The sequence below is a fragment of the Myotis daubentonii genome, chromosome X, assembly GCF_963259705.1.
Source record: "Myotis daubentonii chromosome X, mMyoDau2.1, whole genome shotgun sequence".
NCBI lineage: Eukaryota > Metazoa > Chordata > Mammalia > Chiroptera > Vespertilionidae > Myotis > Myotis daubentonii.
This window is the reverse complement of record NC_081861.1, coordinates 68,766,006-68,838,094: the sequence shown is the minus strand read 5'-3', so window position 1 is coordinate 68,838,094 and position 72,089 is coordinate 68,766,006.

The window sequence follows — 72,089 nt, the reverse complement described above, 5'->3', positions numbered from 1 at the left end:
ACTCCCTTGCTTTGCATCACTTTGCAAATTTCCTTCCATTCTTTTCTGGCCTGATGTGTTTCTGTCGAGAAATCATTTGCTAATCTAATGGGAGATCCCTTGTATGTAACTTTCTGTCTCTCTCTTGCAGCCTTTTAGATTCTCTCTTTCTCCTGAACATTTGCCATCATAATTATAATATGTCTTCGTGTGGATCTTTATGGGTTCACCTTGTTTGGGACTCTCTGTGCTTGTGTGACTTTTTTCTTCCCCACATCAGGGAAGTTTTCTGACATTATTTCTTCAAATAGGTTTTCTAACCCTTGTTCCTCTTCCTGTTGTTCTGGCACCCCTATTATTGGTATGTTGCTTTGTTTTACATTGTCCCATAGCTCCCTTAGGCTCTCCTCCTGTCTTTTCATTGTTTTCTCCAATTGCAGTTCAGTTTGAGTGTGTTTTGTCCCCTGTCTTCTAATTCGCTATTTCGTTCCTCCACTCCTCCTAGTCTACTATTGGAACTTTCCAAGGTGTTTTTTATTGCATCTACATCACTCTTCATTTTTTCTTGAGTATTACATAAGTTGTTGATTTTTTTCATCCATCTGATTTATGAACTGTATGGCCCTTATTCTAAATTATTTTTTTTTGACATATTGCATGCCTCTGTTCCACTCAGAAGCATTTCTGGTGGTCCTCCTTTTCTTTCCTTTGGATGTTTCTTTGTCTGCCAATTTTTTATCTGAGGGGTCTAGATGTTGAATTGTGCAGTGGCTTCTCCTTGGGTGGCAGTGGCTCCATGGGCTGTTGTTGCTCCTCAGGCAGTAGCAGCAGCAACTGCTTCTCAGTTGGCAGCTGCTCCTCTGATGGGTGCTGTTCGCAGCAGTGGTGGCTCCTCTGGCTAGTGGGGGGAGGCTGCTCACACAGCTGCTTCTCATCAGAGAGGGGTGGGCTGATCATGAGGCTGCTGCTCCTCAGATGGGGATGGGCTGAGTGTGGCTGCTACTCTTTGGATGGTGGCAGGCTGCTTGTGTGGCTGATGGTCCTCAGATGGGGTGGGCTGCTCATGCAGCTGCTGCTCCTTGCACAGGGCCGGGCTGCTCATGCAGCTGCTTCTCCTCGGAAGGGAGACAGGCTGCTTGCATGGCTACTGCTCCTTGACAGGAGTGAGCTGCACATGCTGCTGCTGCTCCTCAGTTGGGGCAGGTTGCTTACCCAGCTGCTGCTTGTCGGATGGGTGCAGGCTGCATGTGGCTGCTGCTCCTTGGACTGGGGTGGGCTACTCAAGTGGCTGCTGCTTCTTGAATGGGGGCGGGCTGCTCACTCAGCTGCTGCTCCTCGGATGGGGGCAGGGTGCAGGCTGCGCACAGCTGCTGCTCATCAGATAGGGTGGGCTGTGTGGGGCTGCCACTCCTCAGTCATGGGAGGGCTGCTCATGCAACTGCTGCTCCTCGGACAGGGGAGCGTGTCACTCACACAGCTGCTGCTCCTTGGACAAGGGCAGGCCATGTGGGTCGGTGCCGTGAGGTTTCCCTCTGACCCTCTGGGCTCAGAGGTCTGGCAGACTCTCCTGACCACATCCTTGATTTTACCTTTCTCCAGGGGTCTTCTGCCCTTCTTGACTGCAAATTGTCTCACCAGCTGTGTTCCTACACCAATTTGGGGTGGATGTTATTCATTTCAGCTACTCATTCCATCTGCCCTGGGACAAGGCTTGGGACACATCCGTCTATTCCACCACCATTTTGTCCTCCTTGGGACTCTAACATACATTTTTTTTACTGGACACAATTCCATAAAATATCTTGCATTCTCTCATACTCAACTAATTGAATACAGATGTCAGCCTTTCCCCCCAATCCAGCTCTCTATCCCTGAGTTTTCCATTTCTGTTAATGGCATCATCATTAACTAGATATCTGAATTAAAAGTCTCAGTAAACTTCTACACTTTATGCCCTCCCTGACCCAAGTCCTATCAATTCTTCCTAATTGTCTCTATCATTAGTTACCTCTTTTTAATGCACATTGTTACTATGCTAACTCTTTTCTTTTCACTAGTGCATTACAATACAATACCCCTCTAACATGTTTTTTTTTCCCTGTACTGTCTCCCACCCTACTCCTAGTTCATTATAGTAATCATTATTAAAGTAATATTCAGAATAGTAGTTTCATAAAAATCATTTTTATACTCAGCATTTTTCAATAAATCTGCCATGTCATCTGGTTCCAAAATCTGTCTTCTGCCCTTAAAATCTTAACTTCTCTGAATTTATAACTTATACTGCTATTAATGTTATAATTAATCAATTGTTTTAGTTTGTGAATCTCATATTAGTATCTAAAATGTATGGAATCATATTTTAATTGTCCCTATAAATTTGTAAGATTTTTGTGGACAATTAAAAATATTATAATTTTTTCTCCTATAGTAACTCACCTTACATTATGCACCCTATACATTAGCTTAATTTATTTTATATCATCACTTGTGTGTTTACAGACTAAAGTTGATTTACCATCCCAAATAATAAAATTTTGTAAATGTACCCCTACACTTTATATTGTAAATAATAATATCTTACATAATAAATAATGTGATGTGGTAAGACATAACTAATCATTGTGGTCACTAACATCTGTGTGAATATTCATTCAAGAGCAAATACTAGTTCATTTTAAAGTCCATTTTCAGTCCACTCTCTTTTATTGGTGGTCAGAAACTGCCCCTTGCTCCCCACTCTAAACTCTTCAATAATATAATTAGGCTTGTCTCACAGCCGACTGAGCCCTTTCTATATTCTAAACAATTGATTCTCAACTGGGGCAATTTTGTCCCTCTGAAGACATTTTGAAATATCTAGAGATATTTTTGGTTGTCACAACTAGGAAGGAAGGGAGTGCTAGACTATCAAGTGGAGTACAGTTCAGGGATACTGTTATATATTCTACTCTGCCTAGGATATCACCGAAAACAAAGAATTAACCAGTCAATAGTCAATAGTGCCAAGATTGAGAAACCCTTGTCTAGACCCATTGACCCTCAGACTTAACCCTCCCTATTCCTAAGCCTTTATCAGTCCTTTTCCCTCCTCAGATTCAGCTATTTTGCTATTCTGCTGATTAAGTTGTGTCCTAGTTATTAAATCAATCTCATCTTTAGCTAGGAAGGATACATTGATAAGTGAGTTTTTGTTTCATTTTTAAAATCAAGGCTCTTCTAACATCATTTTGATAAATTTCTATATTTTGTCCTGTATTCTTGAATGCTCTAGTAACCAAAGGGCTAGAACACATGTTACTCCTGCTAGTTGTCTTCATAAGAAAGTCTTGCCCCCTAATATCCTATGAGTGTTTTTGTATTAGCCATCAAGACTTCCCTTACCTTTGCCTGCTTTAGATTTTTCAATTTTATTTTCCCCTTGCTTACAAGGTTGCCTTCCTATCTCTTGGATTGATACTGTCATTACACTGAAAAACCCTTTCACAGTAAGCATTCATCATAAAAATCCTTTTAGCTGTACTCTTGAGAATAATTATCTGATACATTTGTAACATAAAATGTTACAAATTTTCTTCAGCCCAAATTTCATGGCAAATTTGACAAGAATAATTATAGCGTCTTTATTAATATCTTAGCTTCTTTTTTTTAAATCCTCACCTGAGGATATGTTTATTGATGAGAGAGAGAGAGAGAGAGAGAGAGAGAGAGAGAGAGAGAGAGAGAGAGAAAGATGAGAGAGAAACATAGATCGGTTGTCTCGTGAATGAACCTACAAACCTAGGTGTGTGCTCTAACCGGGAATTAAACCCACAAACTTTTGGTGTATAGGATAACACTCCAACTAACTGAGCCACACAGGTCAGGGATCCAGGGATTAGCTTCCATCTTAAAGGATGCCAAAGAAAGTAAATGCAGCACTTAGAAAATGTAGATTGGTTTCCATTCACTATCTGTCATTTTCTGCATTTCTGTTTTAAAAACTAATCCTATATAATAAAGATGTAATATGCAAATGTAATGAACGACCATGTAACGACTGGATCACGGATTAGCAGGAGGGTGGGACAGCGAGCTACAAACAGGCAGAGGAGAGCTACAGGAGGGGGCAAGGCAGCAAGCCAATGGGGAGGGGTGGGGGTGGGGTAAGGGGCGGAGCGTTACAGGAAGGTGGCAGCGAGCTACTGACACATGGATTCATGCACAGGGATACTAGTAACAAATAATTGCTTTGGTATTTCAACTCAGTTGTAACTAATGGGTATTTTTAGAATGAAGAAATGAGAAGCATAAACAAAAAAAACCCCAAAGGGTTTAGCAAAAAAAGCTAAAATTTTTTCGATATCTCAGAAAAAAGTGATTATATGTAGATTTTCTTTGAATGGAAGCACATACAGTTTTGTTTGAAAGTCACGAATAACTTGTTTAAAGCAGTTTACTATTTCAGCTGTTGTCACTGCCCCGCAGTGGTATAGGTAAACATCCTACATAATAAAAACCTAATATGCTAAGTGTCTGACCTTTCGTTTGACCTTTCAACCAGTCACAATGATCCACACTGACCACCAGGGGGCAAACAAGCCAACTGGTAGGTTAGCTTGCTGCTGGGGTCTGGCCAATCGGGAAGGGGAGAGACAGGCCAGACACATCCTGGAGCCAAACTGCCTTGGTCCTTCCCTGGCCTCAAAAATATTTCTTCTAATTAATTTCCTTTCAATGTGCACAAATCCATGCACTGGGCCTCTAGTAAAAGAATAGTACTTCAGAATTTTTCATTTTCTGTTCATAGGACTCTAGGGATTATTATCATTTTCTTCACTATGCCATATTAATAATCAATATTTACAGCTCAAAGCAAACATACTATAAAATCACATTTCTTTAGAGAGCTCTTATTAAAGAGATAAAGCATCTTCCCTTAAATGTTGTTACATTTTCCATTTCTAAACAGTAATTTAGATGACATGAAACAGAGACACGTGAAATAGATAAATGAGACTGATTCAAAGAACAAGCCAGGTATTGAAAATCAAGAATAAGAAATGATTATTTAATTTAAATTCTTTATTGTTTAAAATATTACATGAATCTCCTTTTTCCCCCACTGACCTCTCCCCAGCTGCTCCTACCCACCAGAACATCCCCTCACCCCCCTACTGTCTGTGTCCATTGGTTATGCTCATATGCATGCATGCAACTCCTTTGGTTGATCTCTTACCCCCTTACCCCTCACCTTCCTTCATGGATTGTACAATCTGATCGATGCTTCTATGTCTCTGGTTCTATTTTTGTTCATCAGTTTATGTTGTTCATTACGTTCCATAAATGAGTGAGATCATGTGATATTTATCTTTCTCTGACTGGCTTATTTTGTTTAGCATAATGCTCTCCAGTTCCATCCATGCTGTTGTAAATGGTAAGAATGCTTTCCTTTTTTTTTTTCCAGCAGCATAGAATTCCATTGTGTAGATGTACCATAGTTTTCTAATCCACTCGTCTGTTGATGGACACTTAGGCTGTTTCCAAATCTTAGCTATTGTAAATTGTGCTGCTATGAACATAAGGGTGCATATATCCTTTCTGATTGGTGTTTCTGTTTTCTTTAGATACGTTCCTAGAAGTGGGATTACTGGGTCACATGGAAGTTCCATTTTTAATTATTTGAGGAAATACCATACTGTTTTCCACAGTGGCTGAACCAGTCTGCATTCCCACCTGCAGTGCATGAGGGTTCCTTTTTCTCCACATCCTCACCAGCACTTCTCATTTGTTGATTTGTTGATGATAGCCATTCTGACAGGTGTGAGATGATACCTCATTGTCACTTTGATTTGCATCTCTCAGATGATTAGTGACTTTTAGCATGTTTTCATATGTCTCTTGGCCTTCTGTATGTCCTCTTTTTCTGAAAGTGTCTATTTAGGTCCTTTGCCCATTTCTTGATTGGGTTGTTTATCTTCCTTTTGTTAAGTTGTATGAGTTCCCTGTAAATTTTGGAGATTAAACCTTTATGGTAGATAACATTGGCAAATATGTTCTCCCATGCAGTGGGCTTTCTTGTTGTTTTGTTGATGGTTTCTTTTGTTGTGCAGAAGCTTTTATTTTGATGTAGTCCCATTTGTTTATTTTCTCCTTAGTTTCCATTGCCCTAGGAGCTGTATTGGTAAAGATATTGGAAGAGCAATGTCTGATATTTTGCTGCCTATGGATTCTTCTAAAATTTTTATGGTTTCCAATCTTATGTTTAAGTCCTTTATCCATTTGAAGTTTATGTTTGTGTATTAAGAAATGATTTTGAAACAGGAATTCATGAATGGAAAAAGTTTTAGGGTAAGCACGTTGTACACCAAAGTGAATGAATATGTTATTTTTTAAAAAATATTTTTTTATTGATGTCAGAGAAGAAAGGAGAGGTAGAGATAGAATCATCAGTAATGAGAGAAAATCATTGATCAGCTGCTTCCTGCACGCCCCGCACTAGGGATTGAGCCTGCAACTTGGTCATGTCCCCTGACCGGGAATTGAACCATGACCTCCTAGTTCATAGGTCAATGCTCAACTACTGAGCTCTGCTGGCCAGAATGAATCTATTATTTTAAACCCTGCCTTATTCCATCCAGATTAAGTGCAATATTTTATGTTTTGTCACTCCTATTTTAGGGTGTATTATAATTTATATATAATGACTAATGATCACAAGATAACAGGACTACTATTGCCTTTGCCATAGTAACACTTTATTTTAAAAAATATTGTCTAGTAATAGCATATATGAACCTTTCATTTGCATCCATTTATTTAAAGAATATAGACTTATGTGAAAATTATTTTTAACTTACTTTAAGGTATAAAACTCAGTAGACTCCTGCTAGACATGTATTCTAATTTACTCTAAAACAATGAACAAATAAACTGTTCATAAGTTTTTAGTCACAGGAGTTCATATTTCAAGAGTTTATATAGTAATGGCATTTTCTCAGGAAATTTAAAATATCTAAACTTGACAAAATAAAATACAATAAAGGCACTAAAAATCAAACACATTCTGCTTATAAGATTTCATTTTAATGCAATTTTTTATTTGGTTTTGTATGATTTATGTTTTTGCATTTTAAATGATGGAAAGAGTTAACTAGAATTTTTAGTTATCATTCCAATTAACACAATTAGCTGGAACTCTTCTTACAAGTTAAAATACTGTGTCACTTGGTAAAACTGGAAAACCTGGCTTATGAACTTACAAAAAGAGAGTAAAATACATACAAAGTACAAGTTACTTTATTGATTTTTAAGTCCATACTAAAGTGACAAAATTGTATTTCATTATAATTGAAAACATTTCAACAATGTCTTCTCAGCTATATTTCTGTTTTATTTTTCTTTCTTTTATTGTTTAGAAACATCTATGTGATAAGTCACAAGAGTCTTTCCTTTCCTTATTTTGGAGGGGTTATTTAGTTTGCAAGGTTAAATATCAAATCTTACTCCCTTTGGTCACTCACTGCCCAACCAAAACCCTAACAAATAACTGCCTCTTTCCAATAAACAGGATGCTAGTTCTAAGAAGCATTTAATGACATTCACAATTAAAAGTCTCACCTAAAAATCTGTTTAAGAAAGAATTAGCTTCATTTATGGGTTTGCCACAAAGTCACTCTTAATGATGTTCTCTGGAAGAGATTAGAGGTGAAAAAGGAAGTGAATTTAAAAAGGAAAACAAGCATGAGAACAAACAACCCTCTACCTTTGATTCAGTTTTTCAGATCAGTAGTTGCCCTGACAATTGTCATGACTACCTCTAAAAGCAAAGGTACTTGGAGAATAAAAAAGAAAAGTATAAGATTGTTCACTTCTCAGACTTTCCTCTGCTTTTAAGAAGAACTAGGCATAAAGCTATAGAGGGAATTGCCACTAAGTCACAGTGGATCTTCATATATTTTTAAAAACAACTGTATTAGTTTTCTATTGCTATTATATCAAATTGTCACAATTTTAGAGGCTTAAAAAATCAACTTTTTATATTCTTATTTATTTCAGAGAGGAAGGGAGAGGGAGAGAGAGAGAGAAACATCAATGATGAGAGAGAATCATTGATCAGCTGCCTCCTGAACGCCCTCTACTGGGGATTAAGTCCTCAACCTGGGCATCTGCCCTTGACCGGAATGGAACCTGGGACCCTTCAGTCTGCAAGTTGACTCTCTATCAACTGAGCCAAACCATCTAGGGCAAAAAACATCATTTTTTTTATTTTTATTTTTATTGATTTCAGAGAGGAAGGGAGAGGGAGAGAGAGAGATAGAAACATCAATAATTGACCGGCTGTATCCTGCATGACCCTACTGGGGATCAAGCACACAACCCAGGCATGTGCCCTTGATTTGAATCGAACTCGGGACCTTTCAGTCTGCAGGCCGACATTCTATCCACTGAGCCAAACCAGCTAGGGCAAAATATCAATTTTTATCTCATAGTTCTATAGGTAAGAAGTCCAAATGGACATGACTGGATTTTCTACTCAGTTTGTCACAGAGCTGAAGTCAAAGTGTAGGCAGATCTGTGCTCCTTTAGTGTACATTTTGGGAAAGAATCTACTTCTAAGGTCATTCAGTTTGTGGGCCCAGAATCCAATTCCCTGTGGTTGTAAGCCTGAGGTTTCTGGCTGTTGGCTGGGGATTATCTGCATTCTTTCTCACATGATCTCCTCCATATTCAAAGTTGGCAAAGGGACATTGAATCCCAGGTGTACTTGGGATCACTCTCTTTCTCTCTTCTGTGACCAGCTGTAGAAAAGTTCCTACTTTTAAAGAGGTCACATGATTAAGTTAGGCCTACCTAGATAATATCTGTATTTTATGGTCAACCCACCTGGGACATTAATTACATCTGCCAAATCCCTTCATGATAATACCTAGATAAATGTTTGATTGAAAAACTGGGGCATGAAAATCAGGCAGGTTCAGAAGTGGAGGAATCTTTAAAATTCTGTCTGCCACAGGATGCCAGAGTCCATTCATTGTCTTCACTAGCTGAGTTTAGACAGAGACTCCCAAAAGCTAGTAACCTTTGAAGTCCTAGCAAAGGTCAGGACTGCTCACCACCCAGTTAATCTAGGAACCACCCAGTTAATTTAGGTAATAATAGTTGAAGCATCATCCCCACCTTAGTTCACGTAATTCCTTAGATACTTATGTAGATCCTTGTTGATTATTGTTGATCAGATACTCTGCCTATTCCTGGAAATCATCTATTGATGAGCTAATCAGATACTTTGTCTATTCCTGGAAATTGTCTGCTGATCTGTGTGTCATTGAAACCTCCTTACCCTAAAGGCTACTCCAGATCAATAAAAGATTGGAGCAGCCTGAGCATGGGTGGAAGTCCTTCGGGACTTGCCCGCCTGGTCCCCCAATATTGCAAAATTATCTCGTGTCATTTCTCTCTCATTTGTTGTGCGACTCCTCTTTCAGATACCTAACCCTACTCCATGCAGAACGTGGAGGGAGTGTTACTCGACAACAGGATACCTTCTTCTTAGAGGCAAAACTTTCAATATGCATAGGTTCAATTTAAGCCCCCAATTGTAAATTCTTTATGCTGTGAACAACTGCACAATCATACATAGCACTCTTGAGCTATATCTTCTAGGGGTCAAGAGTCCTTGCACTAATCTTCTGGCTTTTTTCTCTCCTTAAAACCTTTCCTGTCTCACCCCAAATTATTTCTTAAAAAGATCATTTCTCTACAACATATTTCCTTCTCACCTTCTCCTACTAGTAAACTCTAATTAATGTTATCCTCTGTTTGAAATTTTTAATGTGAATTTAATAATAATTTGTGCATAATTGTTGATCTGGAATACATCTCTAAGCCTAATTTATTTCTACTTTAGGAGGAATATTTTTCTCCAAAGGACTGTGTCATTAAAGTGGTCTTCAATAATTTCTTATTTTAATTTCAACTAAATGAAAAGACATAAGCTTGTGAGAGTAGCTTATATGTTTCTTCATTTTTTACTGGCAAAAAAATGTAGCTCTTCAATTCCAGTATAGACAATGGTCAATTGAGGAATGTATACTAGTAATTGTGCTGCTAACGTTATTACCTGAGCTCTATGAAATCACTTTTTGTGTTAATCTTCACCTGAGGATGTTTTTTCCACTGGTTTTTAGAGAGAGTAGAAGGGAGGGGGAGAGACAGAGAGAGAGAAACATCAACGTGAGAGACACACATCAATATGTTGCCTCCAGGGAGCAACTGAGGTACATGCCTTTGACTGGAATTGAACCTGCTGAAATCAAACCTTCAGTCCATAACCCTATACTCTATCCAAATAAGCCAAATCAGCTAGGGCACTAAATCACATTTATTTTGCAAGTGTAAGCTCTACCATTAAGAAGGCATCTGAGGTGACAAAATAATAAAAAATAGAGTTAATGCAGAAAAGTAACTATGACAAAATACTTTGAATAGATCTGGTATATATTTTAAAAAATTGTTTAATCACAACTCTTGAGTCTAAATTGTCTTGGAACTAAAAAGAACTTTACTTACTTTTTGAGGGTGTTAAATTTCTAGTGGATTGAAATATCATTCAGAAAACTTGAAGACTGAAAAAACCTGAAATACCAAGCAAAATAAAAACAGACTCATAGAGAGCAGGCAGACAGCTGTGTGTGTGTGCGGGGGTGTTGTTGAGGGGGTGGAAGTATTGAGTAAAAATGAAAAGAGAGAGAGAGAACTCATAGACATGGACAACTGTGTGGTGATTGTGTGGTGGAGGGTGGAGGGTGGAGGTGGAAGAGAACATAGAGAGGATAAGTGGTGATGCAAAAAAACAAAATGAGAAAAAGAGATTGAACCTCTCTACTGGATAGAAAAGTGGATATGAACTTATTCACCTGCAAACTGTCACAGTAATAGACCAAGAACACTACTATTTCCACACAAATATTAAATAACTATAATCCTTCCTCAACATGAACATCCCACTATTCTTTAGGGTCACTGCAAATCATAAAAGGGTTTATCACAACCATCTTAGAAGGTTTGTAAGTCTACCATAGCACAATCTTTGTCATTCTAAGACAGAGGAGCTAGATGTTTAAAAACAAGGCTGCTGGAGGATATAAAATTACCACACAGAAATCTATGGCATTCTTATACACCAATAATGAACTTTCAGGAAGAGAAACTAAAACAGCAATCCCATTTACCATTGCAACAACAAAAAAAATTAAGATACTTAAGAATAAACTTAACCAATGAGGTAAAAGACCTGTACTATAGGATTTTGAAAAAAAGAGATAGAGGAAGATATACACAAGTGGAAGAATGTACCATGTTCATGGATTGGTAGAATCAATATAATTAAAATAGCCATACTACCCAAAGCAATCTATAGATTCAATGCAATCCCTATTAAAATACCAATGGCATATTTCACAGACCTATAACAAGCTGTCCAAAATTTAATATGGAATAAAAGACCCCCAAAAGTTGCAGTAAACTTGAGAAAGAACGAAGTTGGAGGGATCACAATACCAGATTTCAAGTTATACTATAAAGCCACTGTATTCAAAACAGCCTTTTACTAGTACAAGAACAAGCATTTAGACCAGTGAAACAGAACAGAGAATCCAGAAATTGACCCAAGCCATTATGCTCAATTAATATTTGACAAAGAAGGCAAGAACATAGAATGGAGTGAAGACAGTCTCTTAAATAAATGGTGTTGGGAAAATTGGACAGATACATGCAAAAGAATGAAACTAGACCACCAACTTAAACCATACACAAACATAAACTCAAAATGGATAAAAGACTTAAATGTATGACGTGAAACCATAAAAATCTTAGAAGAAAACAGGCAGCAAAATCTCAGACATCTCTCGTAGCAATATGTTTGCTGATACATTTCCTAGGATAATGGAAACTAAGGAGAAAATAAACAAATGAGACTATATCAAAATAAAAGGCTTCTGCACAGCAAACAAACAAACAAACAAACCACCAACAAAATAACAAGAGAGCCCACTGCATGGGAGAACATATTTGCCAATGATACATCAGGTAAGGGTTTAATCTCCAAAATTTATAGGGAACTCATAAAACATAACAAAAGGAAGATAATCTAATAAAAAGTGGGAAAAGGATCTAAATAGACACTTCTCTAAAGTGGACATATAGAAGGCCAAAAGGCATATGAAAAAATGCCCAATGTCACTAATCATCCAAGAAATGCAAATCAAAATGACTATGAGGTACCACCTCACATCTGTCAGAATGGCTATAATCAACGTCTACAAATGACAAGTGTTGGCAAGGATGTGGAGAAAAGGGAACCCTAATACACTGCTGGTGGGAACCCAGACTGGTTCAACCTCTGTGACAAACAGTGTGGAGTTTCCTCAAAAAATTTAAAATGGAACTCTCACTTGACCCAGTGATCCCACTTCTGGGAATACTAGTATATCCTACGAAATCAGAAACATGAATCAGAAAGAATATATGCATCCCTATGTTCATAGCAGTACAAGTTATAATAGCTAAGATTTTGAAACAGCCTAAGTCCACTCAGCAGATGAGTGGATTAAAAACTTTGGTACATATATACCATAGAATACTATGCTTCTGTAAAAAAGAAAGAATTCTAACCATTTGCAACAGCATGGATGGACCTAGAGAGCATTATGCTAAGGGAAATAAGCCAGTCAGAGAAAGATAAATATCACATGATCTCATTCATATGTGGAATCTAATGAACAACATAAACTGATGAACAAAAATAGATACAGAGACATAGAAGCATCAAACAGACTATCAAACCTTAGAGGGAAGGCAGGGGAGAGTGGGCAGGTAAGAAGAGACCAACCGATAAACGTGTATGCATATATGCACTACCCACGGACATAGGCAATAGGGTGGTGAAGGCCTGGCGTGGGGGGGCAGGCCTGGGCTGGGAGAAGTCAATGGAGGAAGAAGGGGACATATGTAGTACATTCAACAATAAAGATTTTTTTAAAAAATTAAAAAAAATAAATATACCATATTATTTTTATAAGTGAATTAAAAATAAAAACAAAGCTGCTGAAACTTTGACAAGAATACGTATTTTCACTATTTACCATATGTTTAAAAACTAAGATACAATGCAGCTTGTTAGGGAACACATAGACTTGAATTTAGGGTATTTGAATTGTAAATCTAGCTCTGCCTCTAACTATAAGTGCTTTTTTAAAAATTAAATCTAGCCAAAACCGGTTTGGCTCGGTGGCTAGAGCGTTGGCCTGCGGACTGAAAGGTCCCAGGTTCGATTCTGGTCAAGGGCATATACCTCGGTTGCGGGCACATCCCCAGTAGGAGGTGTGCAGGAGGCAGCTGGTCGATGTTTCTCTTTCATTGATGTTTCTAACTCTCTATTCCTCTCCCTTCCTCTCTGTAAAAAATCAATAAAAATATTAAAAAAATATTAAATCTATGTTTCAGTTTTCTAGTCAGTAAAATGGGAATGCAGGCCTACATATATTTTTCAGATATCAGTGAGTTCTGAGAATCTATAATGATAGCATAATGGACTTCAGGTAAGTATTTCACAAGCGCATATGCCACATCTGTGTAAACTGCCACTTTATAGACAAGCAATTATTAGAAGAAACTATGATGCAAGTCAAGCCCCTGAGGGTCAAGAGAACTTCGTTTTTATCCTGATTCTACCAATATGTGGTGTAACACTGGTTGCTTTATCTCTTTCAACCTCATCCTCTCATCTCTAAAATTGAGCTAAGAATTTCTATAACCACTTAAATGTGCTATTTCCTGAGGATCAATCAAATAACACACATGAAGTGTTTGAAAATAACAAAATCATATAGAAATATAAGAGATAATAAATATATCCTGGAAATTTACTGTGATGAACAATTTATTCTGCTAATCAATAAATGGGTATGCTTTGAATAAGTTATTGAAATCCACTGGGCCTCAGTTTTCTCAAAGGTAAAATGTGGATGATTGTCTAGATCAGTGATTTTTATAAAGGTAGTTTTCATTTTTTCATCAGCAGAATTGACTATATAGAAATTATAAAGTGGAACCCCACATATATATCAGGAGAAAAACAGAGCAGTTCTACCTGAGGATGACCCAGGGGCTTGTCCACCCAGCCTCCTTTTCATTGCACCACCATACCATAGCTTATAAGGCACCTCTATGAAATCTTAGGACTCTGAGGAATACAGTTTGAAAATGTCTGGAGTAGATGATTTGTAATATGTTCTCTAGTTTCAAATATATGTTTAAAATGATGACAACTGAAAAGATCTATTCACTTGTTTTTTAATTGAGTTTTTATTATCTAAGCAATAGGAAGTGAATGCAACACTTTTATAGCAACTCTGTTTTCATTTCTGTTGTTTGTACTTTGATTTTCATATTTTAAAAAACCACAATGTCTTCCCAATTATGAAACAAAGTTTGTTGCTATAAATGTGTTTACTATTTCTACTTCATTGGTTAGAGATTAAAGCAGATTAATCTTCCATTTAAAACATCATTAGAAAACAATAACTTCTAGTGTTCTCATCACACAATGTAGTTATTACCAGCTCCAAAAATGACTATGAAATTTATATAGCAGCATAGATTAATTCCATAGTAAACACTCACAAAGAAAAACAGAAGCCTACTGATGTTATAAGACCCATAGGAAGACCCAGATCCCATTAGATTGACACATTTCAGAACACAATATTTTACTTCTTTTCAATTAATAAAAACTAAGTTTGTGACCATGGAGCTATATGGCATTATGGTGCTCTTCTAAAAAAAGGTATCAAAGGCAAAAAAGATGATGGCGAGCGGGATGGAGGTGAGGGAGAGGATGTGTGTGAGTAAGGGCATGAAAGGAGAGTGTGTGGATGTGTGTGGTATGTGTGTGTGTGTGTGTGTGAGGGAGGGACTGTTAAATCTAGCAGGAGCACCAGGGGATGGCAGACCAGGCTCTCTTGGACAGGGAGAGACTACCACCGCTGTGGGCACTCCCCAGACCGCAGGACTCGGGCACAGAGTCCACACTATCTTGAAGGAGAGAGTGGCCTCTTCTAGGAACTCATCAGCCCCACCACCCAGACAGGCCTTGGACACTGCCCATGACACTGCAGCCACTCCAGCCAAAATCCTGCTGCCCCAGCTGCAGACCCACAGAACCTGGGATCTCCACCTCCAAAGGTGCACCGCTCCCACAGCAGTAAGTACAACTTCCCCCTCCCCAGCAGCAGACCTCTAGACACCACATTCCCACACTTCCAACATTTGCACTTTTCCAGCACGCAGACTTTCAGGGTACACAGACACAGGTGCACTGCCCCACAGTAGAAATTCTGAATTCCTTCTGCCTGAATAACTGCCCACAGACAACCCAGCTGCTCAACTTCAGTGCTAGGGCCCCTCAGAGTGCATCTGAGCTCTGTGCAAGCAAAGGCACTGCCACACTTATGCATTTCCAAGGAGCAGGCACCCTGAGCCCATCAATCCACAAGGCACTCTGGGGAGCTGCTGTAAGCCCCAGTAGGGTGTGATCTTGGACAAACAGGGATGCACACACCCCCGGCAGTAAAAATTCTGAATTCATTCATCCTGGACACCTGCCCACAGACGCCTTGATTATGTAGCTTCAGAGCCAGAGCCCTTCAGAGTGCTTCAGTGCACCACCACACTGGCAAAGGCACTGCAGGTGTCACTGTGAGCCACCACAGGGAGTGCACACCTGTCCACCACAGGTGCAGCAGCAAAAACTGAGTCTTCCCACCCCACAGCTGCAGAACTCTGGACACTACAGTCAAATGCTTTTCCAGCACGCAAGCCTCCCAAGCCCACTGTCCACAGGAAGCCCTTGGGCGCCTTGTTAGCCCCTGCTGGGCACACACTTATACAAACAGGGAACACTGTTGGGCTGTAGAAACGCTGAATTCCCTCTTCTGGGACACCTGCCCACAGACACAGCAATCCCGTGACTTCAGCGACACGGACCTTCAGAGGGTGCCAATACACACTGCTGGTAAATGCATCATGGCTGCCCCAGTGAGTCGCCACTAGGGGCATGTGTATCCAACCACTGAAGCAGCAGCAGCAAAAGCTGAGTCTGCCCACACCAAAACTACAGAACTCTGGAAACTACAGTCATGCCTTTCCAGAGCACAGGCCTCCTGAGCCCCACCACGCCAACAGACGGTTCCTGCATGCCACTGTGAATCCCCGCTGGGCACACATGATTTCAACCAAGGGCTCAAGAAACAAAAATTGGGACATACCCCTCCATGGCTGCTGACTTCTAGACACCACAGTTGTGCCTTTCCAGCTCGCAAGCCTACATCAAGAGAACCCAAATAGCTCAAGTAGGGAGCTATGCTAGATTACCAAGCCCAGGAGACTTGAGAGATTATACCAGTACCACCATCCCCAAAATAACCTGGGTAGCAAAGCAATCAGATCTACAATCAAAATGTTACAGCAAAACATGGGAAGACAAAAATGCAATACCCAAAGGAAAGAAAAAGAAAAATCACCAGAAAGGGAGTTAAATGGAATTGAGGCTACTAACTTATCAGAGAAAGAATTCAGAGTAATGGTTATAAAGATGCTCAAATGGCTGAATGACAAATACACACAACTCAATGAGAATTATAAGGAGCTGAATGAGAATGTCACCAACATGAAAAGGAACCAAGAGGAAATGAAGATTGATATAGCTGCAATAAAGAACACAAAGGAAGGCTTAAATAGTAGACTAGAAGAGGCTGAGGACCGCATCAGCGAATTAGAAGACAAGGTAGGAAAAAACACAGAAAACACAGCATCAAATGGAAGGAAAATTTAAAATGCAAGAGGAGAGCCTAAGGGAGCTTTGAGACAACACAAAATGAAAAAACATTCGCATAATAGGGATGCCAGAAGGAGAGGAAGGAAAGCAAGGAATAGAAAACCTGTTTGAAGAAATAAGGACAGAAAACGTCCCAGGTATTGGAAAGAAAGAAAAAAAAAAAAAAACTATGCAAGTCCAAAAAGCACATAGAGTCCCAAAAAAGATGAACCTCCAAAGACCGACACCAAGACACATCATAATTAAATTGGCAAACGACAAAGTAAGAATCTTAAAGGCTGCCAGAGAGAGACAAAAAGTTACCTACAAGGGATCGCCTATTAGAATATCAACTGATTTCTCAATGGAAACACACCAGGCCAGAAGGGAATGGAATGAAAATACAAAGTGATGCAAAGCAAGGAACTGAACCCAAGAATACTATACCCAGCAAATCTATCATTCAAAACTGAAGGTGGAATCAGGAGATTCACAGACAAAAAGGGGCTAAGGGAGTTTATTGCCACCAAGCCAGCAATGCTAGAAGTGCAAAAGAGACTGCTATAAAAAGAAGAAACAGAAAGGCAAGAAGAAACACAAACAATAAGAATAAAAATGATGACAAACAAGTACTTATCAATAATAACATTAAACGTAGATGGATCAAATGCTCCAATCAAAAGACATAGGTTAGCTGAATGGATAAGAAAACAGGAACCGTATATTTGCTGTCTGCAAGAATCCCACCTAAGAACAACAGATTCACACAGACTGAGAGTGAAGGGATAGAAAAAAAATTCAGGCAATTGGAAATGAGAAAAAGGCTTGGGTTGTGATACTTATATCTGACAAAATAGACCTCAAAGTAAAGGCTGAAACAAGAGATAAGGAAGGCCACTACACAATACTAGAGGGAGCAATTCAATAAGAAGATATAACTTCAGTAAATATATGTGCACCCAATACAGGAGCACCCAAATACATAAAACAACTTCTGGAAGATATCAAGGGAGAGATAAATAGCAATACAGTCATAGTAGCAGACGTTAATACTCCACTGACACCACTGGATAATCATCTAAACAAAAAACCAGCAAAGAAACAGCAATCCTAAAAGACTCATTAAATCAGATGGACTTAATTGACATCTTCAGAGCATTTCACCAAAAGCCACAGAATATACATTCTTCTCAAGTTCACATGGGACATTTTCAAAAATAGACCACATATTAGGACACAGGCAAAGTCTCTTCAAATTCAAGAGGATAGAAATCATAACAAGCATCTCCTCAGATCACAATGGCATAAAACTAGAAATCAACTACAATGAAAAAAAAAATCAAACACATGAAGGCTGAATAGCATACTATTAAACAACTAGAGGCCCGATGCACAAAAATTTGTGCACTCGGGGGGGGGGGGGGAGGGAGTACTAGCCATTGCAATCAGACAAGAAGAAGAAATAAAAGACATCCAAATTGGAGAAAGAGTATAACTGTCCTTATTCGCACATAACATGATACTGTACATAGAAAACCCTAAAGACTCCATCAAAAATTATTACACTTAGTAAATGAATTCAGCAATGTAGCAGGATACAAACTTAACACCAAGAAATCTATGGCATTTCTACATACCAATAGTGAACTTACAGAAAAAGAGGGTAAAAAAGCAATCCCATTTACCATGGCACCAAAAAAATTTAAGATACCTATGAATAAACTTAACTAAGTAGGTAAAAAACCTGTACCCAGAATACTACAGGACATTGGAATACGACATAGAGGAAAACATGAACAAGTGGAAGAATATACCGTGTTCATGGATAGGTAGAATCAACATCATTGAAAGGTACATACCACCCAAAGCAATCTATAGATTCAATGCACTCCCCATTAAAATTCCAACAGCATATTAAACAGATCTAGAAAGAACTCTCCAAAAATTCATCTGGAATAAAAAAAGAAAAAAAAGAAAAAAAAAACAACAATTAGCTGCAGCAATCCTGAGAAAGAAGAACAAAGTATGAGGGATCTCAATACCAGATATCAAGATGTATTACAAAGCCACTGTTCTCAAAACTTCCTGGTAATGGCACAAGAACAGACATATAGATCAATGGAATAGAATAGAGAACCCAGAAATCGACCCAAACCACTATGTTCAATTAATATTAGAAAAAGGAGGCAAGAACATACAATGGAGTCAGGACAGTCTCTTCAATAAATGGTGCTGGGAAATTTGGTCAGACACATGCAAAAAAATGAAACTAGACACCAACTTACACCATACACAAAAATAAACTCAAAATGGATAAAGGACTTAAACGTAAGAAGGGAAACCATAAAAATACTAGAGGAATCCAAAGGCAGCAAAATCTCAGACATATGCTGAAGCAATTTCTTCACTGATACCACTCCTAGAGCAATGGAAATTAAAGGGAAAATGAACAAATGGGACTACATCAAAATAAAAAGCTTCTGCACAGCAAAAGAAACCATCGACAAAATAACAAGAAAACCCACTGCATGGGTGAACATGTTTGTCAACGATCTCTCCCATAAGGGTTTAATCTCCAAAAGTTAGAGGGAACTCATACAACTGAACAAAAGGAAGACAAATATCCCAAGTAAAAAATGGGCAGAGGACCTCAATAGATACTTTTCAAAAGAAGACATAAGTAAGGCCAAGAGACATATGAAAACATGCTCAAAGTCACTAGTCATCTGAGAGATGCAAATCAAAATGACAATGAGGTACCATCTCACTCCTGTCAGAATGACTATCATCAACAAATCAACAAATGACAAATGCTGGAGAGGATGAGGAGGAAAAGGAACCCTCGTGCACTTCTGGTGGGAATGCAGACTGGTGCAGCCACTGTGGAGAACAGTATGGAGCTTCCTCAAAAAACTAAAAATGGAACTCCCATTTGACCCAGTGATCCCACTACTAGGAATATATCCCAATAAACTAGAAACACCAGTCAGAAACAATATATACACCCCTATGTTCATAGCAGCACAATTTACCATAGCTAAGATTTGGAATCAGCTTAAGTGCCCATCAGCAGATGAACGGATTAAAAAACTTTGGCACATCTACACAATGAAATACTATGCTGCTGTACAAAGGAAGGAACTCCTATCATTTGCTACAGCATGGATGGAGCTGGAGAGCATTTTGCTAAGTGAAACAAGTCAGTCAGAGAAAGATAAATATCACATGATCTCATTCATTTGTGGATTATAATGAACAACATAAATAGATGAACAAAAATAGATCTAATGACAGAGAAGCACCAATCAGATGCTCAAACCTCAGAGGGAAAGCAGGGAAGGGTGGGGCTAAGGGGTGAGATCAACCAAAGGACTTGTATGCATGCATATAAGCATAACCAATGGATACAGACACCGGGGGTGAGGATATGAGGGGGGGTTTATGGGGGGATAAGGGCACATTTGTAATTCCTTAATCAATAAAGGAAAAAAATAAAAAAAATAAAAATAAATAAAAACATTAAAAAGGTATCAAAAATAGATGGTTTTAAGTGAGCTAAAAATAGGTAGTGCCACTATTCTAACAAGGTATGTAATTAATGAATAAGCCCTTAGTGTAGACCCAGTACATATACCTAATGAATTCAGAATTCAACTTAACAATGACCTGCATTTGTCTTAAACTTATTATAAAGTTTACCATAGTAGCATCCATTTATAGCTGAGGGATATATTCTGCTATACAATTATAAACATAATTTTAAAACTAATGGAAAGCCTAATATATATCTGAACAAGATTAATTTTAGAAAATCATATGTCTGATGGTTTAAACAAGAAGACAAATAGAAATTACGAAGTTAGTACTATAAATTCCTATTATTTTTCAAAAACAAATTTGCTAAACAGAATGAAATTACAAATGTAATTGATTTAAAAGTTGTATTATTTCCTGTGGAGAGTTTAATAAAAATACTAAAAATAGCCCTAGCCAGTTTGACTCAGTGGATAGAGAGTCGGCCTGCGAATGAAAGGTCCCAGGTTCGATTCCGGTCAAGGGCACATGCCCGGGTTGTGGGCTCAATCCACAGTGAGGTACTTGCAGGAAGCAGCTGATCCATGACTCTCTCTCAGCATGGATGTTTCTAGCTCTCTCTCCCTCTTCCTTCCTCTCTGAAATCAATAAAAATATATTTTAAAAAATACTAAAAATAAGTGTTTTACTTTTAATATCTCCTATGTTGAACACTTATATAAACATCAATGATACAAGAGAATCATTGGTTGGCTGCCTCCTACATGCCCTACACTGGTGATTGAGCCCAGAACCCGGGCGTGTGCCCTGACCAGGAATAGAACAGTGACCTCATGGTTTATAGGTTGACGCTCAACCACTGAGCTGCACCGACTGGGCTTGAACACTATTTTTAACCTTAACCAAAGAAACTGATTTTCATATGTGGTTTTAGTGTCTATGGCTGACTATGCAGAGCCAAAACTGATGCCATACCATAATCGTCAAACATATCAATAATGTATAAAGTGAAATTAGTCTGTGAGAAATCATTGAGTTGATCTGCTGAATTACATACATTGGAATATTTCCAATTTCTCTTTCATGAAAAAAAAGTTAACCTCTTAATGAAATAAAGACAAAGTTAAATTAACAAATAAACTATTATCACATCAAATGAGTCAGTTATATTGTAACTATCATTGGAATTCACTTTTCAAAGTAACATATCAGGCATCTCAGGGGTGGTACTTAGCAGCTAACATAGCACAACATAACAGATTTTTGTGGCAGGAAGTAAGAGAAAACTACATGCAATAGATGCTATGAGAGAGTTTTTAATTGGCAGAATGTAATTTAGCAGAAACTATTCTTTGACCAAGAACCTGATATTGTTCTAAGGCAGTGGTTCTCAACCTTCCTAATGCCGTGACCCTTTAATACAGTTCCTCATGTTGTGGTGACCCCCAATTTCATTGTTACAAATTGAACATAATGAAAGCATAGTGATTAATGACAAAACAATATGTAATTATATATGTGTTTTCCGATGGTCTTAGGCGACACCTGTGAAAGGGTTGTTCGACCCCCAAGGGGGTCGTGACCCACAGGTTGAGAACCGTTGTTCTAAGGAATGTTTAATATATAGTAAAGACAGTCTAATCCAAAAGACCTAGAATTTAAAGAACTGCTACTTAAAATTTATTAATTTGATTTTCATAATTTAAATATTCTATTGTATAATTTTATAATGAAAATATAAAAATGTAAAATTTAAAGTCATAAGTAATTCTAAATTCATTGAGCCTCATTTTCTCTATTGTGATATTTCTTCAATATCCAAGTAACTTTATCTCTTTTTTCATATGCTTTATCAGTAGAAATATAAGTATATTCTAAGTCACTGTTTCTCAAAATTTGTTCAACAGAACAATAATAGATGTCATTGATAAAAAGAAAAAAAAAATAAAGACTCCATAAGCAATAAATTTGGGAAATTCTGGGCTAGAAAGTGTTAAACATATTTCCTTTTCAAAATTGTATTTATTGATTTTTAGAAAGAGAGAAAAACATCCATTTGTTATTCCACTGATTTATGCATTCATTGGTTGATTCTTGTATGTGCCCTGACTGGAGATCAAACCCACAACCTTGATGTATCTAGATGGCTCTCTAATCAACTGAACTACCTGGCCAGGTCTTTGAACCTATTTCTTCGCTACAATATATATAGTAGAGTTTTTAAAGTTAATATTAATTTCAAACCCAATGTACATGCTTTGGAAAACATCAAGCTAAGTATCACTTAGCTCAGTGGTTCTCAACCTTCTGACCCTTTAAATACAGTTCCTCATGTTGTGAACCAACCACAAAATTATTTTCATTACTACTTCATAACTGTAATGTTGCTACTGTTATGAATCATAATGTAAATATCTGATATGCAGGATGGTCTTAGGCGACCCCTGTGAAAGGGTCGTTCAACCGCCAAAGGGGTCACAACCCACAGGTTGAGGACCGCTGACTTAGCTAAATACTAATAAGTATTTGCCAAAGGTTATATCATTGCCCGAATGGAATCTTTAGGTAGATTAATAAGCAAACTGATGTATCTGTTGCAGTCCTCTTCACTGGGCATTAGTATCATCAAAATGATCAGTGAACCAAATTAATTGCTCAATTTCAAATTTGTGATTCCCCCAATACTAGATTTAGTGGTACATGGCCTCTGATTCAACACCAAATGGTTCAGAATAGAAAATGGAGATTTCTTAGGTATCCATTTTTGTGTAACCATGAATGCATAATATATTAGCAATAGAGATAATTTATGAACTCTGAATTCTTTATTTTTTTAATTCCACCTATCATCTTTTATATTTTTTAGTATTATCAACACATGACCAGTAAGATTACTGAGAGCTAATATATGGCATTCTGTGCTTATGTGAGCAAATACCAGAAAGAAAAGAGCAAAAAACAATTCTTTCTCCCTAGTGTCATTGTGATTTCAGAAAGTGTTAACACATTTTTGGCATCCTTGCTTAATAGCCTGCATCCGTTTTAACAAGCCAAGTTAAAGAAGAACCTTATTCTTTCAAACTTAGGATTTGTCATTATTTTGAAATTCATTAGTTTGATTAGTACAGAATTGAGCTAATGAGTTCAAGGTCATAGAATTGAGTCACATATAGGCCAGTTAACTTTGCACAGAAAAAAAATATTTTGTTTCCACCCACACTAGGCCCTTTATCATTAACTAACTCTCTAACAAATGCCTATTTTTATCATACAGCAAACCTCGCAACTGCTGTACATTTTTTTTAAAGAGCAGGCAGGATCATATGCATGTGTGGGCAGAAAGCTTGTTCATCATTAACTAATAGAGCTTCAGCCATACCTCTAAACACACATTTATTTAAAGGAACTTTCATAAGGGAGAAAATTCAAAATTCATTCACATGTTAAATAATAATTCTCCAACAAAATTGAAACAGATTCCTAGATACAAAGAACCGACTGGTGATAGCCAGAGGGTCAGGAGGTTGGAGTACTGGGTAAAAAGTTGAATGGATTAAGAAGTACAAATTGGTTACTTACACAATAGTCACTGGATGTAGAGCACAGCATAGGGAATATAGTCAATAGTATTGCAATAACTATGTAGGGAGATAGGTGGGTACTGGAAATAATGGGGGGGGGCACTTTGTTAGTTATATAAATGTTTAACCACTCTGCTGTACACTTAAAACTAATAAAAAATTGAATGTAAGCTATAATTGAAAAATAAATAAATAAATGACTGTTCCATTTTAACTAATAAATTTGAGGTTGCTCTTTCTCTTTTACAAGTATCAGTGTTTTGTTTAATTGTAAAATACCATGTGCACTATTACAACAAGTAAAAACTAATTAAGAGACTCGTGGGCTATTATTATTTGCTAAAATCTAATTAGTCTTTATTTTTATAAAAGAATCCCATTCACTTCAATTTAGTCTGTCAATTATGACTCCATTTTTTCTTCTGACTGCACAGAATTTCAATTGGATTAGATACAATCATTACATTGCTTTATATCCTCTGCCACTGAAAAATAACAAAAATGACAACTGGTCTGAAAAAAAGTTTTAAAGTTTTGCTAATGCTCCTTTTGTGTGAAATATAATATACTTAGCAGTTCAAAGTGGACAAAATCTAATCTGAGAGGACTGTCATCATAGGACTTGAAAGAAAAATTGATTTGATAGTTTTCTATTTTATGTTCAATACAAAATTCCATTTCATTTGGTTTGTCAGGAATTTCATATATCCTTTAAACATGGCAGATTATTATCTGAGAAGAAAAATGTCTTCTGATCAAAAGTCCAAAACTTAAACAAATTCTATAATTTCTAAGATGACAAGGGCCACTCCTAGTTTACAGAGTTCCATGTTATATATAGTTCATGCCTTTTCTCCTTTAATTAAATAAACAAAATCTCTTCCACAAAGATGAAGGTTATGATTTTATTTTCCTGTTTTGTGCTGATCTCGTTAAGAATTGTATTCCAGAAGTCAAACAAATTGAAAATTTTTCATAATTAAAAATTAAGTCATTTTGTAGGCCTAAATTAACCCACGCAGTAAAGACCCAAGCTTATAAGTTAAATTTTATTTTTTTTAAATATATTTATTTTTTTTTCTGGGATAATAAAAAGAGGGACTTTTTACATGGACAAATAGGGGGTGAATTGTGGTTTTTGTGTAGTCTACAGTTTATATACTGGAGCTCTCTTTAACAAAAGGATACAAAATTACTCATATGAAATTTGGTTTGAACAAACTATTAACTTATAGAAAACAATCACAACAAATAACATTTTAAGCTGATGTCACAAAATTAAAGAGAATGGCATATGTGTATTAATAAACTGGTTGACATATCTCCGTAATACTTTTTCAACATTTTTGGCAGCATATCATTTGACTGTCTCTTCATATGACAATTATTTTCTAATATCAGGCCTCAGAGAGACCTATGCAAGTGAGAAGTGAGGGGCCTTAAGCAAAAACTTCATTAGCTTCTGTTTATATCAATCATTTGATCATTATGTGGTTGTTCAAATGATATAAAGTAGTGACAACCTGCTATTTCAACATATATATACTAGAGGCCCGGTGCACAAAAATTTGTGCACTGGCGGGGGGTGGGGGGTCCCTCAGCGCAGCTTGCCCCCTATCACATACTGGGAGCCCTAGGGGATGTCCTACTACCTGCTCCCTGCTCCCCTTGGGGAGTGGGCCTAAGCCACAGTCTGGCCTCCCTTTGTGGGAGTCAACCGGGCTGATCAGGGGAAGGCCGCAGCCCCATCACCGCACTGTTGCAGCCACTGCCAGTCATGGCAGCCACCAAGATGTTTTCATCAACACGGACTCCAGTCCCTTTACCATGAAAAAATCCATCCTTCCATCCTTCCATCTTCCTTCCTTCCTTCCTTCCTTCCTTCCTTCCTTCCTTCCTTCCTTCCTTCCTTCCTTCTTCCTTCCTTCTCCTCACCTGAGGATATGTTTCCATTGATTTTTAGAGAATGTGGGGAAAGGGAAAGACAGAGAGAAACATCAAAGTGAGAGGAACACTTTGATTGGTTGCCTCCTGCATGAGCCCTGACCTGGGCCCGGGCCAGGGAGGAACCTGCAACCTAGGTGCATGCCCTTGGTCAGAATTGAACCCAGAATCTGTGTTGGGCAGGCCGAGGTATTACCCACTGAGCCAAACCAGCTAGGGCAGGATATGACATTTCTTAGCCCTCCAGCAGCAGACCTTCCTTTTTTCCTCCAGGAGTGTAGTAAAAAAACCCTAGATCACCTATTTAGACTCTCATTACCCAAGTTACTAAGAATATTACCAGTGACACACAGGGAGCTTAGCCAATCAGCAGTCAGAAAAGGTGTTTCCTCTGTAGTTCACACCAATTGCCAGTATGGCCCCTGCCGGGCCTAAAGCCTCTGGCAAGTCATTAGCTCTGGGCCGGGGCACCCCCAGCTCCCCACAGCCGCTGCCACCGCCATCAAGGATCGCTGGCTGGCTCCTCCCCGGCCCAAGCCTAAAGCCTCTAGTTGAGGTGTTAAGCCTGGGCCTGGGTCGGCCCCCCCCCGCCCCCCCCAGCTCCCTGCCGCTGATCGCTGGCTGGCTCCACCCCGACCCCGGCCTAAAGCCTCAGGCCGAGGCTTTAGACCTGGACCGGGGCACCCCCAGCTCCCCGCCACCCATCACTGACTGGCTCCGCCCCGGTTCCCTGCCAAAGCAGCCATGAGGATCGCTTGCTGGCTCCGTCCGGGTCCAAGCCTAAAGCCTCTGGCTGAGGTGTTAGGCCTGGGCCGGGGGCCCTCCCCCCATGCTCCCCACCTTTGCTGCCATCAACGATCTGGCTGGCTCCTCCCCGGCCCAAGCCTAAAGCCTCTGGCTGAGGTGTTAGGCCTGGGCCGGACCCCCCCCACCCCCCATGCTCCCCGCCCTCAAGATCGCTGGCTGGCTCCGCCCCAGTCCAAACCTAAAGCCTCTGGCTGAGGCGTTAGGCCTGGGCCGGACCCCCCCATACTCCCCACCATCAACGATCTCTGGCTGGCTCCTCCCTGACCCAGGCCTAACGCTTCAGGCTGAGGGTTTAGGCCTGGGCCAGGGCACCCCCAGCTCCCTGTAGCCGCCGCCATCAACAATCGCTGGCTGGCTCCTCCCCGGCCCAAGCCTAAAGCCTCTGGCCAAGGCTTTAGGCCTGGACTGGGGCACCCCCAGCTCCCCGCCGCTGCTGCCATCAAGCATAGCTGGCTGGCTCCGCCTGGTTCCCCACCGCTGCCACCATCAATGATTGCTGGATGGCTCCGCCCAGGCCCCAGCCTAAAGCCTCAGTCTGAGGCTTGGGGCTGACATATGCAAATTAGCTGCCATCTTGGCTGTCGACTAATTTGCATATCTCGCAGATTAGCCAATGAAAAGGGTAGCGGTCGTACGCCAATTACCATGTTTCTGTTTTATTAGATAGGATATGCACACACATAATACAAAGCATTAATTTTAATTTTGGAATGTATTTAAAGGCAAATGACTCCTCAAAGAAGATATGCTATATGGTGGGAGGTAGGGTAAAAAAGGATATTCATTTTCTACAAATAAATTGAGATTACCAATACCTTCTCCCTGCCTCCTTCAATGAATGGGGGTTGTACTTAGCATTATACAGCCCACCATCTAGATCTCTAAAATACATGTGAGATGGAAAGCCGATTTACAGAATTTACCTTAAAATGTGCTTTAAGCCCAATCAGCATGGCTCAGTAGTTGAGTGTCAACCTATGAACCAAAAGGTCATGGTTAAATTCCCCATCAGGGCACATGTCTGGTTGTGGGCTCAATCCCCAGTGGAGGTGGGGGGGTGGGGGTGCAGAAGCAGCCAATCAGCCAATGAATGGTCTCTCTCATCATTGATATTTCTCTCTCTCCCTTCCTCTCTGAAATCAATAAAAATATGTTTTGATGTGCTTTGAATATATAGTTATTCATTAAGCTTTTTTATGAATGAATAAATAAACTAACAAATGAGTAGGTGAATAATACAGCTATCCTGACCTCTCACTTTCGTTTACCTCCATGACAACTTTAGGTGTCGAATGAAGTATAAATCTATTGGTCTATTGAAATATTCAACTACATTAAAATGTATCAGGTTTCATTGGTAGTGTTTATGCTAATCATATCTCATTTATTCTTCATAACAATTCTTAAGGTAATTATATTTCTCAATACAGAGTTATTAAAATAGGAATATAAAGAGTTAAGTAACTTATCAAATGTTCTACAGCTAGAATGCCATAGAATAACAAATTGAATTCAGGTTTTCTAGACTCTTAGGTAAAATACAACATAACTGATTCTGTTTCCTTCATGCTATACTGTAAAAATATAGCCCCAAAAAGCCTACTAAATTAAAATTGTGTTCCAGACAAACTCTACATAAAAAATATAATATATTTTGACAAAAACAGTTACAATGGGATTACTCATCGTTGTACTAGAATGTACAGATTTCTTCAATGTATTCCCTTTCATTTCCATATCCAATTGTTCTTCCTATCTCTAGTTTTGAAAGGGTGTTTGGTCTGCTTTGGGTAGTAGCATGTCAAGGGTAACATGAATATTAATAGCATGACATAGTTATACGCAGAAGAATTAATATCAACATGATAGGGCAGACAGGTTTGAAGAGCCCAGAAATGTGCTTTTAAAGCTGCCTAGCAGCATATTTCATATTATTTCAAAAGGATTCTCTGGTTGAATAAACTCCTCATACACCCCTGCTGGAGAGTCACCACATATACTTGCATTTTAAAGACCCAGAGATCCTACTCTAAATAAAGCTTTTTCCACTATGGGCAGCACTCCTACCTTATTCAACTCCAACATGTTCCTCTGCTGCCTCCAACAGGGCCTCAGAAACAACACAGCACACACACCATTACTGCCCTCTTGTCCTCTGAGTTGTTTTCTATTTCAGACTACACTGCTGGAACTCACACCTGGAGAGCTCAAAGTAAACAAGGTTAGAGATTCAACGACAGGGTCTGAACATTGACTTGTGTCTCTCCACCATTGCTAACTGATATCTCCCTTTTCTTCTTTCCCAAGTTACAATATGAAAGTCATTGTGAAGAGAATGGTGACTTCAATTCCTTTAGTGGTATCCCTCCCTTTTTTCCCACTCCAACCTCCATAAGAGCATTTTACCCTGCTGGAATACTTGTTGAAATGTTGAAAGTAGCATAGAATAAATTTTAAAAGTGATGCTAGTAAAGTTGAAGGAGAAATAACAGAAAATAGGTTTAGAAGGAAAAAGGACCTGCACTGCTTTCCCTTTCTCAGGACCCTAAAGGTTACCTATTCTTCACACCCCTCCACTTCTTTTCTCCCTCCTTCTCCTTGAGACCCAGTTTAGGTTCCTAGTTCCCACTCATGCCTTGGAGACAAAAAAAGCTATCATCAAGTTTTTTAATTTCTTTCCATTCATTATTATTTGAATAGAACTCTAAGTCAAGTTAATTTTGTTTATTTATCTGTAATTTATAATTCCTTGGTAGGGCAAATCTAATCTATCTCTCTATATAAAAGCCAAGCGACTGAAACGACCAGAACGACCAGTCACTATGATGTGCACTGTGGCAGCCAACCAGCCAACCAGCCTGAAGGGGCCCCAGTAGGCCCTCCCAACCTCCAGCAGCCCCTCCGCCCAGACAGCCACACCCCATATTGCCACCACCACCACAATAGGGGGCGGGGCTGGACAGCCAATCACCCATGACCCCTTCCCCCAGCTGGCCCCGACCCCACTGCCTCCCCATCCCAGTCAGGGGCAGGGCTGGCCGGCCAACTGCCCACAGCCCTTCCCTCTGCCTTGCCCTGCCCCCAATCGGCCCCACAGCCCCATCAGGGGCAGGGCCAGCCAGGCAACCTCCCATGGCCCCTCCCCCCTGCCAGTCAGCCCCCACTGGGGCAGGCCAGCTGGACCCAACCCATGCACGAATTCATTCACCAAGCCTCTAGTGTAACAATAAAAGTATTGCTGATCTGACAATTTTGTCATTACACTGCATCTCATGCCGTAATTGTTATGTAAACTATAAGAAGCAGGCACTATGTTCAAAAAAATTTTTACTGATATCATTTTTATGCAGTTAACTCAGAAAGATTTTGAAGATACTAGAATGATACAGAGTTTTAAAATAAGTCAATTTAGTACAAATGATAGTAGTATTTAATTCTCCATAAAATGTTAGTTTATGACAATAGGTGACAAGTACAATTTAATACTTACAGTATAAGTACATAATTCTTGAGATCCTTAACTAACTTTAAAGATAGACATTTCATTATTATTGTCACTCATTGATATATACTTCAAAGTTACTACACACCTTGTAAATGTGTTTTTAAAACATTATTGGTTTTTCAGAAATCCAGTCATGCTCCCTACCTCAAGTGATGCTTGTAAAAAAGGGTCTATTTTAATAATTCATGGGACTTCTGGAAACCTCTGTCATTTAACAAGTTTCTGACAAAGTTAATTTACATGTTCTGATAGTTTATTTGTAATTTTTCTCTAATTGTTATATCCCTATGGTTATTTTTTGGAGAATACTTAATAATCGATGAGTGGAAGTTGGGGTGGTAACTGATTCAGTTGCACTGTTCAAGAATTATAAACATCTTTGAATAAGACATTGTTACTTACTTATTGTTATAAACTGAAAAAAGCTTACCAGCATAGCCTACCCACTTTGGCACCTTCCATAGAGTAAATGTCCAAGAGTATAAAACCTAAAATGTATGATTAGAGTCATAAGTTATTTTGGTATTTATAGGACAGTTCTAAGAAAGTTGTACTGTTGGGATCATGACCCTCATCCAAGTAGGTAATATTTCACTGACAATGAACCTAGGACACCAGGGAAATGGACTGGTGAAAACTAGGCAGGGTGTCAATGCTCCATCTGAGTATCAGAGCCTGCAGGCTGGTACTAGCCTGCAGTGGGTACTAGAGTGTTACTCAGATAACTGAGGCACATGACATTGTATAAACTGGACTACTAAGATTGAACTTGGAAAAAAACATTGAATTTTTCAAATTTACCACAAGAATACTGAATCCTGAGTATGAAAAGATACTGAATTTGAAAACCAATCAGTTGACAAGGTGGAAAATTTTTGAAGGATTTAGTGGTATGACAGGAGTAAGTTCAGTCTGGAGAAGCTCCTTTAGTGCTTTGAGCTCCAGCAACAGATCTAGAGAAGATGAAGCCTAATAATAACAACATTCATAGAGGAAGAAATCCAGAAACAATAGTTTATTTTAATTGCCAATTTGTGTTACATTTTTTCCTTTAAAGGAAAATCCTCTATGCTCCAAATCTTTTCCTTCCATATGTAGCCTGTCAAAACAGTTAACCACAATAGAATCAATAGTGTGCCAAACTGCATCTGTGGTTTCAATTTATCTAGAAGTTAGTCAAGAAACAACAACAAAAATTGATTGAAGAATTCAGAATACCTTTTGTTGTGTGTTTTTTTTTTCTTGAAAGTAAAATGTATCACAATTGCTCACCTTATGTGAAAGAAAATCTAAAAGGAATAGTCAAGACTATGTGCATTTTGGCAACTGAGAAGAATTCTTAGTTTTTATATTTTACCTAAAGACAGAAACTGACACTCAGATAAGTTTCAATAATGATGAAATAAATATTATTCAATTTTAAAAGACAACAGAAACCCTATGTTGATTCTATTAATGTATATCTAATCATTTGAAATCAGATGTTTGCAGTAAGTCAGTCAATGAAAAAGAGATCAAAGTAGCCACTCATTAAACACAATGTTGACTAAACCACAGCATGGTTGTTGTTGTTGTTTAAGTATAGCAGTTTTATCATATTTCAATGAAATGCACAAAACATTTGTAATCATAAATCAGAAAATGTAACTAATTTTCACAAACAATATAAAAGTTAAATCTACTTAGCTCACAGTCATATTTATAATAGAAATAAAGAGGCTTAAAAAGTAAAAGAAGACTCAGCGTAATATAGGATTAGCCCAGGATTCTTTAAAAATGTGTTTTTGCTTGTCTGGTGTGGCCCAGTTGTTGAGCATAGACCTATGAACCAGGAGGTCAAGGTTCAATTCCCAGTCTGGGCACATGCCCAGATTGTAGGCTCCATTCCCAGTAAGGGGATATTCAGGAGGCAGCCGTTCGATGTTCCTCTGTTTCTATCTATCTCTCCCTCTCCCTTCCTCTCTCTGAAATAAATAAAAACATATTTTTAAATGTATTTTTTTTATCAATCCCAATATATTGGTTTGTAAAAAAGTATGTGATTGTTTTCATATGTGTGTTCAATTTCTTAAATTTAGAGTAGTAGTTAATACTTGTTTCCTGAAGAGATGACCACATAGAAGTTTTGGTAGTATGGAAAAAAAAATTCAATCTCAATTTTGAAAGATTCAAGAAAAAAAAAAGATTCTGTTTCCCTCAGCAAACAAAATCTCTTTGAATCTTTTGCCTCACCAGACAACATCTGGAGAATTCAAACTAAAGCCGGTCCTAAGGAAACAAGAAGTCTAGAGTCTGTTAATAGCATTCTGATCCTTCTACACTTTAAAAAGCATAATAACATTCCCTGCTCCTATGCTTCCATCATACTACAGGCAAATAGCACACAGATGAAAAGCCTCATCTGGTACAATTTGCAACTACTCATCGGTAGAAAAATGAGAGTACAGTAGGGGAAACTCATTCGTTATTAAGAAACAGCAACATAGAGGACACCACATACCTTTACTCATTTATTTGCATTAATGAGAGCTCAGTGCTCCAGCAAAGTTCACCACACAAAGCTATGATTCTTAGATTCCTAGGAGAGAAATTCAGCTGCAGTTTCTGTTCACTGCATGTATGTAGCTGTTCAAACCTAGAGAGAGAGAGAAACAAAAACAAAAACTTATATGGCATGATTAGCAAATAATTGTCCCACCCCTACTTAATGAATCTGTTCTCCATTGAAAGCCTTTTCTTGGGTGTTTTTATCTCCCATCCTCACCTCCTTGGGCTTTTCAGAGCAGGAAACCATTTCAAACTTTTCCCAATTATTTGCCCAAGCACTATAGCAAACTTCTAATATTTTATTATTTTGGCAATGTTGTAAGGTCAGTCCCAGGACGGAAAAAAAACCCAAAAAAAAACACAAAAACAAAAACAAAAAGGCCTTGCAGGTCAAGTCCTGGAGAGAATGAAGAAGTGTTAGTTTCATTTCAGAGATATGCCCTTTTCAAATTCTTATAATCTGCAGTGGTGGAGCGGGGGAAGGGTGTTAGAAGACTTTATTCTAAGCTCTCACTAATAGCACCCTCTAGTGTCTTTAGTTGAATTATGCAGTTTCTCATCAGCTAGGTATAGGTTTCTGCAGTTAAACTACTGAAGACATAAAGCTCTGTAACTACCAGGCTTTCTCCTGGTATTTTTAGCTTCTGCAGAAACTCATGTGTCTTCTGTGTACTTGGCACCAGTTGCAGCCTTATTTTCTTTTGTGATTCGAATGCCTCAACATTAGAACTGTCTACCAGTTAAATGTAAAAGTTTATGTACAAATTATGAATAGTAAAAATGCTTGGAATTGAAAAAGTACTTTTAACTCTTCAAAGCACTGACATACACATCATTTTTGTATGTCACAATAATGCCCCTCTTCCCACCACCACATATGTATATTTGTTGGTTTTAGAGAGAGAAGTAAAATGATTTCACTTGGTATAAAGAAAATTAATTCTTAACAAAAGCTTTCTCTTTAAGTGGTCCCTAGCCCATTAGGGTTTAAGTTTTTGTTTTAAATTTTTCTTAACATATTTCCTAACCTTTTGATTAATGTCAGGCAGTATACTAAGCATTTTAGGTACATTATTTAAATATCACTACAATAATTTGAGGTGAATAAGGCTATTATACCCATTCGTTGATAAATAAACTGAAGCTTTTTAGGATAGCTCTGTGCAAAAAGTATAATTCAAGCCACATATGTAATTTAAAATTGTCTAATAGCCACATTAGAAATATTAAAAACAAATAGGTGAAGTTATTCTAATAATATGTTATTTAGTCAGAATGTTATCATTTCATCATGCAATTTAGAAAATATTAATGATATACTTTACATATTTGTGTATGTGTGTGTATGTGCATGTGCTAAGTCTTCAAAATAAGGCAGGTATTTTATACTCACAGCACATCTCAATTTGAGTTACCTAGATTTCAGTTGCTCAATAGCCACTGTGGTGAGGGACTATCTTATTATATAGTACAGATCTGGAGATTAACTTGCCCATAGCCACACAACCAGAAATGCCAGAGCTAGAACTCCAAATCTGGCCCTAAAACCAAAGTCCTTTTCCTAATCACTGGGGCATCACTGCCTCCTACTAAGTACAATTGTTGCTGGTGGTTAATATTAAACAAAAAGTATCATGGAGAATGCAATTTACCAGTATTACAGTTTTGTGCCCACCCACCCACCCACCTACCTTTTCAATAACAATGATGATTTATAGATTGTAACATTTATGTGCAAAGTACAGTGAAAGTTGTTGTGGAAAACACAAAGAAAATGAATTTAATGCAAAATGACTGTCATATGACACAAAATACACATTCTCATGCATCTGCATGACCTGTGCATTCTCTCTGCACACAGAGACAGCAAATCACAATCTGATAACAGACTACTTCAATAAAGCGTGTTTCAATGCAAGGGCAATTGAAATTTTGGAATATTTTATTGTCTTCATTAATCTCTTATCAAGGGCACTTTTACCAGTGAAATGAAAATGTACATAGATAGATGCTACCAATGCATACCTCTTTGAGTCTTCTTTTAATAGGCCTCCATGGTGATCAACTCTTTTTCAGATAAACATGTTATTTCTCAGTTTTAATCAATTCTTACTGGCCTGAGAAACATCCTTACTTAAAGTATTTTAAATCTCTTATAGATCAACAAGAAGCCCGTTGCACGAAGATTCACGCAATAGGCCTTCCTTCCCCTGGTTGCTGGCACCGGTTTTCCTCCTGGACCCGGGACCAAGGCCTTCGGTCTGACCGCAGCGGAGGCTTGTTCCTTTTAATTTTTAACTTTTGAGAGCTTTGGTTAATTATAAAATATTTGATATAATTTAAATTCTGAAAATGTGTAAGTAACCACACAATCTGAGGACCACATGTTAAGGATCAGCACAGTAGACAGGAAATTACATGTGTTTGAATTTCTAAACATCTAAGGTTTCATAACTTTACAGCTATGTTACCTTAGATGTTTTACCTAGTTTCTGTGAATCTCTGTTTCCTTATTTGTTTTTTTAAAAAATGAAGCTAATAATAGCTATCTCATAGAGTGACTCTGAAGATTAATAGGACAATGTATATAATGCAGATGGTGCATAAAAGGCAAGAAGTCCTTCTCTCAGTAAGTAAGCAGAGTATAGTTCTCATCAGTCCTTTTAGAGTTAGAACACCTAGAGGAGAGTTTTATCAAGTGTCCTAGCTTTTGGTTATTCCATTGCTCATTGGTGACACCATCAGACAGAACAGAGAAAAAGAGAAAATGGGAAAACATTTTTTCCCCCATTATTTTCAGATGTGTGTTTTTGTCAGTCTTACGGACAAACTGAATTTCTCAGATAATTTTCTGGGTTACTTAGTTCAAGTAGCAGTCTCCTTGGTGTGTAAGTAATGTTTCTGTTCTACAGATATCATTTTCTACTGGACTATATACACTTAAAACAAAATGTTGTGCTATATGTTGTAGAGAAGAATCCTGATTATCTGTAAAGCAGCCATGTAGCTAAACTTAGAAGTTATACACTCTGAATGGAATTCCAGAGTCTGTTACTCTCCATCTCCATGGCCTTGTGCAAATCACCTGTCTTGTGTGAGCTTCAGATTCAGGAATTGTAAAAGGTGGATAATTATATTAACCACATGAGTCCATCATGATGATAACTTTAAATACTTCATAACAGTCACTGAATAGTTCTCTCCCCCTGTCTTGAGTTTAGATGGAAATTTTAAAAAAATAATTAATTGAGGATGTTATGAATGACTTGGTTATTAGTGCTCTGAGATTGCCTCCACGGCATTGCTTTGCCACACTGTCCTGGATCAATCAGTGATTTTATTTTCTTTGAGTTCCTGCCATCCCCTATGACAGAATCTCATCCAGCAGTGCAACCCCTGAGAGTCAGAGCTGTAATAATTTGACAGTTTCTGATTTCATCTCCAAAACATTTCCTAGCTCCCAGGAAGAGGACAATGCTTGTGCTGGATTCAGTGAATAATGGAGACAGAATTACAGGAGGAGTAAAATGCAATAGTAAATACTTCCTTGTGTCCCATTTCATGAAGACCATGCTGAACTGCAGACTAATGTCGCTGTTGCTCTCAGTAGTGGCTTTAGGTGGGAAAAGAAAGAAAGAGAAAGAGAGAAAAGGAAAGAAAAAAATGAAAAGAAAAGGAAAAAGAAGTGATGTGAGGATTATTTGAACCAAGATTTTAACCTTTAAAAATAACAGGAATTGAAAAGATGGCACTTATGAAGATGGAGAAGGAATACTGAAGATTTATCCTACAATCATCATCATCATCATCATCATCATCATCATCATCTTCCCATGAAAAATCTATTGGAGAAAACCAACTCCTGGTAATTGGCATTTTTTTTTTCCTTCTTGGTGTTCTATCCCTGTGCAGATATACGCCCCCCCCTTCCATTTAGCAGACAAAAATAAAAATGAATATTGTCACCTGAAAACATTATCTACTTTTTCTCCTTTTATTTCAGGAAACAGAGTCTCCTTCCAAAAACAAAGCAGAGCACAGGAAAGATATTTTTTTGTTGTTGTTGTTGTTGTTTTTGTTTTGTTTTCCTGTGGGTTAAGCACGGAAAATGTAATTTCCCCTAAAGCCTTGTACCTTTCTGAAGAGGAATTTAGAGAATTCACCTGGTTCATTCTCTGGCTGCTGGGTAAATTTAAGGACTTGCACCTTAGGGAAAGAATCAGAGTGAAGGAAGTCAGAAGGTTTTAGTTGTCCCTGCTTTTTGCATTTAATCCCATGATAGGGGCAGGGGAATTACCCCTGCTTCTAGTAACCCAAGACCCATCCGAGCCATAAACCAGGCACATTGTTTTAGTGGCCTTTTGAGATCAGGCCCCCTAAAGGCCCCCGGGCCTCACCAACTAGGCATAGCGCGCTGGCAAGCACTAGTCTTGCGGCTCTAGACTGGGTTCCTGCCTCCTGCATCCTTTCCTACCTCAGAAAAGCGCTGTCCGACCCGCGACGCAACTGGACCCGCTAAAGCAGTCCAAGCCACCAACCTGCTTAATGCTCTCTCGGTAGCCAAAGGCTAGATCTCCCTCTTCCCAAGCTCCCCGCCATCCCGGACGATCAATCTGAAAAGCAAGCGAGGTACCAGACCTGGCTCACAGTTGAGTCTGATGTATGCAGCAGGCACAGTCTCTCTGCTCTGACTGCGGCTTTGCCGGGCTCCTGCCCTGACTTCCACTAGTCTGCCTTAAGTATCCTTTGTATGAGAAAATGGAGCTGCTGGATGCTCGCTCTCTAGCTGGAGTCAGGGTGGCCGGCGGGATCTCGAGAAAAGCACATATAATAAGAAAAATCAAACTTCTGTAAGATAATGTGAATGAGTTAAACTTAAAGGGAAGCCTAAGAGAGCAGTCATCGGAGGACCGAGCGGAGCAAGCATACCCTCGCTTTTGCTCTGCAGAACCGGCATCCCGAAAGCCACACGTTTCCCCGGTAGCGGGTCCCGCAAGCAAGTGTGCGGCCGTCACGCATTGTGCCCCCTTCACGGCAACGAACTGTAACTTCCTCAGCTCACCTCCATCTCGTCCCCGCCCTTCTCCCTGGTTCCCCCGCAGCCAGGAGAGGCCGCCCCCGGAGCGGTGGGGGATGTGGGGTGCGGGGAGTGGGGACCAGAGGGGGGTTCCCATCAGTTGGTGCTGCGCCATCCCCTCCCAGCAGGCAGCCCAGGCACTGACTGGTTCACTTCTCTCTCCCACCCCCCACCCCCGCGCTCCACTCGCTCACCCCCCTTCCTTCCCCCTTCTCCCCCTCTATCTAGTCCCTCCCACTCGCCATTGAAAAGGGCTGGCTCGGCGCTGGCTCCTTGCAGTCGGCGAACTGTCTGGGCGGGAGGAGCTGTGAGTCTGAGCTGCACGTAGCGGCCCGCGCGCGCGGCAAAGCAGAAAGAAAGCTGCACAGAGTGCGCTGAGAGTCAGTGGTAAAGGCGACACCAGAGACACCGGCAGCCCAGGCAATCCGGGCGGCCCACGCAACCTCAAGAGCAACCTCCACAACTGCTCCGCGGACTGCGAGCTGTGGCGGTAGAGCCCGCTACAGTGATCGCAGTCTCCGTGGAGCCGGCGCAAGCCTTTTCTCTTTTTTCTTCTCCCCACTTCATTCTACTATAGAGGCTACAATCACAGGGTGAGTATTGGGTCGGGTGTAGAACAGATCACGGCGTGTGAGGCGTGAGTCCCGCACTTAGTGCTCCGAGGCTTCCTGCTGCCTGCACCTGGGGTCTGGACTATCACACAGAGAGGGTTCAAAGGCGCTTCTGGTAGTTCTCCCTCCCCCCCACCCCTTTTCTTTCCTGGAGGTAAGAGAAAGAGCAAACCTTGGAAAGGAGCGCGGATAGAATGGATTTTTCGGCGTTGCCACCTTTCGGCTTGGGTTAGTTACTTTGCGAAAACTCTCGCTTCTGTCAGAAAAGTGTAGGCGCATGAATTTCCCCGACATTGGCCGTGCCAAAAGGGATTTGACTTAAACGGCTGCAACCGGATCCAGTGAGGCTGAGACAAACTCTAAGACCGGGGCAGGTGCTGAGAAAAGATCACATCCCCCTCGGACTAGCCCGGCAGAGCAGTCGGAGCTAAGGCGCAGCGCCCTGAGCCCAGCGCTCGCCTCAGACCTCGCGCGGCTGGATCCCGCTGTGCTCTCATCTCTGCGGGCTTGGGTCCTTGCCAGGCTGCCTCTAATCCTTGGGGACCCGACCCCTGTCACAGAGCGATGGGGAGCGCAGCGCGCCAAGGAGCGCGCCGTGTCCCCAAGGGCCCTTCTGCTTGGCCTTAGCCTCCCCGCCCTTCCTTCCCGCCCCATTTCCCGGGCTCTGCTCAGCCAGCACCTGCTAGATGTGGAGGTGGTAGGTGTGAGAAATTCTGCCTAGTTTTTTTTGTGGTTTTTTTTTTTTTAAGGAACTCCTTACCATGCGTAACTGAAAAAAAAGCACCCTTTTCTCATTGACAAAAAGAAAAAAAAGAGATACTTTCTAAGAGCATTGTGCAACGTAAGAGGGTTCCTCTTTCTCTAAAGAAATTACTTTTAATCTCTTTGCCATAAATGCCTACCCATCCCATAAGTGAATGGCGTTTGCTGACAGAACTGAAAAACAGTTCGTCTCCACAAAGGAATTATTTTTTTAAAGTGCGTAGCCATAAAACATCCGTCTTTCTCTAAGAGTGGTCTCTGAATGCGCCCTCGGAAAAGGTGACTTTTTAAAAGCACATAGCAGTGAATGGATCCTTTTCTTTAGACTTTGGAAAAGCAGAGCTGCAATCTGCTCTTGGCTGGAGATAAGGCTTGCATAAACGCGCTTATCAGAAACTTGTCTTCCTACCCTAGCAAATAAATAAATAAATAAATAAATAAATAAATAAATAAATAAATAAATAAATGGAAAGTAAAAGAAATGCGGCGGGAGGAGGAGCGGGGGTGAGGGCTGCACTTCCCAAAAGTGAGTAGTTGGAACCACTTGTTTTCCTCCCCCCAGGAAAGAATTTTAGAGCTCAACCGGGAATGACCTTTTGGCTTCCAGAATAAATTACTCCGCGCTACTTTGGCTGCCTTTTCGGTTTGCGGTGCGGGGTGCGGGGTGCCAGGATGCGTGTGTGGTGGGCCTGTGAGCGCGCATATGCGGGCAGCCCCCTGAGCCAGGTGCCCTTCCGAAATAGGGCTGGGAATCAAAACTTGCGCTACCGCAGCACACACCACCAAGCAAGGATCGGAGGGGAAAGGGGACTAAGACAAAATAATACAGGAACTTAAAAAGAAAGGACAAAACCAAAGCAAGTTCTTGTGTGGGAACATCCCAAGATGGCATTTAAACCTAGTGTAGGGCCTGTTTATATAAGAAAAGTGCGGGGAAGAAAGTGCTTAACATCTGGAGAGGCGGGGAAGGGGGCAGGAAATCTGGGGAGGGGTGATGGTGTTAGAGAGCCGCTGGCATGCTCTTAGCGCTGCAACAAGGCAGCAACCCGAGGAGCGTGCTGAGAAGAATTTTAAACACCGAGCACAACACCTGAGAAGGTAGCGTCGCTTTATGACTACAGCGACTCGCCTCTCTCCCATAAAAGGTTAAAACAGGTGTGACTCAAAAAAAGATACTTGCGGGTACCTTATGAACTTGGTACAAACTAGATGGACTTCCACGCTCAATCTTGTTTGAAGTAAACTCCTACAATCACGGGCGGAATATTAGCCTCGGGGCTGCCCTTTGGTATGTGTGTGTGTGTGTGTGCGCGCGCGCGCGCCCCCGTGGCGTGTGTTGGGGGGACATTTGAAAGCAAGTCGAAGTAATAGTATTTGTTCATGTTTCCATGTTTTCCCCTTTCCTGTCTTTGTCTGGTTCCTCCGAGGAAGCGCAGACGGTGTGCGGGCGGTTTTGACTAATGAACTCGGATGGGCCCGCCAAGGTCTAAAGATTCCTTTCTCCTTCTGCTAAATTAAGAATTGTCCCGCGTGGCTCACGCGGTCTGAGTCCAGCCGCCACTGCCACGGTGCTGCTGTTGCCCACGCCGCGAATGAGCGCCTCCGCTAGCGAGGCCCCAGAACCCAGTTCTCCAGTTGCCTTTGCACGGTCAGCCCCTCCTTCTGGCAATGATGTCAGCCCCAGAGAGGCATTTCGGGCCAGGAGGAGGGGATCGGGTGGCTAGCCCGGGCTGTGAGCGCCAGCAGCCCTGCCTGGCGCGCTCCCGGTGCGCAGCCGCCCTAGCTGCCTGTCGCCTCCTTCCCGCGCTGGCAGCCTCCGCCCCCCTTCCAGTCCCTTAGCTCCCTGGAGGCGCGCGATGGAGCTGGAGCTGGGGAGGCCACTGCGGGCCGGGCCGTGGCTGGTTTTGAACCCGGGCATCAGGCACAGATTCAGGTCTTCCCGAATCCTTGTCCTCCTTTTCTCCGCCCCCGTTCTCTCCCCTTTTCATCTTGCACTTTCACTATTCACTGTGAATTTACTTAGTGTCATTTTAGAGGGCAAGTTCGTCAGATGAAATAATAGCTACCAGTATTAAATTTCCGTTGTTTTCTCTACTCCCCTGGTGATAAGGAAGGGGAATGTGAAGACCGGCGTTTTTAAAATCCCGTGGCTGCCTCTTTGCCCGCAACGGAAAGCTCCCTAGAAGCCTGAGACGTGCTGTGGGGGATGGGATCAGTCGACGGAGATTTCGCAGTGTGGGTAGTCCCCTTAACTGAAAGAAGGGACTTAAAATTGGGAGTTTCAGAAAAAAAGATTCTAGGAGCTGCTGCCGCAGGGGAGAGGCCACCGTGCCCTTTATTGTAAGGCTGCGCAGTCCCTTCTAGAGACGGGCGCGCCAAATTGGGAAGATTCAGAAATGGGATTTTACAAGACCAAAGCCCCCTGCGGCTTCCCTTCTAAGTTTGCTCTTTGTGTTTAAAGGAACAACCCCTACTTTCCCGAACTGGAGGCTAATTCGTTGCTCTGATTGCGAAGGATTCTTTCTTTCTTTCTTTTTTTTCTTCCTTCTTCTTCTTCTTTTTTAGCTCTGGGAGAAGGACCAGAGCGCGCAGTTGGAGGTTTTACAGGGCGAGAGGAAGGGGCTGGAGGAAGGACTTGTGGAGGCAGCTGGGCCTCGGAACTGACTGACCTTCCTAAGGAAATAACATTCAGAGGGGGTCGAAATGAACTGCTTTCCTATTGTGTTTTGATTTGGAGGCAGGTGGGGGATTTGGGGAAAAGGAGCTGGAGCAAAGAATTCTTCCGATTTGTAAATCTAGGATTTTATTTTCTTCTCTTTGATGGAAGGAAGCAAAGGCAGCAAGCTTAAAGTTGCTCTGCGTTTGAATTATAGGAATGGGGAGGAAACTCAGACCACATTCATTTAATAGAGTTCAATCATTTGGTAAAGGTTGAAAGAAGTCCCTTTTTATTTTAATCGCCAGAATGAGATTCTGATGGACCCCCAAGTAATGGTGGGTTTTGTCACCTTGGAGCCCTGACAGAACAGACTGCAGGTTTCATATTAAAAACTTTGTGTGTGTGTGTGTGTGTGTGTGTGTGTGTGTGTGTGTGTGTGTGTGTTTTCCAAGATAGAAATTCCTGATAGCTTACAGACTGCTGATGGCAGGAAGAAATCTGGTAAAAGATTTAGAAAGCAGAACATTTTCCTTCTCTCTATGCAAACCGTCCGAAACAGCCTTTAGTCAGGATTTATAAGGTTCTTGGAGAAGGGAAGGGAGGCGGGCACACTGATAAAGAGACTTTATATAAACCACTGGCTTTAAGCTGCATTGATGAAATAGTGTATGGCTGCCAGGTTTTTTTTTTTGTTGTTGTTGTTGTTGTTGTTTGTTTTTTATTTTGGTGTGTGTGTGTGTGTGTGTGTGTGTGTGTGTGTGTGTGTGTGTGTGAAGGAATATTATTCAGAGGCTGACAATTTGAAACTATTGTCTCCAATCTTCACATATTTTAAAGGTGTCATCCATTTATTCACCAAAGAATTTACACACATTAATTAGACACCTACTGTGCCAGACAATGTGCTAGGCTCCAGGAATACAAAAGAGAATATAAAACGTGGCTTGAGCCTCTGTGAGCCAAGAGACTTTTACAAATTCATGATACAGTGTGATAAGAGGTCTAATTGGGCATAATGTAAGGAGGAATTAATTTGTGCTAAGAGGCTGAGAAAACATTCATAAAGAAGAGGTGTGTCTTGGGCTTTGAAAAATAGGGATCCCTAGGTCTTGGCTAGCCAGGAGGTAGATCTGGGAAAGCCTGACACAATTAAGTAAGGAAAGGTGTTGTGGGGGGAGCCTGATCCCACTATGGAGTTTAGAGGTATGTGTTAATTTACTGGACATAGGCCACCTGTGAAATTTTTTCAAGCAGATATCTTAAAAATAACAATAAAATCAGGTGAGAAAATTTGGCAGTTGGTGACACACAACATAAAAAATGTGTTGTTGCTTATCTTTAAGTGCATATTTGAATAAACTAATGCATTGCAATAGAGAGTGGCAGCTAATAAGTTAAAAAAGATAGTGTAACATCCAGAAAAAAGGACAAATGAATAAAGAGGGCCTAAAGTAAATCAGTAGAACTAAGAAAGAAATAATACTATTCTGGGGAAGAAATTTTATTTTAGTCATAATCACTAACTCATTTATATCTTTATACTGTACTCATCTCACCTTCCCCATTCAGCCTCCAAATTCCCAATCTTCTACCATCAGAGTAAAAGCCTTCAGCCACTTGCAAACACACCTATCTCCACTGCACCCCATTTTCCACACACCTCCCTGAATCATCTCTGTGTCCTATATCATCTCCCCACCCTTACCCACTTTAGCTGTCTGTACCAACTGTTAGAGGCCCTTTTTCCTCCCCTTACACACTAGCAATTCACCTCTATTTGTATTGTTTTTCCTCTTGACAGTCTTCTCTTCCTGCTTCTTCCCTGCATTACCAATGTCGGTAATTTCTCCACTCATTTCCATTTTATTTCATATTTTCCAATAACCACCTTGGATTATCACCCCTTCAGTGACCTCAAAGAAGCCAAAAATAAAAAATAAAACAATACAACAGCAATAAAGAACTGAGGAACCTCTACTTCAAACTCATTTACAGATTTGTCATACAAGATTTATAGTGGAATTTCTCAGATTCGTTATATTTTATTATGCCTGCAAATGTCTGTTTTTCTTCAGATACAATTAAGGATTTAAATGTTGTACTTCAGGGAGTATTTCCAACTTTTCTGAATTTCTTATCATACACTCCCAAATCTGTTTCTCTGCATCCCATTCTTCCTGGCATGTCTTCTTCCCATGGGTCATTTCTTTTATGTTTTCAGTAAAAGTTTCTTTTTATTCCCCTCTCCTTTTTGCTTTGCAGGATTGCCATCATAGGGCATATTTTAAATATTTTTAGAGGGTGTTCCCCTTAGACAGACTTTTCCATACACAAGATTTTAAGGCCTTGTCAAAGCATGTTCATACCAACATACACCGTTACTATGTCAATGTTCGGAGGCAAAGGAACTTTTTTTTTTCTTTTTTCACTGCATTCTTAGAAAGTTATATTTTTGTGTGTAGAAAAGGGCAATTCTCAGATCATCCATATTTCCACATGTAGTGGAGTTGTTTGAACAACTCTGGGAATTGGAGAGGGTATGCCATAAGCACAGGCAATACATTCTTTTTATCAATGACACGTGTACAGTTTACCTTTGGGAAAAATAAAATATATAAGTACACTTAGTCTGATTTACTTTGTATTATAACATTCCAAATTACATGTTACCATCTGAGCAGAGTTCTATTATCTGAAGACTTTATTGATCATTCAGTATCCAGAAGGAAGAAAACTAGGTAAGATGCCTTGATATTTCTGACTGGCTTGCAATGTTTAAATTAATCCAATCCTATTTGAAATAGTGTCACTTTTCGATAGAAAATCATCCAGAAGGCCTGTCCCTAAAATCTGCTCATCTTTTGTTAGGAGAAAACATTAAATGACCTATATGGCATGGTCCCTCAATATTCATGCCCTGTGCCAAATTGATTGTAAAGCTCAGGTTTATCACATGGAGAAAGCTCTTTTATGGTGAAAGGTGTCTTTGAAGATTGTGTTACACTTGCAGAAATATTGCATTCTCATTATCAAACAGAAAAAAATGAATAAACTCTTTCAGTTATGGTTTTTGAATTATAAGAGTGACTTGGCAGAAATAATAAATGCTTCTATTATCTTTTGCACTCCAAAATCTTCAGGTGATCAAAGACTTCAGCTGCCCCTTTAATTGTCTTTAACACATTAAGCATCAAGTTACTATAATAAAATTTGAAACTGAGAATAATAATGGCTGTTTGTCATTTCCAGTCCAGATCTGAAATAGTGATTTTTTCCCAACCTAATCCTCTTATCATGGATGTATAGATTTGGGAAAATGAAAAGAGGAAAGAAAAAGGACACTAAATCCTGGGAGAGGATGTTTCTCTCCTCAATACAAAGTATTTTATTCATGTAAAATATAGAGAAGCATCCATCAGATCGCCAAACCTCAGAGGGAAGGTAGGGGAGGGCGGGGGTAAAGAGGAGAGATCAACCAAAGGACTTGTATGCATGCATATAAGCCTAACCAATACAATGGATATAGACACCAGGGGGGTGAGGGCATGAGTAAAGGGATGGGGCGGGCATTCGGGGGATAAGGACACATATTAATACCTTAATAAAGAAAAAGAAAAGAACAAAACTAATTTATTGATGGATTTTAATTAAACTAAATGGAAATTCAGTTCTTTTTTTAAATCCTTAAGTGGTTAGAATGCAAATTGAGATTTATATTGATTTTACAATTAACTTTTTGTCATCATAGGAAATGAAAACAAAAATTAAGTTTTCTGCCACTTTATTTTAATTCATTCTCCTTAATATCTTTAATTTTTATAGTATCCCATATCTTATATAATTTTAAAAGTAAATATATTATTTTAGTCTCATGAAAACTTTGAGTAGAAAAAGAAGGCATAGCTATACCTGTGTTTTAAAGGGGAAACTGAAGGTCAGATGGGTAAAAGCAGATCTCTAAGGCTGTCAAGTAAGACTGGAAGCCTACACAGGATTGTTTGTTTTCAGTTTCCACACCAGGGCTTTTCCAAACATTCTGCCTTACCTCTCTTTTATTTCTTTGACTATATTTTCTCAAAGTTCTGAATGTAAAAGAAAATGCTTCTTGTATTAAAAAATAAAAATCTCAAAGATGAGTATATTCAAGAATATTTAAGTTTATCAATTAACTAGCTACTTGTGTCATGTTTCCCTCTTAGTCTTTTTTGCACTAACGCTGTAAAAATTGCATGATAAAATATAAAGACTATTGGAATTTAACAGTGCAGGATTATAGATGTTCATACACTTCCTCTGTTTTATTTATAGGAATAGTTCAAATTATGACCCATCATAATGACACTCCATAAAGCTTAAGTTTACTTAATGTGGCAAATATTTAGTGTTATAGCCTAATTCATTTTTATTTTAGGACATCTATATAGGTATATATGATTTATTTTAAGGGATATTTGCCAGTGATTTTTAAATATTTGTCAGATTTTCTTCTGACATATCATCTTTGAAGCAACTTGTTTTTGGAAATCCATTGCATTTAGGTTTGTGTCATATCAACCCAAATGAAATTAAGCTCCCACTATATCAATCATTGTTTATTGTTCATAGGTTTAAAAACTCCTTTATCCAGTGGTTTGGGTATGGGGATATGAGAGCAGAAGGTTTATTTAAATTGTGTAAACACAAAGTATTTTATAATTTATATTTTATTAGGGTGATCGTGGACAAATAACTTCATTTTTCTGGAGCACCGTTTTCCCAAAAGTGAAATGAAGAAATCGTAAATTATTTCAAGGCACTTTCAAATGGAAAAAAAAAAATCATGTGATGATTTACAAAAAGCAGTAGAGATCTAAAACACTTTTTTTCCCTTTTCCCAAAGCTCTGCAGGCATTATCAGTTTCACTGCATTGATCCATTAACCATTGATAACTAAAAACCTATTGCTTGTCTAGCATGGCAATACTTTAGATATGGAAGTTAGACTGGGTTGTGAAGGGTAGCCCTTAAAGAAATTTAAACGAATACTTAAATTGCGAAGCTTACATTCTGATTGGGCAAAAGAATGAACAACAGCAAAGTAATATATAGTCACATTAAATTAAATTCAACAAATATTATGTCAGGTAGTATACGGTCCAGGTTTCATAAACTCTGAAAGTGGAAGGGACCAGAAAGACCTAGCCCAACGCTTCATTTTACAGAGAAGAAAATAAGGCTTAGAGATGTGAAATGAACTCTACAAGACCTCATGTAAGGTATTAGGTGATAGCACTAACTAACTCCACAGTCTTACCTGTTCCCTACTTTGTTCAAATACAAAAATAATTTTGTAACTTATCAGAAAGCTAAACATATCCAAGACTTATTTATTTATTTGGCTTTATTGACATGGACAATTTCCCAATCTGACTCAGATATAGAAAATACTATGTTTTCCACACTTTCTTTTGAATTTAGATTATTAAAAACACCTCCCTCGTGCATATTATGTTATAAAACATGAAAAATGCAGTACTGACATGAACATTAGGAGAATAAAACAAAGTATGAAGGCATTACATTATATAAATAGTTTAACTCTTTAAAAATGACTTGAAAAACCTATTTACTTAAGATGGCAAGAAATATACATTCCTTGAAGGATGGTTTTATTTTTATAAATGCATATTTAACTAAAGCCTAAAATGTGCATTTCCTGGAGGCTTAATATAATTCAGGAAATATTTAAAATTGATTTCTTAAACTTTGATCTGTCTCCTGCATGATCTTATTGCCCATGTTGAGATGTGTGTATATGTTAGGAAGGATGAGCCAGGCAAAGGTAAGCACACAGAATATGCCAAAGCAAAGCTTTCCTTCATTCCCTGAATAATGATTTATTTTGCTTTGTGGCAAGTGGGAAGGAAGGGAGAAAAAAGAATAATCAAGTAGAGAAGAGCACTGACAGAGTGTTTGGTGAGAGGGTCTGATTTTTAGTTTAGTGTGGAAATTTGCAACTGTTTTTGAAACTGCTCAATCTGGCTTCTCTCTCTCACTTCTAATATTGTATATTTGAAACACCTTAACTATTATTTAATAGTTGTTTGTTAGTTTTACTAGCAAAAAACCCAGAAACTTGTAAATACATTACAGCAGTTTCCATACATGCTGGTTATTTTATAAAGTGATGAGAGCAAAGCAAAATTATTTGAGGGAGGGAGTTTGAATCCATTAAATAGCAAATGTATTCTGAATGAATGCCTTATAAGCAAGCATACAAGAGTAAACAAACAGGAGAATATAAAGCCATTGCATATATATATATATATATATATATATATATATATATATATATATGTGTGTGTGTGTGTGTGTGTGTGTGTGTGTGTGTGTGTGTGTGTGTGTGTATAATCTATAACAGAATCAGAGCACTTTAGAAAGAAATAGAGTCAATATACAATTTCTAATCAATCACCATCATTGCTAATGACTTATTTTAAAATTCAGTTTCTAGGAAGTTATATTCTATCCCTGTGGGTCCAAAACTTTAATGTGCATACCAATCATTTGGGAATCTTGTGAAAATATAAATTCTGATTCAGAATATTCTAGGTGGGGCCTGAAATTCAGCATTTTTAACAAGTTCTTGGGGATATAGATGCTGCTGCCTCTCAAACCATACTGAGCCGCAATGGTGAATTCCTAATCTGGTAACTAAGCTTGAAAAAGGTGAAATAAGGTAAAAGTAGCAGGGTAAAGAAAAATAATTTTATGTATTTATTTTGCAAAGGATAACATTTTAAAAATTAAAAATTATTGCACTTGGATATTAAAATTGATTTTAATATTTGGTATGACTAGATCAGTTGAAACTATAGTTCAGAATAAAAAATAAGTTGCTTGTCATTGTATAGTCAAATTTATTTTACAAGAACTATATACTTATATTTGTACCATTTCAAAAAAGAACACTATTGGCCACACAATGTCAATACCTTACCAATGTTTTAAAAACATCTTCCAGATTGATCCAAAAATCCTGAGCAATTTAATCTACTATAGATCCTTGAAAATATTAGCTTGTGAAATACTGAAAATGAGTATAGCAGTTAATCATTTAGATTTCAGAATAAAATGACCAACTGAAATTTTATTTGTCTAATTTGAAGTCATTGTTTTTATTTTATGTTTAGCATCTGACATTTTTTAGGGAAACACCACCACTACCAATAAAAGAGACTTGGTAGAGATTATGTTATATTTGCTATCCCTAAAACTCCACTCAAAGCAGGAAACAAATGTTAAATTAGATACTATGATGCCTATTTTCTTTACACCTAGCCTTTTAGATTGCAGCAGACTAGCCATTTAATGTAAATGAATTTTTCATTCATAATCATCTAGGAAATCTTCATACCTCCACTTATTTATGCAGTTCATCTTGGCATGGAACCAATTAAAACAAACAACTTTTAAAGCAGCTACTGAAATAAGTCGTTTAATTTTTTAAACTGTGTTTGTTAGAAGGCTCAATGTGTTTCTGGCAAGGTTAGGGTAATAACTGAAAAAGTTGTCACTTGGAAGCTAGGATTCATGTCTTAACTGTGACATTGAAATTCAGAAGTCACCACTTTCCCAATGAAACTGTATTAGTATTTTCTAAGCTCTTATGCTTTAAATGGCAAGAGCAGAGCTTGTTTGGTGGCAACTTGAAGATCCCAGTGAACAAATGGACCAATTGGATTAAAATGTTTTTTTTTTGTAACTGCTAAATGAACTTGGGTGTCTGCCAGAATTGCCTTGGATTTCATTACTCTTAATAATGTTAATGTTAAGCATAGACAGTTTCCATATGCCTTAGGAGGCATGTATAGCAGCCAAAATATTATATATATATATGAAATTCCAAAGTATACAAAAAAGAAAGAATATGAAAAACCAAGAAACATGTTAAAAATAACAGACCTCTGCAATTTTTATTTATTTTCAAAGACTAGAAATGGAAGCTCACTCTGTAGAAAGAAGAAATATTAGTTCTATGGAAATATGCTCAGGCCTTAAGACCAAATGAGAAAAAATGGAGTTAATTTGCAATGGCATTATAACTAAAAATTTATATAAAATTGAGTACAATGTAAAAAAAAATCAGACTATTTCAGGATCATGACAATTGGAAGAAACAATTTCTTGGACGAATCTAACTAATATTAGAAATGTTACTCCCCCTGTCTCATAACAATAGTAGCAAGTAAATATTTAAACGGGAATTATTGGCGAATGCAGTTGTAAGTTATGTTGTAGCACAAAATTGCGAAGCCTTCAATCAAAATCAATGTTTCATGACATCTGTCATTTGTTTTGACACATCTTTCAATTTTTAGGTTAATCTAATTATTACGAATTATAACTATTTTTCTAATTTCATCCGCTGATTGAAATCAATTGTTTTATTTCAGTTAAATATCAACCCATTGTAAAAATAAGATGAAAAAAAAGAGAGTTTTCAAGCAAAGATCAAGTTGTGATTGTCCAGTTCTTGATGCATCAAAAGAAAAAGGAAAAGTTGCAGAAAGGTGCAATTACGTTAGATGCAAAACAATTTAAGTGTAACAGAATGACCATATCAAGAATTTGGAAACGTGCTACCGAAAATAATTGTCAAGGAGAATCTTATGCTAATGTTGATTCTTTGAAAAAACAAAACTGTGGACATAAATGCAAAGATTATGGAGAAAAACTTGAAAAACTTAGACATATTTCTCTTAGCAGAAGAGGCAACATATTAACCTTTGATAATATTTCTCCCGAAATACTGGATAATACGTTTCTGTCACTTCAACAAGTTATGCTGGAAGCAATGAAGAACGATGGCTCCAATAATTTTAAGCTCATGCGCATAGGGAAAGCAAAGCTTCGCAGCCAAGGGATCCTACCTACAAGTTTAAAATGCAGTAACGAAATTATTGAAAAATCCAGAAACTATCTGAACACTCAAAATAAAAATTAGGAGTACTATTTTTAATTTATTGTTTAATATAGTTTTTTGATAATAAATGTTGTGCTCTATATTTATTTTCTTTTGCTACTATTATTATGGGACAAATTACATTCATCAACTGCTACTATTATTATGAGACAGAGGGAGTAAAATATTAAACAAAACTGTCAATTAGAGTAATCAAATCCAACTACATAACTTTGAGTCAGTTCTCCTTTTTCCTGTTTTAGAGACAATATAAATAAATCTTAATAGAATGATATTTTTTAATATTGAAAATATTAAGTAGAGCAAAATATTATTTATAACTTTAAAAACTTTAATCAGATATCATGTAATTTTAGTAATGATTTTAAAGAGATGGCAATGAAGGTAGCCACTAGATAATGCCATATAATATACTTTAAATTTTGAAGTACTTGTGATTGCTAATAATAAAATAAGATGACAAAAATTAGTAACAGCATTAATAGAATGATTATATTCAATAGAAAAAAAAGAGAATTCCAAGTGAAAATTAGGTTCTAGGATGAATACTGACAACTTAAGTAAGCATCCTCATTCAAAGAGTAGGAAGACACTCTGAGAACATGTTTAATATTTCCTTTGAAAACATTTTATATCTTCTTTATACCATACACTAATGATAGTAACTAAATTACTCAAGAATATGCTTTTGTGGTAGTGGAAATAACTGAGTTTCTGAAAAAAAAATTAAAACCAAAGATTTATCATGAGTCGGCATTACATTTAAAGAAATTACCTGAAATAGAACCTTTCAGTAACTGTGAAAGGCAATTCTACCAGGTTTTAACTGTGTGAGTGACTACATTAACATTTTAAAATTATTGTTACATCAACTAAAGGACTTGTATGCATGCATATAAGCATAACCAATGGACATAAGACACTGGGTGATAGGGGAGGCTAGGGGACTGTCTAGGGCGGGGGGATAAAATGGATACATATGTAATACCCTTTGTAATACTTTAAGCAATAAAAAAAAATAAAAAAAATAAAATAAAATTGTTGTTACATTTTAGTGTATTACAGACTTTATCTCATTGGAATCTAACAACAGTGCTATGAAACAGGTACTGCACCATTTTTGACACAAGGAGAGAGACACAGACAAGTTTTAATTTGTTTTTTATTTTATTTTTTAAGATAATATACCTATTAAGTGCCAGGCAGCCAGCCCTATGTGCTTTTTCTTATGATCTTCCAAAATATTCATTCCATTAGCCAATGTGTACACTACAATTTTAGATACAAATACTCTTAAGGAAAATTTATTTTTACAATGTATTTATTATGTTTAATCTTTCAAGGGTTTTGAATTTGTAATAGGAAATTTTGGTGAGCACTCATTGGATCTCATTAGGCACAATTAGGATAATATCCCTGGCCTTAGTCACTTCAAACACTTGATAACATAAATATACAATGATAGAATAGTTATAGTGGACAAAAAATAAGGATGTGATCAAGGTGAACAAGAGAGGAGTATTAGAATGGATAAATCAATAAACCTTTTTAGGGAAAAAAAAAAAAGGATTTGGTTCTAATATAAAATAGGCTCAGAAACCAGACTCAGGTTTCGGACATGGACAACAGGGGGATGGGAACATGAGCTTGTGTGTGTGTGGGGGAGGTTGGGGGTTAATGGGGGGGATGAGGACACATTTGTAATACCTTAACTAATAATAATAATAATAATAATAATAAGATTTCTTTCTCTAAAGAGAAAAACCAACCAAGCAAACGAACAAAAAAACAAAAACAGCCCTAACCGGTTTGGCTCAGTGGATGGAGCATCGGCCTGTGGACTGAAAGGTCCAAGGTTTGATTCTGGCTAAGGGCATGTACCTTGGTTGTGGGCACCTCCCCAGTAGGGGGTGTGCAGGAGGCAGCTGATCGATGTTTCCAACTCCCTATCCCTCTCCCTTCCTTTCTGTGAAAAATCAATAAAATATATTTAAAAAACAAAAAAAAATAACCTTGAAGGAATAGGTCTGAAGGGGCAGTATTTGAGAGGAAAAAAAGGAAAATTTATCATGGCTATGGGTTAGCTTACACACAGAATGTTAAGTAATAAACTAAGGTGTATTGCTCTGGCTAAGTCCTGGCAATGCTTGCAATCCAGAACTTTGGGAGGTCTCAGATTTCTCATTTTGTTTGAATTACATTCGAGCATTTACATAAGATAGATTTTTATAATAGTAGTTAACCATGTGGGCTGACTAGTTTTACCCACTGGGAGATCACACTTTGTTTTCCCTTGGAAGAACTAGATTATTAGAAGGTATTACAAAAATATCTTTTGTCAGAAAAGCAAACCCTGTTTAGCTTCTTTAATGAATCTCATGAGAATAGTAGTATACTTAGAAATATAAACGATGACACATACTCTGCAAAAGTGCTGCTTAATATAAAAGGCAAACACTACCCTTATTGTGATGTTTCCTTAAAATTGCAGTTCTTCTACATAAACTTGACGTTTGTTTGTGACTTTGTATTTGACAAAAGGCTTCACACAAAAAACTTCAAACACTCCAAGTAACCCTGTGAGTTAGGAGGGGCAGTTACTTTTAATCTCTTTCTCTTTCTTTTTAATATTTTTTAATTCCAAATGTAGAAGCAAACTAGTCCAGAATTAGCTAAATAGCTTGCCTAAAGTCATCAAGTTAGTTAAGAGTAGCTTCAAGTTCCATGAGCCTTTCACTATTCTATATAAATGGGAACACTGGTCTTGATAACTTATCCTGAAAATTATGCAGTGATTTGAATTATTTTTAATAAAGGAAGAAAGAGAAAAAGAGGTATTTCTTAGCTATGGAATCTAGGTTGGGGTTAATATTTCTCTGCAGAAAAAAATGCAAATTGTGATAAGATACTCAGTGTGACTAAAATAGCACTATGCTGAGGTAACTCTTAACTACCTGTGTTTTGATAAAAATATTTAGTTTGTCTGCTGTTAATATTTTCCTCTTGTTATCATTATTATTGTCTCCAAATAGAGTAAGGATATTTCAGTGAAATGCATGTTCATAGACATGTAAAAATCCTTAGATCTTTAGTATACTCAGTTTTGTTTGTTTTCCAGTTTCATTTGGGAAATTTTGTCTTTCTGTATAAGATTAACTTATTTTTAAGTATCTTAATAAAATGGCAGATACTGTTAAGTGAACTGTGATCAATTATACCAACCTAAGATTTGTTGTTTTTCAGAAGGGATCATCCATTTTGAAGTGACCTGCCCAAGGTCACAAGAATTCGTTAGTGACAGTTGGAATAGAATTTACATCTTTCTGGAGAGTGTGCTTTTTACTGTAGCACACAGTCACAATTTTACCATAATAAAAGGGCTCATGTAAATACAAAAATATTAGATGTTTGGTGTTCATATAGCCTGAACTGTTCCAAAGTGTTACAACTGATGTGGGTTATCCACATGGATAGTAAAGACCAAACAAAAGTGTACTAACTAGCAAAAATGGTGACTCATTTTGAACAAATCAAAGACATTAGCTATTTGAAAAATTTTCTGAATAAAACCTAAATTTTAAAAGGCAGTATTAAATATTTTAAATGATTTTCCATCTTGGACATTAGATATATATTCTACATAGATTTTGTATGCTGCAATTTAAACTTTACTGAAATTTCACTCTAATACTCTGCTGTATTTCGATATAGATTTGTTTTGAGTCCAGGAATTTTGATTTGAAGAAATAAGGACAGTATTACAGACATCTTCATTTTATTAGTGTGTGTCTGTTACTTAGGACCCCAAAATGCATTAATATAAAGTTTTGATGTTCCATAAATACTGTGAATTATTTATGAAACTTATGTTTCTATTATTTACAGAAAATTAAATATTCCCTCTGTTTATTTTAAAGGTGTTTTCTCTCCTGCTAAAAATGTCTAACACATCTACACTAATAAAAGAGAAACATGGTAATTGGCGTATGACCGCTACCCTTTTCATTGGCTAATCAGGGTGATATGCAAATTAACTGCCAACTAAGATGGCGGTTAATTTGCATATGTAGGCATAATGGGGTCCTAAGTAACAGGGAGGCGAAAGGGAAAGCAGGAAGAAGCCCCCTGCCACTGACAGTGATCGGAAACCCAGGGGGGAGCTAAGAGCCGGGGGGCCCCCAGCCATGATCGGAGAATTGGGGTCTTTGCCGCCCTGGCCAGTGATAGCAGGAAGTAGGGGTGGAGCCAGCGATGGGAGCTGGGCACGGTTGAAGCTGGCAGTCCCAGGAGCTAGGGGTCCCTTGCCTGGGCCTAAAGCGGAGCCCATGATCGTGGGGCCACTGCAGCTGCGGGTCCCCGCTGCCCGGGCTGGATGCCTCGGCCAGAGGCGTTAGGCCTGGGCAGGGGCGGAGCAAGCGATCAGAGGGAGATGGGAGTCCCCTGCCCAGGCATGATTCCTGGGCCAGAGGCATCAGGCTTGGGCGGAGGTCAGAGCCAGTGATTGGGGGGAGATGGGGGTCCCCTGTCCTCTGGCGGAGGCATCAGGCCTGGGCAAGGGGCCGATCAGGCGATTGGAGGGTGATGGGGGTTGACGCCTCTGGCCAAGGCATCAGGCCTGGGCTGGGGGCAGAACCAGTGATGGGGGGAAATGAGGGTCCCCTGCCCAGGCCTGACACCTCTGGTAGAGGCGTCAGGCCTGGGCAAGGGGCTGATCCTGCGATTGGAGGGTGATGGGGGTCAACGCCTGAAGGCTCCCAGTATGTGAGAGGGGGCAGGCTGGGCTGAGGGACACTCCCCCCCCCACCCAGTGCACGAATTTCGTGCACCGGGCCCCTAGTTGGCTTATAATAGACTAGAGGCCCGGTGCACAAAATTCGTGTCCCTCAGCCCAACCTGCACCCTCTCCAATCAGGGACCCCTCAGAGGATGTCCGACATCCCTTTCACAGTCTGGGACTTCTGGCTCGCAAACACTCGCCTGTCTGCCCCTAACTGCTTATGCCTGCCAGCCTGATCAGCCCCTAACCCAGCAGTTCTCAACCTGTGGGTCACGACCCCTTTGGCAGTCGAATGACCCTTCCCCAGGGGTCGCCTAAGACCATCCTGCATATCAGATATTTACATTAGGATTCATAACAGTAGCAACATTACAGTTATGAAGTAGCAACGAAAATAATGTTATGGTTGGGTCACAACACGAGGAACTGTATTTAAAGGGCCAGAAGATTGAGAACCACTGCCCTAACCACTCCCCTGCCAGCCTGATTGATGCCTAACCACTCCTCTGCCAGCCTGATTGCCCCCAACTACCCTCTCCTGAAGGCCTGGTCATCCCTAACTGCCCTCCCCTGCAGACCTGATCCCCCCTAACTGCCTTCATCTGCTGACCTAGTCGCCCCTAACTGCCTTCCCCTGCAGGCCCAATGCCCCTGAACTGCCCTCCCCTCCCAGCCATCTTATGGTCGCCATCTTGTGATGGCATAAGAGCAGCCATCTTGTGATGACATGGGCGTGGCCATCTTTTGACCACATGGGGGTGGCCATCTTGTGCTAGGGCGTGACAGTAAATTTGCATATTACCTCTTTATTATATAGGGTTAATGGGACAGAATTGCAATCTTTAGCTTAGCAAAGACACCTTCAATGATCATGCTGTTCTTCAAAATATAAATTAACAAGTTTGGTTAAATGCAGGGAAATCATCTGAAAGCCAGCAAACTCTATTGTATTTTGTTATAGTTGTATTTGTTTGAATGAAATTTTTTTTTGCATAACAGATTATGTATTTTTAAAAATATGTTTTTATTTATTTCAGAGAGAGAGAAAGGGAGAGGAAGAGTGGGATAGAAACATCAATGATGAGAGAGAAACATCGATCAGCTGGCTCCTGCATGCCCCCTACTTGGGATTGAGCCTGCAACCCTGGCATGTATCCTGACCAGGAATTAAACTGAGCCGTGACCTCCTAGTTATGGGTCGACACTCAACCACTGAGCAACACTAGCCAGGCTATATCATTTATTTCAACACTTAAAGAGTTTTCATTGTGAACAGACAGCATTTTATCTTCCATAGTTATTAATCTACATTTTTTTCTTTTTTTATCAGAGCCATATAGTCCTTCTGCACAGCTTAAATTCTTTTAAGAAATAATTTTAATATCTTTAACTTAATTTGATTTCCAGAAAAGATGTCTAGGGATACACTGTTTTAACAGCATGACTGTTTTGAAACTATTATACAGATACATTTTGAAATGTTAGCTATGTAGTAAAAAGGTAAGAATAGAAGACTCTCCTCCTTTCAGAAGCTACTGAAGATAAATTGGTAAAGTTGTAAACTGTAAAAGACTAAAAGGAAACAAAAATGAATCTTAGCTCTTCTCCTAGAAAAGACTTACTTGATAACTGATTCTCAAAACTGAACACATTCATAATAAATGAAAAATCCAGATTCAATCATTTAACTGAAGATTATGGTTCAAATATTAAGGCACATTTACCCACAATAATTATTTTTGCACACTTGATAATCACTATACACACACACACACACAATAATTATTATTTGCACACTTGATAATCAGTATACACACACACAAATTAATCAAGGCCTCCTTTGTTCTTTAGTTATTTTCACCATAGATATGTACAACTGTACCCCTGTGAGGCAGGAGGTACTCTGATTATCTCCACATTATAAATATGGAAATTGAAACTTGCCCGAAGTTACGCAGATATTAAATAGCCATGTAAGGAACCAAATTCAGATACTTCTTTTTATTTCACAGCCCAAGTTTTTAGCCACAGTGGTAAATAGAAATTTACTTTTGTCTACATTTTTGAAATAAAATTTAACTATATTAATAATGACTTTACACATGTATATTTTTATATCTCTTTAGACAAATGTTTAATATATAGTTCTCAGCTGTATTAATTTTATTAGAGCAGCTTAACACTATGCTTTGAGGAAACAGAAACCTCCATCAGTTAAATCAAGTATTAAGGTATTGTTTTCTATTGGACACCCTACTGGTAGGAGAAAAATTCAATCTATAAAGCCACTGTCATTAACAATTCAGTCACAGCCTGGAAAATGTGGACACCTACACTTTACAGTTCTAAGTTAAACCTTATTTTTTTTTCCTTTTGATAATTGCATTTTTGTTGTAGATTATATAGTCAGTGTAAGAAATTTAAAAATATAGTAAATTTATTATCTTTTTATTCAAAGATTGGTTCATTTTTATATCATTTGTATACAAATTTGACAGATATGACTATAGGCAAACCTGGAGCAATTTTTGATTTTTAATGAATTTGCTTGGACAATCCAAAGTTAAAATAATGGCTTTTAGTTCTAGTCACTGTTCAGAATCCTGATACATAACACTGGGATAAATACCAGGAGGATAAAATGTCTTCCAGTATTAAACAACTAAATCACTAACATTCTCTTGAACCACAAAGGGAGACTGGAATTTACTTACAGTTCCATATGCATAGTATCACATCTCATTGAATCAATCAATTATTTTAACTGACTTTTTTTTCCAAATTAACTTCTAGTTTTAATTTAATGTGGACATTAGTCTTTTTTCAATATTAATCATTCTATTGCTGTAAACATAACTTTTTGGAAATCACAGACCAACTTAAAACAACCAACAGCTTGCCAAACAAAGAATTAGCACCCAAATAATCCAAGAACTTGGACATTAGACTGATTGTCTAAATAACTCAATCAGTAGTTCTATGTCAGACAAATAAAGTACAGCAATTTTTTTATTCTTTAATCATATCTTTAGGGCTTATCAGCCAGGAAGGAAGACTATGAGTTAATAATATCCATTAAAGATTAGTCAAAAGTTAAAATGTACTCACTTGAATTTATTTTTTAAATAAATGACATTATTATAATGCAACAATGATGTGAATACAGTGCGAAAATAAACCTGATGAACACAGATGTTTCTGCTTGGTAAGTACAACAAGGGAAGCTTAGCATAGTGGAATTTTGCCTAAGGAGACTCTCATTTTAGTAGGCAAACATTATGCATTTTTCAATCGTAATGATATATTTAAATCTTGAAAAAGTAGAAGCACTTTTTAAAAATACAAGTACACATAACTTCTAAAATTGATGATACATAGCGGCCTTCAAATTAGATATAAACAAATATAAATTAATCTTTAATAATTCCCCCAAATTGTATTTCTCATACTAATATTCATGGCCACTTTGTTACTTGAGATTCTCCTGTTCACAATGAAAAAACTATTTTGTAGAACTTAAATTGTCTTCCTGATATTAGGATATATTATCACCAGATAGCAGTGGAGCTGTAAGAATTCAGTTCCTATTGGTGTGTGTTTTACTCAGACATGAAATATTTCTTCTTTAATAGATGTAATATCTAAAATTGGATAATAAACCATATTTATGCAAATATTCAAAACATTAAAAAATAAATATTTAGACCCAATTTATATTTTCCTTATCATATTTTGCTCATTAATTCTTAATCCCTAATCTTCTCCAGAGACTTTGATTAGTTTATTTCTGGCCTACTCTATATTTTGTAATATTTTCCTGAACTAATTTATTTTTAAAAAAACCTTGCAACTATGGGAATTTAAAATAGAAATTTTAGAAGACTATTCTATAGAGTTGAATAGAGATTTGAACTAAATCCATAACCTCCATGGCACAAATTATTCTATTTTCACACTGATTTTAAGAAGGCATATCTACAACTAAAATGTCTTATTTTTTTCAGTTCAACAATAAAATATAAACATAGGTATTTCTGTTGAGTTAGTGGCTCGATTTCTATTGGGGCATTGTGCTTTGCTTACAAGAGTGAATGTGAAATATTCACTATGAGATTATTTGTTATGAGGAGTAAAAGACAAACTTTTTTTTAATTAAATCTTTATTGTTCAGATTATTACAGTTGTTCCTCTTCCCCCCCCCCGCGCCATAGCTCTCCTCCACCCAGTTCCCACCCCACCCTCTGCCCTTACCCCTCCCACTGTCCTCATCCATAGGTGTACAATTTTTGTCCAGTCTCTTCCTGCACCCCCACATCCCTTTCCCCCCAAGAATTGTCAGTCCACTCCCTTTCCATGCCCCTGGTTCTATTATATTTACTAGTTTACTCTGTTCATCAGATTTTTTATTCACTTGATTTTTAGATTCACTTGTTGATAGATATGTATTTGCTGTTCATAATTTTTATCTTTACCTTTTTCTTCTTCCTCTTCTTAAAGAATACCTTTCAGCATTTCATATAATGCTGGTTTGGTGGTGATGAACTCTTTTTAGCTTTTTCTTATCTGTAAAGCTCCTTATCTGACCTTCAATTCTGAATGATTGCTTTGCTGGATAAAGTAATCTTGGTTGTAGGTTCTTGCTATTCATCACTTTGAATATTTCTTGCCACTCCCTTCTGGCCTGCATCGTTTCTGTTGAGAAATTAGCTGACAGTCGTATGGGTACTCCCTTGTAGGTAACTGATTTTTTTTTCTCTTGCTGCTTTTAAGATTCTTTCTTTGTCTTTTGCTCTTGGCATTTTAATTATGATATGTCTTGGTGTGGTCCTCTTTGGATTCCTTTTGTTTGGGGTTCTCTGCGCTTCCTGGACTTGTAAGTCTATTTCTTTCACCAGGTAGGGGAAATTTTCTGTCATTATTTCTTCAAGTAGGTTTTCAATATCTTGCCCTCTCTCTTCTTCTGGCACCCCTATTATTCGGATGTTGGTATGCTTGAAGTTGTCCCAGAGGCTCCTTACACTATCTTCATATTTTGCTTTTAGCTTTTCCGGTTGGGTATTTTTTGTTTCTTCGTATTTCAAGTCTATGACTTGATTCTTAGGATCCTCTTGTCGGCTGTTGGATCTCTGTATATTATTCTTTATTTCAGTCAATGTATGCTTAATTTCTAGTTGGTCTTTTTTCATATCCTCCAGGTTCTCACTAAATTTATCGGCGGTTTCCAGAAAATTCTTGAAAAACCTTATAAGAGTGGTTTTGAACTCTATATCCAGTCATTTGTATTCCTCCATTTCTGTCATTTGTGACCTGTTTCTTTGTCTGCATTTTTTATGCTTCCCTGTGCTGGTAGAGTGGCTTTGTGTGGTAGGTGTCCTATAGGGCCCAGTGGCTCAGCCTCCCCAATTACCTGAGGTGGACACTCTTGGTGCACCCCTTTGTGGGCTTTGTGCACAGTCTTGTTGTAGTCTTGTTGTAGTTAAGCCTTGATTGTTGTAGTTATCACTGAGAGGAATTGACCTCCAGGCCAATTGGCTGTGAGAATCAGCTGTGCCTCCAGTGGGAGAACTTCTGTGCTGAAAACACCCTTCTGGGGCAAGACTTGCTTCAGTGGGGCTTTGGTACTCACTGAGTCTGCCCCCTGAGTGTCTCCCTTATGGATCTGAGGAGTTGTATTCTTGATGGTCCTGCTCTGACCACTGGGTACACTGGCTCTTGGATCCAAGGAGGTGCTAATTTAGCCTTTGCCTGAGGTTACCCAGCCGGAGGTTACCCAGCAGGAGCTACAAAGAGATCTGCAGATTCCCCTTCCTTTTTTGGGGGTTTGGAGGTGCACAGATGAGGCCCAGCTGTGAAACACTGCAAGCTGATGTGGGGCCTTGGACCTTCTCTTGGAAGTTCTGGGTCTGTTTGGCCCAGCTGCAATTTGTTAGGTATTTTTCAGATTGCAAAGGGCCAGGGCATTCATATGCAAAAGCCTCCGCTGCAGCCTGGGTGGGATGGGGTTTCAGGGAATTAACAGGGTGGAGCAAGCAGCTATGGCTAATCCTCAGCCCTGCCCTAAGGGGCCCCGCATCTCAGTGTCCCGGTAATTGTTGCCAGCACCTCTGAGGGAAAGCCGCCCTCAAGTTCTGAGTTCTGCCTGCTGCCAGACAGTCCAGTTTCTCCTTGTATGAGTCCTGGGTCCCCAGAGACTTCCCAGTACTGGAGTTCAGAGCAGTCAGGAGCTTGTGACTCCCTCCCGATTCAAAAAGACAGCTGCGTCCTCAGGTCCAGCCCCTTTCCACCCGCACTCGAGCCTCTGTACCTCTGCACTTTACTTCTGCAGCTCCTCTGAGTCTCAGTGTGCTTTTCTCTTTCCTTCTAGTTGTAGAATTTCCACTCAGCCAGCCTTCCTGTAGTTCTGGATGATGTCCGTTTTGTCTTTTAGTTGTATTTTTGAACTTGTTGTGGGAGGCAGCAATTTCCAGTGTTTACCTATGCCGCCATCTTGGTTTCAGTCGACAAATTTTTTGAAATAGCATAGTAAATGATGTAATTGAGCCTAATAAGGTTGTTTAAAGATTCACAAGAGATGATAGATTTCAGACCATTCGTTTTAATTTACTATGAATTCCTTTATAACTACTCAGTTTCTTGTCTGTGAAATAAAAATAATGGCCACTGAACAATTTTTTCTGAGATTGAAAATAAGTCATAAGGCATTAAAAATTGTATTACACAGAAGAATAGAACTGAAATATATGAGGCTTTAAATATATTACATTTATATACATATATTTATATTTAAGTGCATCGATATTAGAAATGTTCAAAAATACGAAATACTGACATACTCATAAATAAATTTTTAATAATAAATATTATACATAACCTTAGGAAAAAATGATGTGATGGCATATAAGTAAGTTGTATATGTTTCTAAACATTATTTGAAGTGCATTTTTAGAATTATGATACATGCATATATTCATATATTAGACATTAGTATTTACATAAAGGCATATATGGATACATATGCTCACATATTATTGCTTAGAAAAATGGCAATATAATGATTAGATACATGTTCTTAAATACAAATTTGAAATTATTGGATATACTAATGGGAAAACAAACTAGATTTTTAGCTTTTCATCTGAATACTCAATTCCAAATATTTTTTTATTGACCCATTAGTAACAGGCATCACCACAACGCAGGTCAGAGAAAGTTGACAAGTTCACAAAGCAGGGAGATTTACCTCACTCCTCATTAGGGTTTTGCCCAGTAATTTTTATAATCGTCCACTTTTCATCACCTTATCCTTTCCTTCGACTGTACTTTTTCTTTCTTTCACTGAATTTTCACCTCTCTTTTTCAGAAAGTGATTTGTTGAAAGATTAAATATTTTACTTTGAAGTCACAGTTTTCTTTCTTTTTTAAAAAAACACATTTTTAATTGATTTCAGAGAGGAAGGGGGAGGGAGAGAGAGATAGAAACACAATGATGACAAACATCCTGCACACCCCCCACTGGGGATCAAACCTGAAACCCAAGCATGTGCCCTGACCTGAAATCTAACCCATGACCTCCTGGTGCATAGGTCAACGCTCAACATTGAGCAACATGGCTGGGCAAGTCACTATTTTCTATTTCTGTTCTACCGAGGTACATCTATCTATGCCAAAACAATGTCTGAAAATCCTTTTTATTGTACTTTTTAAACATTATCTGTTTTTCTAAAATTAAAGAAAAATTACAAGTAGGTATATGTTCCTGGGATCCTTAAGACAAATATTTGTCCCATTTATATTTGGCCCTTTTCTTGCTCTCAATTGTCTTGGAGATGCAGAATAAAATAGTACATGCACAGGAGATTAGGGATTTCATTTATATATCTAAATATTGCATGATAAAAAAATAAACATATAAACATGCACTTATATTTTGACTAGAATTTTGAACAAAGGTGAGTCAAAATAGATAACTTTAATTAAAATGATTATTCATGCCCTAACTGGTTTGACTCAGTGGATAGAGCATTGGCCTGCAGACTGAATGGTCCCAGGTTCAATTCCAGTCAAGGGCATGTACCTTGGTTGCAGGCACACCCCCAGTAGGAGGTGTGCAGGAGGCAGCTGATCGATGTTTTTCTCTCTCATCGATGTTTCCAACTCTCTATCCCTCTCCCTTCTTATCTGTAAAAAATCAATAAAATATATTTTAAAAATAAAATAAAATTATTATTCATGTGTAATGCTATGTTTATGTGCTCATTTGACTTGCATCTAGCATATGATTCACCAATAACTTTCCTTTTTAAATTATACTAGAAGCCCAGTGCAAAAAAATTTGTGCTCTTGGCGGGGGGGAGGGGGAATCCCATAGCCCAGCCTGTGCCCTCTCGCAGTCTGAGACCCCTCGGGGGATGTTCACCTGCTGGCTTAGGCCTGCTCCCAGTGGGGGCGGGTCTAAGCTGGCAGACAGACATCCCTCTGGCAGCCCGGGAACCCTCAGGGGATGTCCACTTGCCAGCAGGGAGCAGGCCTAAGCTGCAGTCGGACATCCTTAGTGCTGCTGAGGCGGGAGAGGTTCCCACCACCACCACTGTGCTGGTATCTGTTAGCCTGGATTGTGGCTGAGCAAAGCTCCCCCTGTGGGAGCGCACTGACCACCAGGGGGCAGCTCCTGCATTGAGCATCTGCCCCCTGGTGGTCAGTGTGTGTCATAGTGACCAGTCATTCCCAGTCGTTCTGCTGTTAGGGTCAATTTGCATGTTACCCTTTTATTATATAGGATATTTTTATTGATTTTAGAGAGAAAGGGAGAGGGAGAGAGAGATCAAAACATCAATGATGAGAGAGAATCATTGATCAGCTGCCTCCTGCATGCCCCCTTGCTGGGAATCATGCCCACATCTCAGGTATGTGCTCTGACCAGGAATTTAACCGTGACTTCCTGGTTCATAGGCAGACACTCAACCATGGTGCCATGTGTAATGGTGACTCAACCAGTTGGGCACCAATAACTTTTGAAAACTAAGAACCCCCTTCTGCTGCTATCACTAACTTGAAAAAAGACAAAACAAAAAACAAACTAATCTTATCATAAAAACATTCAGTTAATAATTCAATTTAACTTTTAGGAATATTTACTTTAAATAAAACATCTATCCATTTATAAAAAAACACATAGAATACTAATTTTATAAAAGTTCATTATCCCATCTGAGCTTCAAATAAAATGATGTTAATAAGTAAGTCACTTACCTATTTAACTTAGAAAAATTTCAAACAAATAAAATGTAAAGACTTTAAAAGAGAAACATTTATTTTATACCTTTGTAAGTCAATATGAAAGAGGCTCTGGGTTTGCAATGTATGTTTCATCATTTTTAAGTTATTAACAAAATGTAAAATATGGGCTGCATATTGTACCTGAATAATATACATTTTTAACATAAACTAATTGAAACACATTTGCATGGAAATGATAGTTTTGCATGTATTTTAAAAAGGGAGGAAATAGCCAAGCATGGTTCTCCAGAATGCAATAAGACTTTCATTATTGAAAGCCACATTTTACTTTTATTTGGAGTGACATAAATACTTTAAAACTTTATCTAAAATGTAAATTCACATAAAATTACATATTTTAAAGCTAGAAATATGTTGATATTATTCAAAGCTAAAATTGTATGTGATATTAACATATGATAACATTAAATATCAATTATTTGCTTTGCAAAAAGATTTTTTGATGTGTAAATAGATTTAACCTAGACTCTAAATATTAGGTTCCCAGACTGTATTAAAAATGACATTTGGCCCTGACTGGTGTGGCTCAGTTGGTTGAGCTTCCTTCCATGCAACAGAAGGTCATGGGGGCAATAACTAGTCAGGGCACATGCCTGTGTTGCAGGCTTGATCCCCAGTAGGAGTAATGCTAGAGGCAGCCAGTGGATGTTTCTCTCTCATATAGATCTCTCTCTCTCTTTCTTTCTTTCTCTCTCTCTCTCTCTATCTACACTCTCTCCATCCTTCACCCTTCTTCTCTCTCTAAAATCCATAAAAACATTAAAAAAATAACATTTGTTATCAGTCCTCCAGGTGTTACATACATAACAGTCATGCTTAGTTAATAAGTGAAAGATGCTTAGTAGATGCAAGAATCTGGGATGACAACATATGTTAAAGAACTTTATATAAATGAAACAATAAAATCCTGACTGATGTTAAAACACACTGATACATTAACAATATGCTTTCATGAAGAAGTGGTTACTAGAGAAAAGACTTAACTCAGGGAATTCAGAAAGCTGGTCTTTCTTCAAGTGGGACAGATACTCTTCCTGTTCTTTCTTGCTTTGTATATGATTAAAGGACAATCATTCACATGAAAATGTTTTCCCTGCATGCATGCATTAGGAGAGATGGAGTAACCTGTGTATCCAAGTTCTTATTGAAAGTCTGTGTCCCAGTGCAGAGAAAATCTACAAGTTAAATAGAGGCAATTTTCTTTTTTTTTCTTCCAGCTAATCTTAGTATTTATTACCTTATAGTTACCGATGTTAGTAGAGTATACTGCACATAGTTTAGAGACTAAAATTCGTCTTCTTTGATACCCTTTATTTTCTGCTTCTCACTGCCACATATTTTATATTGTCTGTCTTGCCTTTATCAAGTCTCAAATAAGTAATTTTTCTTTACTTATTTAAGCAACCTGCTGCTCACATCACATAAAATTTACATTATTAGGAGGCCCACCAATTTTGATAATTTCTAAATCAGTTTTTCTGTCCTCCCAATTTGCACATTCCCCATATGCTTAGAATTAATTTTCTGTATGAATATTAGAGAATTTAATAGTAGTGGAAAGTCTCACTATACCTAGGCTGAATATATAAAGTAGGAGCATATAGAATTGCTTTTTTTCAGGTCAAAATTGGTTTAATATCAGCAATTTTATATGGTTCAACCTAATATTCAAAAGCCACAGTCCAGGAGATATACTGAAAGACAGAAATTGTAGCTTTACTGGTAATAATTTCTAAGTTATAATGATTATCAATGGAGATAGTTCCTGAATATAGTGCTCATATATGCAAATTTGTCAATATCCTATATAATAAAGACACAATTTGCAAATTGACCATCATGCCCTCACACAAAGATGGCCACCCCTATGTGGTCACAAGATGGCTGCCACAAGATGGCTGGCAGGGGAGGACAGTTAGAGGTGACCAGGCTGGCAGGGGAGAGAGGGCACTTGCAGGGGAGACCAGGCAAACAGGGGAAGGAGGGCAGTTGGGGACAATCAGGCCGGCAGGGGAGGGCAGTTAGGGCGACCAGGCCTTCAGGGAAGGGAGGGCACTTGTGGGGGGGATCAAGCAAGCAGGGGAAGGAGGGCAGTTGGAAAAATCAGGCTGGCAGGGGAGGGAAGTTGGGGGCAACCAGGCTGGCAGAAGAGGGAAATTAGGGGTGACTGGGCCAGCAGGGGAGGGTAGTTGGGGACAACTGGGCCAGCAGGGGAGGGCAGTTAGGGCTGACCAGGCTGGCAAGGGAGGGCAGTTAGGTGCAACCAGGCTGGCAGAGGAAGGCAGTTGGGGGCAACCGGGCCATCAGGGGAGCAATTAAGTGTTGATCAGGCTGGCAGGGGAGTAGTTAGGAGGTGATCAGGCTTGTAGGCAAAAGCAGTTAGGGGCAATCAGGCAGGCAGGCAGGCAGGCAGGCAGGCAAGCAGTTGGGAGCCAGCAGTTCCAGATTGTGAGAGGGATGTCCGACTGCCGGTTTAGGCCTGATCCTTAAGAGGTCCTAGATTGGAGAGGGTGCAGGATAAGCTGAAGGACACCCCCCTTCCCCAGTGCATGAATTGTATGCACCAGGCCTCTAGTCATTACATAAAAATTAAGTAAAAATTAGAGTTGGAGAAATCTTTATGAATAATGCATATTTCTGGAGAAAGTACAAATTGTACAAGTTGGGACTTCTTACCTAATTTTTACATGCGTTCCTGAAAATGAAACATAATTCCATTAAATGTCATTACTACAAATTACCCAATTATGCAACATCAATTTCAATGAGATGTAGCATCAAAGAAATCTATTGTCCTATTCAATTACTTATTGGATGAGCAGACATTTTTCCAATAAGAAGATAGGCATTTGGATCAAAAGATTGTATTTAGTTCTTTCTACAGAAGATTTATAGTATTTTTACTATAATATGGATTATAGTATTCACTATACACATAGAATGAGACTTGCATATTATTGTTTACCCATTTAAGAAAAGTGAGAAAATTTTATTCCTCGGAAAAAGTTAAATTAATAAAATAATTTGGCATTAAATACCTTTCTAATTTTTCATGAAGTCACATTTTCATATAGATCAAATTTTACTGAGTGATCACCTCAATAATTTTGATATAAATTCCAATTCCAAGACATTGGTAGGTTGAGTTTGTTTTAATATAAGTGAACACAAACATATTTTGTCTTGTATACAATCTGTGTAGCAGTTAAGGGCATAACTTTGGAGTCAGATAAATCTTTCAAATTCTAGCTGAATACCTATAGCTCTGATACCTTGGGCAAGTTACTTAAACTCGTAGAGCCTCATATCCTCATATGTAAATAGAACTGGCAATAACAGGACATACATCATAGGATAGTTGTATTAAATGTATTGAGTACAGTGTTTTCGATTTAATAAGAAGTTAATAAAATGCTAACTACTATTATTTTAATTTTTATAAACTTTAGAAGTTCTATTAAGATTAAGCTAATTGAGATATCATCAAAATAATTTTTCAGGAACATGGACCTTTGTTTCCTTTATATTTTATTTTAATAAGATTATGACTTACAGGAATTTACCAGTGTGTATATAATCTTGAAAGAAAGAATAGCCTGAGTGGAGAACCGCCAATTTCCTAGATTATTTTCAATCACATATTGATAGTGTGATTACTGATAAAGTCTATTGTTTGCTAAACAGTGGGAATTTTCTATTTCTTGGGTTGGTGACAGTGTGGCAAAAAGAGTCAGTATAAATAATATCCTTTCTTAAAAATGTAAACAATGTTAATGTGATATGATCTCCCATTTTATCAAATGCAAGTTTTTTTCACATTCTTAGTAAAATTAATCCCGATTCCTTTTAAAATTTATAAAAATTATTTTAAAGGACTTTATATAATTAAAATTGCCATTTTTAATTTGAATTTTTTTGGTGATTCAGAATATTATTTATCAACAACAGTGTCACAAAACATAAAATAGCAGTTTTATTATAATTAGGCTGCTCATTTTTAATTAACCAGTGAGAAAGTAAAAAAAAAAAAAAATTAAAGACTTTAAAATATCGGGGGAGAACCAAGATGGCGGCATAGGTTAACGCCGGATTTTGCTGCTTTGAACAACTACTTCAAAAGTGAAACCAAAAAACGGAAGGGACATCACCCAGAACCACAGGAACGCTGGCTGAGTGGAAGTCCTACAACTAGGAGGAAAGAGAAACGCATACGGACACTCAGAGGAGGCGCAGTGCTGAAGTCAAATTCTGAGGTGCGGAGTGCTTGGAGCGGGCTGGCGGCGGAGGGCGCGGTTGTTGTTTTCAATCGGGAGGGAGTCGCAGACTCTGAGCACCAGATCCGGGGGAGTCTTTAGGGACCCAGACTCAAACGGGAGAAGCGGGACTGTCTGGCTTCGGTCAGAGCGAGTGCAGCTTTCTCTCTGAGCTTTGCAGCGGGTGCTGGGACTCAGAGAGGCAGAGCCCCTGGGGACAGGACTGAGAGCCGCCATAACTGCTCTCTCCGGCCCACCCTGTTGATCCTGTGCGACCCGCCCCGCCCAAGCCCTGCACAGAAGCATTTGCCGGATAGCCTCAGGCAAAGGCTAGATTAGCACCTCCCTAGAGGACAGAAGTTCTCTCACTGCTGACACAGCTGATTCTCATAGCCACTTGGCCTGGAGGTCAAACCCTCCCTGGAATTAGCTACAACAATCAAGATTTATCTATAAGACTGCGAACAAAGACCACTAGGGGGTGCACCAAGGAAGCATAACAAAATGCGGAGACAAAGAAACAGGACAAAATTGTCAATGGAAGAAATAGAGTTCAGAACCACACTTTTAAGGTCTCTCAAGAACGGTTTAGAAGCTGCCGATAAACTTAATGAGATCTACACAAAAACTAATAAGACCCTCGATCTTATATTGGGGAACCAACTAGAAATTAAGCACACACAGACTGAAATAACGAATATTATACAGACGCCCGACAGCAGACCAGAGGAGCACAAGAATCAAGTCAATGATTTGAAATGCGAGGAAGCAAAAAACATCCAACCGGAAAAGCAAAATGAAAAAAGAATCCAAAAATGCGAGGATAGTGTAAGGAGCCTCTGGGACAGCTTCAAGCGTACCAACATCAGAATTATAGGGGTGCCAGAAGAAGAGAGAGAGCAAGATATTGAAAACCTATTTGAAGAAATAATGACAGAAAACTTCCCCCACCTGGTGAAAGAAATGGACTTACAGGTCCAAGAAGTGCGGAGAACCCCAAACAAAAGGAATCCAAAGAGGACCACACCAAGACACATCATAATTAAAAAGCCAAGAGCAAAAGATAAAGAGAGAATCTTAAAAACAGCAAGAGCAAGAAACTCAGTTACCTACAAGGGAATACCCATACGACTGTCAGCTGATTTCTCAACAGAAACTTTGCAGGCCAGAAGGGAGTGGCAAGAAATATTCAAAGTGATGAATACCAAGAACCTACAACCAAGATTACTTTTTCCAGCAAAGCTATCATTCAGAATTGAAGGTCAGATAAAGAGCTTCACAGATAAGGAAAAGCTAAAGGAGTTCATCACCACCAAACCAGGATTATATGAAATGCTGAAAGGTATCCTTTAAGAAGAGGAAGAGGAAGAAAAAGGTAAAGATACAAATTATGAACAACAAATATGCATCTATCAACAAGTGAATCTAAGAATCAAGTGAATAAATAATCTGATGAACAGAATGAACTGTTGATTATAATAGAATCAGGGACATAGAAAAGGAATGGACTGACTATTCTTGGGGGGGAAAGGGGTGTGGGAGATGTGGGAAGAGACTGGACAAAAATCGTGCACCTATGGATGAGGACAGTGGGTGGGGAGTGAGGGCGGAGGGTGGGGCGGGAACTGGGAGGAGGGGAGTTATGGGGGAAAAAAAAGGAACAAATGTAATAATCTGAACAATAAAGATTTAATTAAAAAAAAGACTTTAAAATATCATTAAATGATTAGATTAAATTTTACATTTGTTTTAATTTATTGTTTCTAAATCTTTAATCATGCATTTATAGGTTTATCTGAGAAAATTCCATTCTAAAATAAATATGTTACTTCATTCTCCAATGACTACTCAGTCAACATGTATGTGGTTGTGGGTTTCCTTTCTTTTATGCTTAAAATCATATTTTATTTCTAAACTGATCACTTTTTGTGGTCAAAGATGGTATAGTTTCAAGTGCAGTTATTTATTATAAAATTAAATATTTTGAAATGTTTTAGGTTTGAGCCACCAGGTATGGAAATAACCTAGCTAATTATGCAAGTTTTCAAAAGATTAACATAATAGCAACAGTAGGCGCAGTATATCATGATTAAAAAAAAACACATTTGTGTGAAGACATATTACTTGATCCTACTTAAAAGATCAATTTTGTTGAAGAACTTTATTCATTTCTAGAATCAAATCCAAGAATGAGGTTTTTCTTTCATTTTTTTTAACATTATAAATTCAGAAAGTTGAAAACTAGTAGATATAACACAGAAAAATTATTAAGAAAAATAGTCATTTCCATTTATGAAAACTGAGGTAAGAAGAATACTGATAAAATCACCTACTGCCATACTCCTAGAAGTTGCAGTTTCCCTTTGTGATGTATTAAAATGTTGAATAGACAAAACTTTATTTTAAGGAGGATTGTTTATGAATATAAAATATAAAAATCAGATTTCCATTTTTCTCTATTTATTGTATTTCTAATCACTTGATCTATTTTTAAGAAATGTTTATAACAACATATTTAAATTTAGTAGTTATTTGTCTGAATTGTAGTTCTACCTTCTCCCCAAATAAATACACGCAGAAGATGAATTTTTGAGGCCATAAATTCTGCTTCGCTCAAAAATGTAGTTTCATCATAGTCTTTTGGCATTCTTTAAAGTAGACCCTTGAGAGTATTTATCTCGACATTGTATATTTCTAGATAATATATAATGTTATATATTGTAGATATACATATACTAGAGGCCCGGTGCACAAAAATTTGTGCACTCGGGGGGGGGGGGGAAGGTCCTTCAGCCCGGCCTGTGCTCTCTCACAGTCTGGGACCCCTCAGGAGATAAGGACCTGCTGGCTTAGGCCTGCTCCCAGGGGGCAAAGGGCAGGCCCAATCCCTAGGTGCAGCCCCTGGTTGGGCTCAGAGCAGGGCCGATTGGGGAGTT